The sequence below is a fragment of the Amblyomma americanum genome, chromosome 9, assembly GCF_052857255.1.
Source record: "Amblyomma americanum isolate KBUSLIRL-KWMA chromosome 9, ASM5285725v1, whole genome shotgun sequence".
Lineage (NCBI taxonomy): Eukaryota > Metazoa > Arthropoda > Arachnida > Ixodida > Ixodidae > Amblyomma > Amblyomma americanum.
Window position 1 is genome coordinate 89,830,989 of NC_135505.1, and position 72,089 is coordinate 89,903,077.

The window sequence follows — 72,089 nt, forward strand, 5'->3', positions numbered from 1 at the left end:
CGATGATATCACCTTGTGGTGCTGTCATCCAGATGCGTCTATTCATCAGTCGGCCCTTCAACACGCGCTGGATGTATTGACATCTCGCCTCCCACCTCTGGGTCTAACACTCTCTCCTACTAAATCATGTTTCATTCGAATTGGAAATAAAGCCGCCTTACGGAAAGCTCCCCCTTTAAATTTTACGGTACATAATTCTCTGATTCCTCAGGTAGAAACTGTTCGTATTCTTGGTCTTCTCCTCCATACATCTGGGACTGGCACCCCGTGGCTGACAGCCACCCGTAAATCGGCTCACGCTACTCTAGGTCTGATTCGTCGCATAGCTATGCGCTCTGGTGGCGCACGTGCTCATACGGCCCGCCAGCTTGTGCGCTCTATCCTTCAGCCACGGATAGTATATCAGGCACAATTTCAACGTCTCACCCGCAGACAGTGGACTCCCTTGAAGCTATCAATCGTGAGGCTATGCGCGTCATAACATATCTGCGCTTGCGCTTTCGTTTTTAAATCGACCTGTTAAAAACAGAAAAAAACAGTTGACTGTCGAATATATAATCACTCTTGCCGATGCGGACTCGAAGCCAAAAGCAATCTACCTACGCGCAATGAATCTTTTGGAAAAAAATGGTATCACCCAGTCTAGTCCACGTGTACATCCGCCTTGAACAGAATGAGTGTACGTCTTTTATTTTGTAGCAAAAACAGTCGGAAAATTTCTCATTGGTTGCCCAGTTCTTCCTCAAGCCGGGACTAGTGTAATCAAACATTTTCAGTTTGAAAAAATCGGACTTATTGACTGAACCCGGTTGGGCACGTCTATTGAAAACTGCGATTGGGACCTTTTCTTGTCTAATACTTATGAATGTTCTCTCTATGAATCTTCTGCCGAAGTCTCTACGCAGCTGTTGGCTTCCTCTAAGAAAGTAACTACCATAAAAAAGAAAGTTCGGTTGTCAATGGATCACTAACGCTATTTATTTATATAATTGTGTACGTACTGCAGACGATGGTTATGTCCAAGCAGGACGGCCACTGTCCAGAATAAGTAAATCAGAAAATCACATGGTAACTTGCAGTTTACAAAAAAAAAATATGCATTTAGTTACAAAGCATGGCTCATGTCAAACAGGTCAGTATTGGTCCGTGGGGGACAGAGTTCCAGTCCGCTATTCTCGGGAACAAAAAATTGAACAGATTTGTGCGTGCGGAGTATGGTGGTAATAGGCTGGTGCGATAGTGTCACGTGCTTCTGGCGGGCTGAGGGAATAGGCATGATGACGGTTCAAGTCCCAACCTAAGGTTGAGCAAGAGGGAAAGAAAAGCTAAACGGGTACTTTTTCGACGTCACTCAAAGAGGGGTATACCATGAGCCTGCATCATTTTGGAGGGTGAATCAGATTTGCAAAATTTGGAGACCACAAATCTAACAGCTCTATTTTGTATTTTTTCAATCTTCTTTATGTTAGATGTCGTATGCGGATCCCAGACTACACACGCGTATTCGGGTTTTGGCCTGATGAAAGATAGATAACTAAGACGCTTTACGTTGGGAGGGGAATTCCGAAGTTTGTTCTCAAGAAACATTGTGTTCTGAAAGCAGATTACTTCGTCTACTCCAGATAGAGAACTAGCGTAGGCTTGATGTAGGAATTTTCTAAAAAACGGTCATTTGAGGAAAAATTACATGTCGGCGAGCAATAGCCAATGCATTACTCAGATCAGAAAGACGTAAGCGCTTTCAGGAAAGTTTCTTGGAGTCAAAAAGGAAAGCAAGGACCCTAAGCACCGAGCAGGTATGGCAAACGCCTTCGGGAATATTATGTGCTGCAAGTCCTTAACCCTATAGCTAAAAAAAATCTCTTCGCTTAACACTCGTAATACAGTATAATCTTTCCTGTTTAAATTGCGCTCTTAATTGCTACTTAAGTCGCCAGTGCGATTTTGTCGTTTCACCTCTCTCTTCTATTCTCTCTTTTTAGTTGAGAATGATACCATGGTTCTGCTGTGTCTGCGGCAGATTATACCAGGTGTGCTAGCTGCTGCCAAACGCTGCCTCTCAAGATTCCGTGGCTTCGACAGGCCGCCATTTGTATAAACTTATAGAAATAGACATTATTATTATTATTATTATTAGTATTACTATTTTATTATTATTATTATTATTATTATTATTATTATTATTATTATTATTATTATTATTATTATTATTATCATCATCATCGCAGTCGGTGGCGATTGCAACGCCCCAACACTGATGCTCTGTATTCTATCAGGTTTGCAAATATCGATCAATCTGGGATTCACCGCCCCCTTAGTTGATCATCGCCCTGCTGATCCTGGCGCTTCAATCGCAGAAAATCGTCATATCTGGAAACATTGGCTTCTCGGCTTGCCTCTTTAAGAAGACAGCATTCTTCTGACGCTTTCTAGTCAGCGGCGATTTGAACGGTCCAACACTGATGCTCTGTATTTTATCAAGTACTGGACACTAATTACCTTTATTTATCGGTTCTGTTGCCGCTCACTGCACTGTGCTTGCTACGAATTATTTCATATTTAGTAGACTGTGCCGACTGCATTGCATGCCATGCAGTGCTACTGGACGATGGACGGTATCTGTGTTGTTTCGAGTGTAAACTCGTATATCACCTGGGAATGGCCAGTCCCGGTGTTAGTAGTAGTACCTACAAGGGCATGGGACAAGCGAAAAAAAAGACTCATGGATTTGTAAAACGCGTCGAACCGAAAAAAAAAAACTCGGCCTTACTCAGTCAGAAGTGGCTCCTGCAGGGAAAATCATTTAATCTGAACAGGTGCTGCTGCGCGAAATCCGGGAGATCAAAGCTAGCCTACATCACGCCCAGTTTTGCACCAGAAAATTGACTCGCTCTTGCTATGTAAGGCAGAACTCACGAATCTGTCCTTTTATGTCAAACCAATATGACTCAGCACTTGAGCAGGCGAAAGCTAGCACAGAACTTGCTGCAGCCCACGAGGCGGAAATTGGCGCATTGAAAGCGACGGTGCGAGCACAAGGAGAGGAACTACAAGCTCTACGTGAAGTTCAAAACGAAAACGAGCAATATAGCCGGAAATGTAATCTGGATATGAAGGACTGCAACAAGAAAGAAATCAGAAGTTGAAGGAAAAACTAGAGGACCTTGCGAATAAGCTTCAGCTGATTTTTTTTTTATCTCAGACATTGAAGCAGCCCATCGGCTGCCTGGCAAAAAAGAAAACCAAACTGTGCTTATCCGTTTCTCCACAGTATCAGTAAAAGAGGCGTGGTTTGATGAAGGTAAGAAACTGCGAAAGTTATCTGTGGCGGATTCAGACCTGCACCTTTTCTTTAACGACAATCTCACCAAGATGAATCGGGACTGTTGTGGTGCACGTGCGTGGCAGCGAAAGAAAAAGGATTCAAGTACTGCTGGGTGAAAGGCGGAAAAATCTACGCACAGAAAGAGCCAAATGCCTCTCTCATTCGTGTGAACCTCAAAGATGATATTTAATAATTGCTTAAGCAGAATGGCAGCTACTTTCAAAGAGTTATATGATTTCCCCTCTTTCAAGAAATCGCTTGGGTGCACGTCACCAGGCGATTTTACACTTGTTAAAATAAACATTAGGAGTCTACGTAAATACGGGAGGAATTAAAAGCACTAGCTGAATATTTGCTTGATTTTGTAGATTCTTTTGTGGTCACAGATATCAACGTGTCAGAATATTTCCTACATACATTCTCGTTAAATGGATACAGGTCTTGCAACATAACACGAAATAACCGTAGAGGCGGCAACATTTCTGTATTTTTAAATTCAATATATGACACATCACTGGTAGAATTTATGTTCAGGCATGCGGAATGCCTCGCCGTAAAGGTTCATTGTGGAATTTATGAACTGTTATTGTTAGCGGTGCACCGGCCCCCAAGTAATAGCGCTCCTCGTTTTGAGTTGGAACTAGAATAAGAATTGAAGAGCTGGCCATCAGTGGATGAAGTTTGCCTGGCAGAGGATTTCAATATTAACATTCTATGTCCAACAAATACCTTAGTATCAGATTATTCATCCGCTTTGGCATCTTATGGTTTCACGTCAACGGTGATTGCCTGAGAAGAGAGGAAATTTTGAATGGCCATTTTCTGACTTTTTGCTTAGACCATATTGCGGTTAGAGCGCCTAATCATTCGCTCATTTCTTGTGTTATCACGCATAGATTATCTGACCACTATGCGGTGGCTTGCCGTGCTTCCCTAAGTGTATCGTTCATTGGCACACAGTATTCATAATATAAGGCTAGAACCGCGTCAGAATTTCAGATTACGTTTTCGGATTAAAAAAAAAACTAAACAGCCTCGTTGTGAATTTTACCTGGTCTTCGTTGATTAACGGTAGGCCCCAGACCAAGTTTGCTTTGGTTTTGTTTATGGGGTTTTAACGTCCCAAAGCGACTCAGGCTATGAAATATGCCGTAGTGAAGGGCTCCGGGAATTTCGACCAGCTGGGGTTCTTTAACGTGCACTGACATCGCACAGTACATGGACCTCTAGAATTTCGCTTTCATAGAAATTCGACCGCCGCGGCCGGAATCGAACCCGCGTCTTTCAGGCCAGAACCCGAGTGCCGTAACCACTCAGCCACCGCGGCGGCTGCCAGACCAAGTGTACGATTGCTTTTGTGAGCGTCTAGCACGTTTCGAATAGTCCTGCACATTTTTCAGGTATAAAAAGTGTAGGAAAAGCTATCCATGGATTAATTCCGATATTATTCAAGCCATATCTCCAGAGATTTGCTTTGGAAGAACGTAAAGGCACTCCTAACAATAGGGACCTCCAATTCGAATATATGATTGCAAGAAATAAAGTAGTTGCTCTTTTCCGCGCTGCTAAACGTCACTTTTCTTGCACAAATTTAATCAATCGTCCAAATGTGCTAGCAACACCTGGTCGCTGAAAAACGATCTCAGAGGGAAATCTGAGACTGCGAAATCCGTGATAGAAAATTTTCGGAAACCCTGTCGAAACAGCTGACTTGTTGAATCCTTTCTTCAGCCAGGCTTCAAAAGAGGCTTTATTTAAGCCTCAGCAAGATGTGACGCTTGGTGATTCTTTGACAGCATCTGCATATTTACCGCGGATTCCAAGATCTGACCTTGCCGGGATCATTTTCAGTTTTCTAAAGAATAGATCACCTGGAGTAGATGGAATATTTGTGAGCTTGCTGAGAAGAAACTTTGAGGCCCTTTCAGATATCGTGGTTTTCATGTTAAATGGCTTCCTGAATACTGGAACTATGGCACAAAATCTAAAAACTGCTTTAGTTAGACCACTCCATAAGGCAGGAAAGAAATCTATTGTTGAAAACTACCGGCCTATATCCATTTTGCCTGGATTATTTAAGGTTTTAGAAAAATTCTTGCTTGAGGTTATGACTTTTTTCATTCAAACGTTTTCGATTTTGTCTGACCGACAATTTTATTTCGTGCAAAGCCGGGGTACAATTTCGCTCCTGGAAGAATTTGCAGATGATTTGTATTCTGCTATTGAACACAATATCTTTAGCTGTGCTTTGTTTCTCGGCGTATCCAATGCCTTTTATTCAGTTTGACATGACATATTTCTTCGCAAATAATATCTTACTAGTTTATGGGCCTCTTCTATACTCAACTTCAAAACTATCTCACCGACAGGTCACAAATGGTCGTTATAGGTACCAAATACTGTAGGAGTAGATTATCCCTTGGTGGCGGTGTCCCTCATGGGTCTATTTTATCCCCTCCTATTTAACATATTTGTGAACGATTTCACTTCAATGATCACCAATGGTTAAGTGTATCAGTATGCGGACGATATCGTCCTTCTAACAAAGTTTGTTAATTACGAAAAGGCAGTGAATATCAGCAGCAATCGGTGCATGACGCTATGGTCTGGCTTTTTAAAAACAAAATCAATCAAACAAAGATAAAAACTATATGCTTCAAAAATCCTGTGAAGATTCGAACGAGGCTCATTCCAGTGTATATTCATAACCAAGACTGCTTATCCTGTAAGTGTACTCTTGTTGAAAATACAGACTGGATTATGTATATCGGCACTCATTTCAATAGTGTCTTGTCGTGGCATAATCATGTGGCGCATGTATACTCCAAACTAAGATATGTTGCGTGTTTACTCTTCAACATTAAAAGTGTGGTGCCGTTTCAGACTAAAAAAGTATAGCACATTCCCTTGCTCACAGCAACTTAAAGTATGGTATAGCGGCTTTCTTTTTCTGCTCCCAACTTTGACAGGACAAATTTGACAACCTCTTAAAAAATACATTAAAAAGTGTGGCCTGACATCATCAAACCACGACATTTTTCGTCATCTCGGTTTCCCGTCCTTTTTGTTCTTTATTCATTTCTGCGGTTGTGCTGCGCCTTTTCTGGACGGATGAATTTAAGGATCCACGCGACTCCCCACGAACACTGCGCAATGAAATGCGCTTCGTTGTGCCGCGCGTGTCTACTACATACGGAGCAGCAAACCGCTTCGTGTAACTCCCTAAGATATTTAATAAATTGTCACACGACTATTTTTCAGTGGACTCTCGGTCTAAATTGAAGTCTATTACACATTTTGTAATACATATGTATGTACTTACTTTTCTTTTGCTTGTCACAGTTTAGTTGTAATTACTCTATGCTTTTCTTTTGAAGCCTTGGAAACCTGATCTACGTGTATCAATCCTATTTGTTTTTTTCTTTGTTGGTTTTAAATATGTGGATGTATACTGCAACCACATCGCTTAGCTGACGATGCCGGGACACGTCACACAAGCCACCATTGGCTTAGATGGGCCCGTTTTGTTGTACTGATTTTCTTGGGTGCCTAGTAAAGATTATTATAATTAAATATTACCGGCACTAATATTTGGTGCGAGATGCGGGACGCCTTCTTCATCCCCGTTCCGCAGCTTTTGAGACCATTTTGCGCCGAGGTCATCTGTGAAGCGATCGTGGTGTCGCACCTCTCGCCTTGCCCCAGCCAGCCAAATACGACCCGAAGGATCTGCTATCCTCCGCCTCGCTCTCAGCCCCGACCAGAAGACACGACGACATGTATAAGACCACAGTGATCCGAGACAGCCGCCACTGACCTGAGACCCTGCTGACCGCCGTTTTACACATGACAGCACTGCACCTCTGCTGTTATGTGCGCTATAGGCATCAGCATTGGCTTCTGGCGACCGGCGGCTCTTCAGTCTTCTTGGACATGGCTTGACACGATCATCATCTGCTGATCTCTTTCATGGTTATGGCTATACCTTCGTCTTGTTCATTTCTCCGTCCATCTCTTCTCTCACGCCCGTTGTCGCGTCCTCCATTTCCTCGTCACTACACTCCTGGTTCATGGAACCGCGGCGATCGCTCGGTGGCCCCGGGTCGTGTTACGGGCAAGAAGACGACGAAGTGGGCAGTGGAGAGAGAGAGAGAAAAATATTTATTGAAATCTCAATAGGATTAGCGGTGTGCCGTCGTCTTCATCGTTGAGTCTGGCCTCTTCGCAAGGTCGTGCTCCTATTCCAGGGCTCCGCTGAGTCTTGCTGCTTCGCATGCGTGGTGCACAAGTGCCCTTTGGGCTGTGAGCTCGCTGCTGGTGAGCAGACTGTCCCATTGCTTCGCACTCCGGGTTTTGAGTTTGTGAAAAGCATAATTGCGTTTGCACTCCCATGTATTGTAGTATAGCGTGGGGGTTGCCCCGCACCATGGGCATGTGTCCCTGAATTGTGTACGGTACATTTTGTGTAGAATGTATAGGTTGAGGAATGTTCCGGTTTGCAGTCTCCGCCAGTTCACTGCTTCTTGTTGTGTTAATGAGTTGTGTGGCAGTGGAGCGGCACGGTGCGCTCCCACTATAGGCACGCCGCGATTGAATCACGCCGTCACCATCTGTCATGTCGTTCTTCTTCATCTGCTTGCCGCTATGTAACTGTAACATAGTTGAAATCATGTTAAAATTGCTAAATTATATCACACCGTCCCTTAATGTATTTCCAGTGGGCTGTAGAAGAAGAAAAGCATATGTGGAAAGAGCAAGAAGGTGGGTTGAAATTGTTATTTTTACGGGGCAAGATTTCTTTAGCATGTGAAGTAAATATGTAATTCTGAATTAAATGAATAGATCTTTGTAGCCACTGTTGACGTAGGTAATTCTGAACCACTTACACAGTTTAATCACTTAACAAAGCATTTTTAATTGACGTGGATTGCAAAACGGAAATCAGCCCTAGAATTTTTTTTGCAGTAAGATTTGTTAAACTCCAATCTTAACGCTCGCTCTTCAAGTGAGCCAATGCGCTGAGATAGGTACACTGACAGTTATGTGACATTCATAGTGGATTCGATGTCTTTACCCTTTCACCAGTCATTGTTGTGTGTTGAGTTGATGAAAATTGCTTACAAAAATTTTATTACTGTCCAGTTCTGTTTGACAGGAACGGCGCGCATATCTGACGAACGAATTTCCTCTCTTGATTCCATCGATCCGCATCTTCACGCTCTCAGCGTTTGATGAAATCTTGAAAACTTTGTTATATCTACGCTTTGGGCATTCGCTTCTCAGACGTACACATATGGAGCACAAATTACTGCCAAATATTCTGGTTTACATCTTAATCATGCAAGATTTCTTGCCCTTGGTATCTACAAGCAGACAAGAGCATTGCATATCACGGCAAAACGAGCACTGGAGTACGAAAAAGAAACAGAATAACTTACATAGAAAAACCTCTATAACCCACTTCACGTTTTGGTCGCAGCCTAATAGCCATCTTCTTTCTGCAGAGACGAGAGGGAGGCGCGAAATTATAGAAATATATTCTATTTCACTTGTTCGCCTCGTAAGGAGTGACGATTGACTCTATCCATGGAATATATAGGGATACTTTGGTGAAGCCACTGTTGTAGTGGTAATCTTGGCAACGACCTATCCAAGACTGCACGCCGACCTGTACTGATCTTCCGTTTCTTTTCAATACCATGGCTGGACCACCAGAATCACCCTGGAAATAAAAAAATAAGAGACAAAACATACCTCTCTGCCAGTGATTATAATGAAAAATTTTTGCACTTGCAACTAACGTAACGTGGGCGTCTCAAACTTTAATGACCCGTTAGCTTTCCACAAATGCCGTGGAGGCTATAATCAAAGCAAACACTAGTAATATTTCAATAAATTCTCATTTTCAAATAGCCAACACATTTAGTAATTCTCCAGACAGTTCACTCTAAAACAAGTTACACTTTCATCATCAGTCAGGTGACAGAGAAACAACGTCGGAACAACGTGCCCAACATTAAGCTTTTATGCATTGCGAGAAAGCGCCGGACTCACTTAAGAGTTTTACAGTAATGACACCAATGCATAACCGGCGTTTATAAGTAGCCTATGTAATTGTAGGAGTGAATAAATAGACCATGCTTCGTCATATAAAATTTATATGTTGCAATTAGATAGAGACCTTCGCGAAGCAGCCGCAGTCCGTGTTTGACTATTCCCACCGTCTGTAGAAACGTTCTTATCGTGACAATTAACACCATTAAGCCCATTCCAAGACAAAGGCCTCCCCCAAAATGTCCTAATATCTTCTCACATTGCACCGGCACGGGCGGCTACCCTATGTCCGCGAACTTCTTTATCTAGTATGCGCATGTAACTTTCTCCCGCTATCTGCTGCGCTTGCCTTCTCTTGAAGTCTATGCCCTTGCCTTTAACGGCTACCGGTTACATGCGCAGTCGAAGACAATTTCTTCTTGCTTTGGCAGAGAATGTCATTGTTCGCTTTTGTTTCCTCACCACTCCGCCCTCCTCCCGTCTCCTAACCTTATATCTATCATTTTCTCCTCATAGTTCGATGAGCTCTACTCAATTTAAGTTCAATCTTTCTCGTGTCCTCCACATTTCTGTTTCATAGGTAGCACCTGCAAAGATCCGACTGATATGAGGGATTCGGGTAAGCTGTTGTTAATGGTTTGGTTTATCGGAGTTTAACGTCCCAATTACTGCAGCTATGATAGACGTTGAACAGGAGGGCTCCGGAAATTTCGACCACCTTGGATTCTTTAACGTGCCCTGACATCGTACACTACAGGGGCTCTAGAATTTTGCCTCCACTAACTGCGACCGCCGGGGCCGGAACCAAACCCGCGCCTTTCTGGTCAACAGCCGAGCGCTCTAACCACTGAGCCACCAAGATGGCTCTGCTGCCATTAATTATCTGGGAGAGCATGGCGCATGTGCTGCACCTAATTAATATTCTTCTAGTTATTTCGCTCTCGTGATCTGGATGTGTGGTTACTACGTGCTCTAAGTAGACATATTTCCGTTGAAATTTTTGCGCCTTCCTACTAATTCTTCTTCGATGCTTCTATCAGACACTGCTGAACAGTGCAATGCTTTTCCACATATATGTTATAAATCTTAGGCCCACCGTCTGGACCTACCTGTCTAAGTAATTGATCATGCTTTGAAACTCATGCCCTACATGTTTTTTCGCGTCCTGCGCGCCGACCGCAGCGGTGGCCATATGGTTGACCATCCGCCTGACACGCGGGAGGTATCAGGGGAGGTCAAACGGGCAAGTTAGTGGTTCATGTCTGGAAAAACAGCATACCTTAAGACAAGGACAAGGAAGATATAACGGCACAGCGTTGTGTGGGGTTCGATTCGCGGTGCGGCCGGGTATCTACCGGTGATACAGTGAGTACAAGCTTCCCCTGGCCGGGTGCTGCAGCGTATCCAGGGTGAAATTCTTGAAAAATAGGTCTTTGACCCACCTTGTGTAAACGCAAAATACCTTGTGCAATGGCGCTCTTTGGCCGCTGATGCCTTTGCTCCATAAAAATTCACTATCTACATCATGATCATCATCATGATTAAGGTATTCTCACCTAACTTTTTTATCCAACAGTTCCAAATCCAGGCATCTGAATGCCTGCTCTAAACCGGCCATGAATAGCAATGACAAGATACGCCATTCCGTTTTTACAATTTTGTTGCTGATTTTACAGAACACTGGGGTGGATGTGCAGCCTTTACACATAGTGATCATTTTATCCTGTAAAAGTTTTTATTTTAAAAAGCCTGAGTGATACGCCGGTGCGGTAAGTAAAGCTGAACTGTACAGCAGAAAGGACATCATGTACTTCCTATTAATCAATACTTATACAAATATTAACTTAAATAGTGAACTGTGATCGGTGTCAGCATCAATGAGAAGCTCTGCACATTTTCCTTCTCGGAAATGTGTTTCGTACCTCTAACTTCAAACAAAAACTTATAAAACGTTTTAGCTGGCTATTACTCATTACCTGAATGCGAAATGGTACCACTGCGCAGTGTCATCGCCGAAATCGAGCTAACTTCTAATATATCATCAATCCACCATGTCCTGTTTGATTTGCTGCATAAGAAGTACGAGACACGCTTCTTTATGTGTGCATTGCAGAAACGCCAACTCAACAAGATTTAAAATCACTAATCTTGACGTCCAATATATGACGCACAATGCCTTTGATGAAAATTTAAAAACACGTTGCACTTTCGATATTTACAGCTATCATTTTTTGATTATATCCTCGGCCCCTAAAAAAGGTACATTTTTGTTCGTTATTTTTATTTCATTTAACCATTAATTAATGATCCATGGTAGCTACATAACGTTCGCATTGCTGTACAATTTAGCTTCTAAAAGATTCTCAAACTAAAATATCTAAAGTTGAAAAAAGTTCTGTGCAGGTATATTCAAGTAATTTTATTTAAGGCTTAACTGCACCTGATTCCACAGTGCCTGCATGACTGAAGAGGATTCTGCTGAGTTAGACTCTAATCTAACATATGAAGGCTATATGCACAGATTGATTGCATTGTGAGCATATATATATCTGATTACATTTAGTGTGAATATGGTCAATTGTCAAAAAGCCTTCAGAAGAGCCCTCATAGTCATATAGTTGCTTAAGGAAAGAGCTTATCACGACTCCATAAGCGATTACCTCAGGAAATACATTCTTACCAACAAGATTAACCAACTTCCCTGTTTAGCAATTGCATTTTGTCAATGCCTGATAGGCAACGGACAGTTAGCTCATCGGTCAGTCATGATTCAAGTCACTGACATCTTTCTTATGGCTTAAGATGATGGCGTTTGTAAACTTCGGTACGTTTCAGGACACCAGGCACTGCAATAGGGTGTGGCTATTTTTTTCGAAACAATCTTCCAGCCTTCCTTCAACATATTTGCAGTTACCTGATGCTCATCAGCTGGTTTCTCTCTCTACAACGCTCCTAAGGCATTCCTTACTCCCTGTTTTGTTACTGGTGAGGTCCGAGGCCTGTGCGCTACTCCTTTGTCCTTGTTGTCCTGGATTTACTTGCTACTGTATATAATTCTTCAGAATTCTTCAGCTGCTTCAACAATCCTATTTATATTGCTGGTTAAGGCAGCTGAAGAGTCCAGCCATCCTATTTATATTGCTGCCGCTACTGTGGCTCAGCCGTTATGGTGCTCGGCTGCTGACCCGAAAAACGCGGGTTTGACACCGGCCATGGTGGTGGAATTTCTATAGAGGAGAAATTCTAGAGGTCGGTGTACTGTGCGATGTCAGTGCACATTAAATAACCCCATGTGGGGAAATTTCCGGAGCCCATCACTACGGCGTTTATTATAGCCTGAGTCGCTTCGGGATGTAAAACTTCAGAGAACATAGACCTAATTTATATTGCTAATGACATTGCCCTCCTGGTATCACAGAGCACTCACCTGATTTTCCCTTATGCGTTACCTCCGGCTACTTCTGTTGTTTAAAACATTATTCTATCTGAACACTTCAATTAGCCCTCTTCCTTATATCTCCAGCGGCTGCGGAGTGACTCACCAAGGCAGTAATCAGACATGAAACGCAACAAACTGCGTTCAGAATCCCTGGCTCCTAACTGGTCGCCATTGGCAACTGGGAAAGGAAATGTTTAACGCTAGAACCTTTCAAAGTGACACTACTCTGCGAGTGCTGTTCGAGGCGCTAGCGGGTTTTAATGGGATGTCAAGGGCTTAGTGTGGTTAGGACAGTGTTGCGTATACAGGGCTATAAACCGGGCATGCTCTATGCTGTCACAGATTTGGGGATAGAGGAGAACTGTTTGGGATTTCCGTGTTTCAAGATATAGCTGACAACATAGAGGAATTCGGAAGAAATAACGAGAGGGTGTTCATGTTATGGTAATTATGTTAATCTTAATAAGTGGTACAAACTGATCGCGGTGGAGACGAGCGCGCCTCCATCCAGCTGTGATGGTCATTGAAAGCTTCTCTAATGATGGGGAAAAACAAAGAGCAAATTAAAAATGCACTACGCACCCGATGGGCGACTTGCATGCCGATGTAGGCATGAAGAAGGCTGAAAACTTGAGACTTGATAACTATGGCATAGGCAACATTAATAGCGGAAGGAGACATTAGTAGAGCCCGAGAAATAGTTTGTGGAGAACCATATGACTAAGAATTATCATATATATATATATATATATATATATATATATATATATATATATATACCGTATTTTCCGGTGTATAAGACGCACCCTTGTATAAGACGCACTCGCCATATATGAAGGCTCTCATTGAAAAAAGTTGGTATATAAGACGCACCCGTGTATAAGACGCACCCCAATTTACCCACTTAGGCTAGTCAGGGTTAATTAAACACGCTTGATCGACCATCGCGAAATGAACCATGGGTGGACTCATCTGATCGCATAAAAGCTCCGTAGAGCTAAATAAAGTTATCCTACCCACCTACCTACCTATCTGTGAGAAGTTCTTGGTTTATGGTTTATGGGGTTTAACGTCCCAAAGCGACTCAGGCTATGAGAGACGCCGTAGTGAAAAGCCCCGGAAATTTCGACCACCTGAGGTTCTTTAACGGGCACTGACATCGCACAGTACACGGGCCTCAAGAATTTCTCCTTCAAGGAAATTCTAGCCGCCGCGGCCGGGATTGAACCCGCGTCGTTTGGGTCAGCAGTCGAGCACCATAACCACTGAGCCACCGCGGCGGCCTGTGAGAAGTTCTTAAGCAACGCTAAGTGATCGCAAAAGGCAACACTCACGCCATACCCGCCCACGTTTTAGCAAAAAAGAAAGAAAAATACGACGAAAGAACTCTCCCATATGTCCATAACAACATTTTATTTTTACTTAAAACCATCGAAGTCTTCATCTTCGGATGCGCTCTCAAAAAGCTCGCCCATTTCTGGAGGCAACGCGGCTGAAGCATTCTCTTCATACTCAGAACCGCTGGTCTGATTGTCGTCGTGCTCGGTTGGCGATGAAGCTAGCAGGCCAGCCTTCCGGAACCCTGCAGTTATGGTTGCCACTCTAACAGCACTCCAGGCCTCATGGACCCACTTCGCAACTTCGCTGTAAGAAGCGCGCCTCATGCGTCCAGTTGCGGTGTAGCTGTGCTCGCCTTCCGTCATCCACGCCTCCCAAATACGTCGCAAAACAGCTTTAAAGCTGCGGTTGACGGAAATATCCAAAGGCTGTAGAACCTTCGTCAAACGACCGGGTATTATTGTAGGGGTACAGTTCTTCACCTTGATTTGCCTCAGTGTCAAGTCAGTAATGTGCGCCCGCATGCTATCCATAACCAGCAGGCCTTTCCGGGAGTGAAAAAATCCATCCGGGCGCTTCGAAAAGCACTTTTCGAGCCAAACTCCCATCATTTGCTCATCCATCCAGCCCTTCTGGTTAGTTGTGACAATAACACCAGGCGGAAAGCTTTCTTTTGGCATCGTTTTCCTTTTAAAAATTATCATCGGCGGCAGCTTTGTTCCGTCAGCACAGCACGCAAGTACGACAGTGAAGTGAGACTTTTCGTGCCCAGTTGTTCGTACTGTGACAGTCTTATCACCTTTCTGAGCGACACGTTTTGACATAGGGATGTCAAATGTTAGAGGCACTTCGTCCATGTTTACGATGTGGCTGTCGATGATGTTATTCTTTTCGACTTCCTTCTTCACAAATTCATGGAACTTCTCCACTTTCTCTCCGAAATCGTCTGGTAGTTGTTGAGACATTGTCGTTCGCGCTCTTATTGACAAGGCTTTGCGCTGCATAAATCTATAGCACCATGACGGCCCACCAACAAAATCAGCGGCGCCGATTTCACTCGCCAAAGCGCGTGCTTTCAAGCGCAACTGCACGGTTGACAGAGCCCTACCTTGAGCCCGTTGTTCAAGAGCCCACTTGAGGAGCCGGTCTTCAAGTTCAGGCCACCGCGCCTTCTTCCCGCGGTCAGCCTTCTTTCCGCTCTTCATCGCCTGCAGTTTGGCGGACGACTGTCGCCACGTGCGAATCATCTTCTCGGTGACGTCGAAATGGCGGCCCGCAGCCCGATTTCCGTTTTCGGTAGCATACTCGACCGCAGATAATTTGAACTTTGCGGTGTAGCTCTTGCGCAACTTCGGTGGTATACTGTAGTAAGACCGAGCACGACAGGTGTAGGTAGTGGAAAACACACGCCGAAGTCACCAACACAGACGTAATACGTACACGGTTGCGAAGTTGCAAAGAATGACTAAAAAAGAACGCCGGCTTGGCTTGTCTTGACAATGTCGAGAAGCGCGACTGTCGCCATCTTTGGGAATTTCACATTACTTTTGCTTGCACCTCCGAAACGACCGCGTGTTTGCGATTCTGGAAGTCGTCATCCCCGCCGTTTCATGATAACGTTCGCCTAAAAAAAGCTGCGCACGGCGGTCCCCGTATTGAAATATTAACCGTGCTACTACCGCATCATTGGTAGTGATATTTTTTCGGTGAAAAAAGCTTGAGCATGAACCTGAGTAATTTCTGAACCCGCAAAAAAAAAACGAAAAATTCGTATATAAGACGCACCAGCAAGATTTTTGGAAAAAAACCGTGTCTTATACACCGGAAATAACGGTGTATATATATATATATATATATATATATATATATATATATATATATATATATATATATATATATATATATATATACACACACACACACACATGGCTTGACGCAATAAGTTGTTCTCGCCAAGCCCGTGTCATCCTGCGTGTTTCGGATGCGGATGGGTGCATCTGAGCGCAGCACACCCGCACATGTCCGTAAAGTTCTTAGCCGCGAGCATGGTTGCAATCCACCCCGTTTCAAAGGAGACTCTCTTATGGTCAATCCGTCCATTCGTAATAAGCTGTCTCCCTCAGGAGGTTGTCTCAGATGCGCTCGTTTCGCCGATACCTTTACTACCACAGTGTGTTTGAAGAGAGACATATATGTACCTCCCTTTTATCTGATTCATAGTATTTCTAGTAAACCAAACAGTTAACGCTCGTTACTTCAACGTTTTCCGGACGGTCGCGGCCTTTTTTTTATCTGAGCGTAGCTTCGAGGCGCTTGGACGTTACTGTGCTGTTTGTAACAGATACACGAACGCTGAACTTTGCTTCGTCCGCGGTACGGCGCATTTGTTTTTGTGAAATTAAGGTTTTTTTCAGCTGTTAGCCCCTAATAAGCGGTGTTGTCTGCTGCTTGTGGGATGTTGTTAGTCGCGAGATACCCTGGCCCGCGAACCGCATAAATGTGGAGTGTTTTTAGAGCCTTGGTCTACTCCGCGAGTACTGATACTTGCAAAAGTAATCGAGAATACCCTGATTCGCTGTAAAGGCTAGAGCCGTGTTGTATTGTGCATCGTTTACTCGTATCGTCGTATCATGGGTAGATCTGACAACCTCCTTCAATACATAGTCTCAATGAATCAGGCCCTCATGCAAACATAAGAACATAGAAGAGCTGCGGCAAACCTCAGTACAGGAGCCGCCTAAGGCTGAGGAAAGCCGCAAAATGTGCTCATTTTGTGAAATAAACCCAGCAGATAAGGTCGGAACGTCTGGCGTCCCAGCAGGCAGAAAAGGACATACTTTATACTTTATATTTTATAGTTTATGGTGGTTTAGCGTCAAAAAAGCGACACAGGCTCTGTGGGACGCCGTAGTAAAAGGCTCCAGAATTTTCGAACGAGCATGGACATCACACAGTACACGGGCCTCTATAATTTAGCCTCCATCAAATTTCGACTGCAGCGCCCCGGATAAAACCCGCGTCTTTCGGGTCAGCAGCGGAGCGCCATAACCACTTTGCAACTGCAGCGGTCAAAAAGGACATATAACTCTATCTGCCAAAGATAACATGCTAGCGACACGCCCGCATGAATCCTGCGGCGCATGTTTTGCAGAATTTGGCAAAATATACAAGCGCTCCAAGATCTCTGATGGTAACCTGCTAAAAAGACTGCTAGTCGCTCCGAAAGGGTCCGCAACGCGTTGGCCGTGGCGTCAGTCTTTTACCGATTGAGTAGATGTCAAACACCACCTGCGAGAGGAGTTCTTGCCGCCTGATAGCGCAGTTAGAATAACAGATTGACGAAATGGGAACAGAAATCGAGGCACATAATAAGAGTTTGCTGGAATACACTCGATGATTTAACGAACTGCACTAGCGTGCCAGCCAGACTGCACCAGATGCTAAAGAGGTGGCTCGAGCCATGCCGCAGTGTCATCCCAGTTTTCAGCCCTACCTGCGGAGCCGCATTTTCGGATATCTGGATAGCCTCGCCAGAAAAGTAAGTGCCATCCGGGTGGCCATCATGGCGGAGCTACGCTACTAGCCACCGCTTGCGACCACTTCATGCCTGGAGGTTCCTTGCTAATGAGGCGGTCATGTGCAAACCCGAGTAACCCATTTTTCGGCACTTCGAACCATCGACCCCACCGCATGTGATCTCCGTAGCGTAGAGCCGGTCACGCAAAGGTATGCACCCTACCCACCGACATCAGCTCAGGCGGTGCACAAGCGAAACAGCTCAGGTCCTGTTGGCCTGCACCACGGCGCACCAAAGATGTTGACACAGCAGATAAACATGCCCGCTCTTATTCAAGCCGGGCCGCAGCCAGTGCGCGGCTCTCAACACGAGATACCCCTCTACAAAGTTCAGAGTTTACTACAAAAGCCTTTGCATGAGTTCTTCGGTACACCAACTCCCGAGAGAAATGATTCAGGCCGTGTGAGATACCTGAGGGCATGTTGAAGCACCTAGAAGATTCCCCTCCGAGGAGCAGCCTGAAGCCTGCTGCCGAGTGGTTATACAGCTGCCTGCGTTGCACAGCCCCTGCACCTACTTCCACCGGGCTTGACAACGTCCTGCGAGGTGCGGCCCCTGTTCCCGCCGTCTCAGAGTTATTCAGAGGCCCGCCAAGCACACCACTTCTGTACGCCTCCGCGTAGGCTGTCGTCCTTCGTCGACTCGTCGCAGTGTGGATCTCTTCATCTTCGTCGTAGGCCCGGTACATGACCCGCGCGGCAGAAGGAGCGTCCCGGCGCTAGAGTGCCGAAGTGTGAGGGATGCGGTAGGATTTAAGGCGGCGTACGTTGACGATGTCGGTAAGAGGGCGAGCGGACAATAGTCAGGGCGCATGAGCATCGATTTCGTAGTTGATGTCACTATTCGCACCGGCTTGTGACGGCCGCTGACGAGCGCTCCAAGACCGTAGTTGAATTGGCGGTGTCGGCGGGCGTAGGCGAACTTCTGTGGAACTTGGGAGCTCGGAGCCGACGATATATATATATATATATATATATATATATATATATATATATATATATATATATATATATATATATATATATATATATATATATATATATATATATATTTGTTTGCTAGGCAAACCGTATTTGTTTGCTAGAGGCAAAATGCAAAGTTGAAAACGGTTTATTTAGCCATAGATTTATTTTGAGTCGACGTTTCGGACAGAGCCTGTCCTTTCTCAAGACTGTGGTTACAGGGATCTTCTTCCTCTTCTTGAGGAGTTGGCACTGGCACACATGTACGACACATGAACAAAAGAAACAAACGGAGGCAAATAATACTAGAAAAGAAAGAGAGAGAAAGGGAAAAAGGGGGAACAAATAAAAAAGAAAAACGCGCTGTCCCCCGTCGCCCACCCCGCAGCCGCGGGGAGCCGACCCTGGACGGGGGAAAAAAAAGAAAGAAAAACGAGGAGTGGGAGGGGTTAATGGCCACCCTTCAAAGGCAACAGAGCGGCGGCAAGTAAGGTGCACAGAGCACCGGCGCCCGTCGTCGGCGTCGCCGACGCACGATACCATGCCGCTGTGGCTGCTGAGGACGGCCGTGACGAACTTTCCCTCACAGTGGACGGCCATCTCAACGCCGCTCTCTTGATGCACATAAGAATGTGAAGCGTAAGAGCACCGCGAACCCGTGGGAGCAGCCAGGAGGAATGTTTCCAGATGAGCGGATGTCCATCTGAAAACCACTGTCTCGAAGCTCAGAATATTTCGAAACCGCTAGTAACGTGGCCCAATGCTGCTGCGGTCCACGACACAGTACTTCTGATTGTGAGCTGTGCGAAGGCCTGCGATCTTCTGTCATCCTCTCTGCCTGCGTCAAGTGAGCCTCATCTGGATCCCTGTATTTTCTTTTAAACCTTCGCTTCCACTGCTCGCCGTCTACTCCACGTCGTTCCTGTTCTCCGATGATCCGCCACCAACCCTTCGCCTGTGCCCAACACTAACGGGAGTAGTTCAGGATGCAAGCATTGCGCCACCAGTGATTCTATCAATACCTTCCCTCTCGTCTCTCAATCCTAATACCTCGCTCTTTCAGGCCGTTGCCGTCGAACCGCATTTTGAGACCGGCGGGGCAGATTTGACTTTAATTCAAAACCCCCACCGCCGAATTAGAACGGTAACGACGTCTCTTTCTGTCATTTCACTTTGTATCGCCAGGGCTGATGTCTTTAGACCATTAGTATCCGGCACCGCTGACCTTCTCCTCCAAGACAATCTTTACAGAATAGAGGTCATTGCCCTCACTCTCTGATCTGAAGTCGTTATCCTTGTTTAGGACTTATCGACTTGTCAGGCTGTCATCGACTGCGCCCTTGCTCGGCTAAAAAATCACTATTGATTGCTGCTTCCAAGAATGTCTCTCTTAGATGTTCCTCTTCCAGCTGTAGTAACCGTAGACGACATAAAGCTCCACCTTCCTCTTCAGTCCTTGTGCCTCTTTCTTTTGCTCCACTCCGACAAAACTGTCCATCAGCGTTCAGTTACAAGGACTGTTAATAACATAGCCTACTCAAATTATAGAGTTTTTACCATTAAACATTTTATCCACGTCATTTGCTATACATGACAAAACCGTCTTGAACCCTGCACTGCTACGCTGCATATATTAATAGTTGGCTGCTTCTTTGAAGTGTTTCGACAGAAGGCCACTCTCGGAAGACTGACTGCTAGGTGTTTGGCGGCAGAGTTGGCGAGCAGCCCAGGCAGTGCGGGTGTTTTCACGTTTATTGAGTGGTACGGGCCTCAACTTGCTGTTGTGATGCCATCAATTGTGTGTGTACGTCATATCATCTCTCTTTTCACCACATCATCACCCATTGTGGCCCTCTTTCTTCTCCTCCTTCCCTTCCCCTGTGGAGACTTGCATATCTGAGATGAAAATTTATGGCCGACGTCTTTCCCTTCGTTTCAATAAATTTCTTTTTTATCTATATAAATATTTGCTTTAATTATGTGTGTATAATGGCATCATTCCATTTTTCAGGCTTCCGGCTCGTCGCGATTTGATTTCATATATCAAGGTTACCACACAGGAAATGTTCAACCTAATTTAGTGCCTCGTCACCAAAAAATGCGCGCTGGACAGGATACATTGCTAACAAAGCTCCTGCAAGTTATTTGCTAGGATCACCTCATTACCTCTCAAAACATTTCCAGAAATCACTTTTTACCGACAATGTGCCTTCGACTTATGGAGTCGCCACGGTCGTTCTTTTTATAAATACGGCTACAAGCAAATTTGTTTAATTATTGGCCGATAGCTTTAACGGAGCGTCATTGTAATATACTTGGGCACGTAATATGTAAAGTAATCTGCAATTCCTTGAGCCAAGTCAACTTCTGTTGAGGGCTGAACAATAGTTTCTTAAGGGGTTTGGTGCAGTAACTCAGTTAACTTAATTTCCCGTCATATATTTCTTGACATATATACCGGTAACAAAATTGATACTATATTAAAGCATTGTTTTATCAAAAGCTTTTACGATACCTCTTCGCTCATTATTGCGCAAACAAAATATCGTTCTCAACAACTCTCAATTTCTTATCTGATGGCTGATATCCGCTCGCACGGCTTCTGGCTCGTTGCTTTAGTTCTTTTGGTTTTTCCGTCACTACTGTGACTTGAGTCCCCCAAGGCATTGTGTATGGGCTTTTACTATATTTAATATACAATAATGGTTCGTACTGTACTTGTATGAATGCATTATTACATATAATAGTTTAGTGTACATTGATACTATACATTACGGATTTTTCTTACTTTGGAACCTAAAAATTCGATCCCTATCAGATGATTGTGCCTTGTACCACACTATTAGCCCTTTCGGTCTACGGCTGCTTTTGAATGAATATGTTATGTTCTGCGATTGGCCCAATTCCCTCCAGATGAATATCCATTTGAGCTAAAAATTATTGTCTTTCGCTGACCACGTGTTAATATATTACGAGCAGACATATCTGATGCATAGACGAACAGAATTTGGTCATTGTCATTTTTATTTGCGAAATATATCACGGTGTGACCACATCGAATACCTCACAGCTAAGCGCTTAAACACCTCGGTTACTTCAGGTCCGCAGAACGAGGGGGAGCCTAAAGAGGACAAAGTGTTTATGTAAAAATACAAGTCCCTTCTAATCTTGAATATGCAACAAATTTCTTTTGCTATAAGCAGTGGAAATGGAAGAGAACTGAATCTACAAAGGTCAGTTATATTTATATTAATTATATTTATTATGTAATCAAGACGTTAATGTGCGAGGCAGTAGCACACCCTGCGTCATCCAGCCAGTAAAGAAAGAGGAAATAAAGAAAGCCTTAGGAAGAAATGCGAAGGGGAAAAGCAGCTGGTGAGGATCAGATAACAGCAGATCTGTTGATTGGGCAGAGGGAACATTGTGCTAGAAAAACTAGCAACCATACATACGCTATGCCTTGTGACCTCTACTGTACTAGAAGGTTGGAAGACTGCAAACTTTATCTCAATTCATAAGAAAGGAGACGCCAAGGACTTTAAAAATTACAGACCGATCAGCTTACTGTCCGTAGCTTACAAAGTATTGACTAAGGTAATCGCTAATAGAATCAAGGCAACTTTAGACCAAATGATCAGGCAGGCATTCTTAATGGGTATTACACAAAAGAAAATATTCACACTATAAATCAGTTGATAGAGAAATGCGCAGAATACAGCCAAGCCCCATATATAGCCTTCATTGATTACGAGAAGGCATTTGACTTAGTCGAAACTCAGAAGTCATACAGGCATTGCGGAATCAAGGTACTTGTCGTATGTGTTACTTTGTTGTGTCCTGCTTTCTTTGCGCAAGTATATTGTTTGTTAGAATCAAGGTGTAGAAGGTCCTCACGTCAAAATACTGGAAGTTATATATAGCAACTGCACAGCTACCATATTCCTCCATAGAGTCAGCAATAAAATTCCATTAAGGAAAGGCGTCAGGTAGGGAGATACGATCTCACCAATGCTATTCACCGCCTGTTTACAGGAAGCATTTCGAGGTCTGGGCTGGAAACAGTTGGGGATGAGACTTAATGGGGAATATCTAAAAATTGTGGGGTTCGCTCATGACTTTTGCCTTGCTGTGTCACTCAGGAGATGAGCTTCAAAACATGATAAACGAGTTAGAGAGGCAGAGCTGTACGGTTGGTCTTAAAATTAGCATGTAGAAAAGCAAAGTAATGTTCAACAGTCTGGCAAGGAAACAGCAGCTCACAATTGGCAGCAAGGTGCTGGAAGAGGTAAAGGAATAGGTATACTTAAGGCAGGTAGCGACATCTGATCCGGATTAAAAGATGGAAATAACTATAAGGATAAGAAAGGGGTTCAGAGCACATGGCAGGTTCTCTCAGATCATGAATAGCAGGTTACCAATAACCCTCAAGAGAAAAGTCTACAACAGCTGTATCTTACCATTACTCACTTATGGGGCAGAAACGTGGAGGCTAACTAAAAGGGTTCAGCTTAAGTAAAGAACAACGCAATGAGCCATGCTAAGAAGAATGATAGGTGTAACGTTACGAGACCGGAAGCGGGGAGAATAGGTGATGGAATAAACGTGGGTGAACGACATCCTGCTCGAAATCAAGAGGAAGAAATGGGCTTGGGCAGGGCACGTAATGCGAAGGCAAACTAACCGCTGGTTATTAAGGGTAACGGAGTGGATTCCAAGACAAGGCAAGCGTAGCAGAGGGCGGCAGAAGGTTAGGTGGGCGGACGAGATAAAGAAATTTGCAGGCATAGGGTGACCGCAGCTGGCAAATGACAGGGTTAATTGGAGAGACATGGCAGGGGAATTTGCCCTGCATTGGGTGTAGTCAGGCTGATAATGATGATGATGATATTTATTTAGTGCATAATTTTTCACTCTCAACTACCCTGTCCTCTGTAAACTTCATTCAGCTTTTATGTCGCTGAAAAACTAAGTAGTTCGGACTCGCAGAAACTGTACTGCATTCTGCTTACTGCTTTTCAGAAAATAACCATATCTCTCTTTATGCATGATGCAAAACGTAGTGCCATCACACACTAAATATTTTTCCACTTTTTTCATATTACTGCTTTACAATACAGCTCCTTTTCGCAAGCAGTCGAAAGTTTGCACTGATTACTTGATAGGGTTCAGTATTTATTGTATCCAGATTTCATGTCTGCAATTGACTGGCTCAGAGATGTAGTGGTATCATCTGGTTTTAATGTGTTTCGGTGCTTTTATTGACGCTGTCATGTCCTCCTTGTTAGTGAAATTTTCTGTTGCATAGTGTATAACGTAACCCGCTCGTGCTACAGCCCTCAATAGTGTTTCACCATTTTCAAGGAAATAATGCATTCACCGCAAAATTATATTTCTTTGTAACAAATACATTCGTCTTCCAATTTTTTTGTTGCAACAGAAAGGAGGCTTTGAAAATCACTGATAGGAAAAATAAAAGAGGTCTACGTGACTCCCCTGCGCAATTGCAGAAAAGATCGGTTGTAAGCAGGGTCTATGCTGTTTAATTTTTACGTACTGCTGACGGAGCTGCAGTAACACATAAAAAACCACCTCGTGAGATGCGCCGCGGTGGCTGAGGGGTTAAGGCGTTCGGCTGCTGTCCCGGCCGTGGCGGTCACATTTCGATGGAGGCGAAATGCTAGAGGCCCACGTTCTCTGAGATATTAGTGCTCGTTAAAGAGCTGCAGGTGGTCGAAATAATTTGGAGCCCTCCGTTACAGCATCCCTCGTAGCCTCAATTGCATTGGGACGGACAGCCCCAGAAACCAACCATAACCACCTATTCTAGTGGATGTTTTTAAATATTTTATTGAATTTCAGCAAAAGTTCATAGAGGTTGACTTTATTGAACGCTTTATCGAAATCAAGATACAAACGAACTATCTGTCTACGGGCGTTCATCGTTTCTGAGATGACAAAATAAAGTGCAGTTAAGCGCAGTTCTAGTAAGACAAGCAATTAAAACTAGTACAAATATCCCTGACGATGCCAGCAAATGACGTATGCAAGTCAGCTACACCTACTGTGCATTGGAAATGACAGGATAGAGATAGCGAGAAGCCAAGCGCTTTAGCTCATTTTGGTGACAGAAGCCGATACCAAGAAGGCATGGCAGAGAGAAGACAGCCAAAGCCTTGATTTCAGTAGGTTAAACTCCGTCTTTTTAGATTCTGCTGTTCAACCAATCGAGCGAGTTCCGCAGCCAATGGCGTCGATTGGTTCTCATGGGGGTGTTGTTAATGGCTTTGCATTTGCTAGTGTAAATTCGAATTTGGCTGGCACGTACAAGGAGCTTAATGTGACGTCAATTCAATCGGTCCACGCCATTGGCTGTTGTAGTAGCTTTGAGAGCTATTCTCCGCTGCAATCTGGACTTGAATCCAACCATAAAAACACAACCGACTGTGTACTTACTGGCTGTGGTTGTGTACTATTTGAGTAGCTGCATATCACCGTAGATTTTTTTACATAGTCCTCTTCCATGCATGGCTCACACACTTTGCGGGGCGCAGCTCTTAAAATGGTGTATAAAAGTACATCTGAAACAGGACCTTTCCCTTCTGCAATAGAAAACACAAAGGATTAGCGTCGTTTCTGCACATAGTTACAAGAGCGGTTTTCATAAATGTGTAGGTATGTTACATTTTCATTTCCAGGTGCCCAAATCCTTTCCTTCACCTTAGCTATCATTTATTTACAAAATGTTGAGCACTGAAAAAAATTTCAGGGGATAAACGAAAAATTATCGATTAAATAATCTATAGAGCTAAACTTAGCAGCTTAGCAAAAATATCAGCAAGAGCTTCCCGATTATGTACACATTGTCTTTGGTACGCCGAATTTGCACCCTCCTTAGAATAAATACAGAGCCCACTGCGAAGAGACACAGACACTTCCGAATCGACCACTAACAATAAGCACCTCGTCTACAATCACACGTGCCGCTTTTCGGCGACCGAGTCAACGGGGGTTGTAAAGTGCGGTTGTGCTCTTAGGAATACATGCAACGAAAACTTTTCATGGACCTTTCTGATTTCATAGCTCACCACTGATGTCGTCACTTAGTAAAAAATAACCAAGAATATTTTATAACAGACTGTAATGTAGAAAACTTAATTTTAAGCAGTATTACTGTTGAGGTGCTAAGGTAGAAAACTTAATTTTTAAACAGTATTATTGTTGAACTACTCAGATACGCGCGTGGGGCAGTCAATTCCCTCGGGGTGTTGGAGGCGAGAGCGCAGCACATAGAATAATATGCGACCAAATCTTTCCAAAATATTTTCTCGTTTCAGAGTCTTTATGTCGGGAATTGCTCTTTAGCAGTTGGCGAAAACAAAAATAACAGTTTGGGATAAGACCAGCTACGTTAGTTCGAAGCTATCTGTCTGAAAAGAAGCGCGGCGTCAAAAGAGCATTGTGAAAGCAGACATACCCCCAAAAGGCGCTGTACACGCTAGGCGCTTTCCTGAATCTTGCAAGCTTTTCGTTGAGTCCTACAAGTTACATTTGCTCACTGGCGTATATCATACATAGCGACAGACCATATTTCGCTTAAAAAGGTGCGCAGCTCTCGATCTAACAAGTGGTATAGTGGCGGGGCTCTTAGAATATAGGAGGTGACACTTCAGCTCCCCTCTTGAGGGTATAGTGTGACAGGGTTACTGGCTTAATAATGCTCATATATACAGAATTATTTATTCTCGACAGTTGATTTACAGACCCCTGGGAGCCATCACACCACTACTTGAGTAGTGGTGCAGCAGTTAAACAATGCGCCACTGCTCTACGCCGGAAGCTTTTTTCATCGGTGTGGCTTGTGGGATCCGGGTTGCTCGTCCCTAGCGACCAATAATTAATATAACTGCCACTTTGGCCAGTTTTGCTCACAATGCGCTGTCAGTCTGAAATGACGCCACCAAGTCACGGGACCTTGGTTGCCCGCCTGGTAGCTTATACAAGCGTTTTCGCTCGAAACCCCTACGACGACAAAAACACGTCACAGGATTTTAGCACTGTTGTGTTAAAACGTGGTTTTAAGCTGTAAATATAATGCACTTAAATTGTTTGAAAGAATTATTGTCGACTATTCTCTGTTATCTAGTAACGCACATCTTGCAAGAGCCTACGCACAATGCACAAAGAGTAAGTTCGAAGTAACCTGAATAAAAGTACTAACGTTCACTATACGGTGCTTAAATTGTGATAAAGGAAAGCTGTGTTGACTGTGCGCATATGATAGAGCCCCTAAGCGGTTTTCCTCCAGTTTGGCCCCTGAGCTTTTCACAGCAAGCGCTACGCTCGCGAGCGGCGTGATGAAGATCTTCTTTCATGCCATGCGAAGAAATATCTAAATTAGCCACAGCGCGACGACCACGGCCTTTCTCCACATGCCCTACGCAGAACAGGCTCTGTAATATGAAGCCAGAACCGGCATCATGATAACGGCAGCGCTATGCTCTAGCGCACCTTCAACGATGATTTCTCTTGCCGGCTAATATCTTTAGGGCAAAGATCTCTTGTACTAATCGGTCCAAAGAATATGGAGATGGCGCTCTCACAGTTAAAGCTGCATTTTGTTTTAAACTACTTTTATGGCTCGTTGTGGCTTGAATACCACCAATAAGTGCACTAGAGGCCAGCGCACAATTGCGGCAACGTTTTGGGCTTTCGACTCGGCATTAGGCTGCAGAGGGAGGGAGTGGGTGATAAACGAGCGCAACGTTGTTGAAAGAGGCGCGGTTCAGGTGTCCATCGATATATGAGACAGATACTGCGCCATTTCCTTCCCCCCAAAACCAATTATTATTATTAACGTTGTTGAAAGCCATTTCAGGCTGCTGAACGTGATAAAATGATTTATTTATTTTCGCTATTCTTTTGGATCCCGTATTAGCGCCGGCGGTTGATTGGGCTTTCAGGGGCCCATCCGTACATCACAAGAGAAAAGCAGCTGGGAGTGCACTTTCACGCAACATTGTGAACAAGTCGTTACGCCCTCGAAAATTGTCTCCTAATGAAGTGTGAGTCCTATAGGATTACTGGCTGGATTTTTCTTCATCGTGCCTACTAAAGGAGGCAATATAGAAAAACCTAGAAAGTAATGATGCTGAACGATACGACATTTAGTACTAAGAACTGCGCCTGATCTTTGTGAAGTCAATTCAGGCCGCAATAAGAGTTAAAGGTCACAATTATTAGCCGGTCAGTTAAAACGTTTGCCCCAATTTGCTGAAACGGCCTGCAGTCAAGAGAAAATAGCAGTAAATAAGTGTATTCAAAGTCTCATTCTCTACTCACGGCGCGTTGAGGTTACAGGGCTCATGAAGCCTAGGCAGTCAAGTAAGTGAAGGAAGGAAAACAACCAGTTGGGTGCAAAGGTACTGCTTGCTGAATCACTTAGCAGATTACAGCGTGTTTTGAAACCGCGAAAGACCTGCCGTTCATCGGTGTTTTCCTTCGAGAAGGCTCTGAAGCAGCTCCTATATTGTGCTAAAGAACAAGTCTTGAGTATCCTGGCGAGAAGGCTCTGAAGCAGCTCCTATATTGTGCTAAAGAACAAGTCTTGAGTATCCTGGGAACACTAGGGTGTATAAACCCGGCTTAAGGTACTGATTGTTGATTATGGACTTTTTTAGGTTTTCTTCTATATATGGGTTAGAAACCGTGAGGTATTCTAATTCTCCCTCTATTTCTATACAGGCCATCTGAACCGCTGCCAAAGGTCCACCGAAATTCGGTGGTCTTTGTTTCCGATCAAACCACCGGCACGCCCTTGTGTTTTCTTTTACTCTCCGTCAACTTCCGTTCTAAAGCAATCACACTATTAACTTCTCACTCAATCAACACTACAAATAAAAATGACATTTACCTATAAATGTCCGGCGTTAGTTACTGCCGGCTTGATTTGAAATTTGATCGCAACTTGCCTCTGGATACTCTACCACTGTTTTGTCAGTAACTTAACCAGTGTTCCTGTTGTAGCAGTATGTATGAAACGAATACTATAAGGAAGCTCTCGCATACCTGCCCGCCCTCACAACTGTATAATAATCTCAGAGTAACTCTCAGTGTTATCGAGTGGTCGACGGCTGTCGTTGTTGTCCCGAGTGGGCTCTGGTGCATATGCACTGAAACGGGCCATCGTAGCCGCCGCCAGCGCAGCACACATAGAGGAGTGCTGTGCCCTACGTGAAAATGTTGTGGGGTCGGGTCCAGACATTGTGGCTGTCCCTTACAGCCTAAAGTGTTTACACACCTCCTACACTTCGCACCCGCTGCCTTTGTCATTTTTGATTGAGATGTGCGATCACCTGATATCACGTGATAACCGACGTGCAACCAAAGGCTCCGCTTCGTAAGAGCTTTGTCGTTATCCCATTCGTGCTGACGTTATACGCTGGAAAACACCTCGAAACAACTCTCGCAATATGATCGGGCTGAAAAGCTGGGAGCCCAGAAATATGCGGCAGTTTGCAGTGTTGCAACACCGGCTAGGGACGTGCTCCGTCAAAGCGATGGCAGAGAGCGCCCACAAGTCACTAGCCCAGAACATAAACACAAGCAGACGTCGCTCAAACTGTGCTTCGTAATGAAGAATACTCATGCGACTGAAATATTGCCTGCGAGCGCTGGAGATTATTCTTCTCTGTTTAAAAGCAAAACTGGAGATTCTAGGGCCTTTCAGAAGAGTTAACTGAAGGGCTAGTTGTTTTTGTCATTAAATTTATCTCATTTAGCGTAAAACACACACCACACAAAATAAAGAAACACAGGATGCGAAACAGGGGCCTACTGACAATTGACTAATTGAAGGGAAGGTCAGAGGATATATGTTGTTACAGGGATGGGTTTATTTACAAACATTTGTAAGCATTTCTTCGTGCAATATTGCTTTCCTGTACCGCAGATAATGTGACAACTCAGCTGAGCAAGCTGAGTAATGCTGCTCGAAGAAGCATGAAAAGCGTTTGGTCGACTGTGCCGCAAACATCGCGTATGAGATCCTGCTCTCCTGCGGTAAATCTTATATCGGCCGGACGAGAAGATGTGTTAATGACCGACCCAAGCAGCACGCAATCTTGCCAATAATTAACGCACGAACCTTCTGGACAACTAAATTGCTTGCACCGATTCTATATCGGCTTTCCTTTGCGTTGGAATTCTAGGGACAAGTAAGCAAAAAAGCGCTCGCGAAACAATGAAGGCTTTTGTTTTATCAGAAAGGGGGACACGATTGTGTCAGTGACACTTCCCTTGCTCTCTACGCTAGAAGGATTTGATTTCTTTCACACCGCGCTTGTTAACTTTCTGCGTGCTTATTTCCAAGATCCCGCGTAAGCTGGGGCCTGCACAAGTAGGCGAACGTTTATATGCTTTGATCTTCCCTTTAATAAATCAATTGTGAGTAGTTGCCGTGTTTCTTCTTGTGTGATCCTTTCTTTTCTCTGCTTTTTGTTTGGCGCAAAATGAGAAAAATATTAAAACGAGGATCTTTTCACTGCTAAGGCCAAACAGGGCGTTCGTCTTTGTTGGAATTACAAGAAGATATAAGTAAATGTGCGGCAGTGCACTTACAGAAGCGGAAATTTGCACCATTACACAAGGAGGTTCAAAGTTGGTATGAAAGGCGATGAATATTATAGCGTGCACTGTACATTTGTTTAAATTTCGCAATTTTGGTGAGTAATTAGGAATAAAAATTTATCTTCTTCGTTCTATACTGTATGCCCGAGTGCAACATTGAATTTTCATTGTCGAACAACCTAAATCACAAAAAATGTTATTTTCAACTTCAACAGACATCAGTTATGTTATACGGAGCAGATAATTTTCATGCCCTTGCTTGGCCAAATTATATATATTAAAACACACACCTTTGTCCTGCGCATTTTTGACGTACCTTCGTCGGTCGCGCCCCAGCCAGCCACGAACAGTCGTTGGCCTGCTGCTTTCCACTGACTCTTAGGAAGGCAAACTGGTGCCACAAATTGGTCGAAATCTAGAGACGTTGACAGCTGGAAGTACAGCAGACTCAAACGTTTCTCAGCAGTTGTATCTCTACGAAACTTTGCGAACGAATGGTTTAAATATTGACACAGTAATTTGTTCTTTCTGTGTTTGAGAAGTAGGTGCCTTTACGTCTGGATTTCGCCTCAATCTCTCCCGGCAGCAGACGCTTGCGTATTCAGGAACATAGAGGAATAGACCCTTTTAGCGTTTCTTTCAAAAAATCTTTTTTTTTCCGAAAGCCAAGCAGAAGAACGCTCTCACTTGTGCAGCAGTTTTCACGCTTGTTGCTTTCGACACCACCGAGTCATTTAGTCTATTCTGGGCGCAGGTCGGCCCCTTTAAAATCTTTTAGAACCTTTGGCTGTCTTCCTTACTGCTTCGCCTGTCGTCACCACTGCGTGAAAATATATTAACCTTTTTCTTTTTATTATACGGTGGGTTTGTTTTTCTCTCACTCTGAATGGATCCCCACATAAAAATGCGCGATCCAAATTGAGGCCGCCACAATAGTAATAAAAGCCCAGTCGAGAGATAGAGAAAATTTAACAAAAACGAGCCAGCGTTTTTATTGAAAGATTAGTAGAAGAGTAGCGTCTGAAGAGAGCTAATTCAATAATATCATTATATGATATGGCTGAGCAACCTGTAGGATAACGAGAAGATCATGAGGAGCAAGATCCAAAGCGTGAGCCATAAGTGTAATGCCTGTTTCTCTGTATCTTCATAGGCGTCATCAATTTTGCAGCATTATGTTAGTTCGGATTGATACTGGGCCACTGGCAAGGCCAGTACTTCCTCCTGTGGCAGTAATGAGTGGTGGCACTATGTCCGGAAAGGCAACATAGAATTTGCTGCCGTAAAAAACAATTTTTTTCATTACTTTTGGCCTTAGCTTGTAGTAACAATATGTCTTCTGGTAGTAACAGCATTTTTTCCTTTATTATTGCGCTGACTTTTGTCCTCAACAAAATTTCAATTTCAGAAAAAACCGCAGTATAATACGAACTACTACGATATTACAAAATATTCTCTTGTGCCTTCACAACTGATAAACATTCTTTCTTATTTCCCGAATGTTTGTCATTTTTGCAAGTGAGCCCACATCAAAAATGAGATAACGAGACGGAACAGCAGCCTCAGGTGGCCTTCGAATCTTTTCTCTGTGTTTCAAGAATATTGCTACTTGTAAACGTAACCTGTAATGTAACGCAACGTAACGTAACACAATCAATTCCTTCTTCTCTTCGACCAAGCTGAGCTTGCGGGATGAGCAGGGAATAGCAAACCATTTGACTAATCTCACCCTCCTCTGTTATCACTTACACATCGCACGAGTGACTGCTTCAGTTGATATAGAGTTATTATGTTCATTAGATACACAATCTTGGTGATGTTCTTGACATCGCAAAAAACCGCTCTTCGAGCTCCTGCAACCCGAATAGAACACGTAAACATGATAAAAGTGTACTCCCGACATTAGACACAATAAGGAGAGTGCGAATACCCAGCACTGCGCACATCCAGGCCAGATCCAGAACAGTGTGCTTATATTTCTGCAATAGAGGCACTCAGACCGCTACGAAAAGTAGGTAGCAAAACAATTCTTACTTCCATGAGGGCGATGTCGTTTTCTAACGTAGTTCCCACATAATTGGGATGAATAATGATTTTCTTAGCCGTAGTCCATGGTCCTCGTGTTCTAGTTGTGCTATTGTAGAATACCAGTACGACCAACTTTTTGACCGGGATACTGCAATAAAACAAATAACATTTTCAAATAAAAAGTGTAATAACATGTACAGAATATAGCCATGTGATTTCCTGGTCTGCGAAGCTGGCCTCCTTTCCGGTAATTGATTTCTTCAATGTGAAGGACAGACAGCGAAGTGTCAAGCACCAAAATATCCAACGTTATATGTACTTCACCTCACTGTAGAGCGAGTATGACTTACACATTTTAGTACTTGAATAGAATCCTAATGCAAAGGCGCTACTGCAAGATGTAGAACTGCGTAATCGGGTGGAGACCCTGCTTCTACGTTTTGTTAACATGGCCCGAAACAATAATCGACCTGCATGAATAAAATCAAGTATATTATGCAGGGCGTTCAAATTTAGACATTCTGGATTCTTTAAAAATCGAGAGTCTCGCACAAAAGTAATTTTTTTAAATGGGATACGCGGCCAGGTGGACGCAAAATGTTAGTTTAATTCTATTCCTAATATCAGTTATTACTAAATGAAATAATTTATTTTCTAGTGAAAACTACATTGGCCACGAACTTGCAGTTTCACCGTGCTCGCATTCCCACCGTGTTCGCATTCCCACCGTGGTCGCACCGCACCAAGTGACCAACCGCGTGACGAACCACTCGACGACAACTAGCCAGACAGCCAGAGTAACCTGGACTTGAAATCAAGATTAACCAAGGCTAACCAAGCTATCCTATAGCTTTGGCTACGTATATCCTGCCATATTCGAGCTAAGCCACTCCCAAGTTTTTCGCTCATTGCAGTTGGCATGCATGCTTAAATTTAAAACTTCGAGATAGTGTCATGTGATGACTATTCTATTTTGTATATTTTTACTAACGCGGCTGCATTATGAGATATGCATGTTTAAAATTTCAGCCCAATACGCCTAAGTACGCACGCGAGACCACGGCAGTAAGAGTGAAGCTCCACCTTGGTGTGACGCAGCTGATGTGCGTGACGATCCATCTCACAAGAAAGTGGAGTGGCATGCGACTGGGATGGCTTTCCGTTCTTGGCCAGCGAAACTAATGACTTGTTGCGCGGGACGGCTTGACCTAGCTCTTTTTTTTGTTTTAAGAGTTGACTTCGACAGTTGCCGACGAGGCGTAGATGCTATGAAATGCCCAGATGCGACACTGCTTGTCTTTTCTTCTCTGATTTCGCAGGCGTTAGAGAACCGCTGAACAGCATGTTAGAGCTAAGTATAAAATTAAGTTGACGGCTACCTGGTAGCACCTAAGTAGGTTTAGTTTCAAACGCGCTATGAATGTCGATAGCGTGCAATCTGAGGCCCTGGCACTGCTTCCCTCTGAAAATGTTCTAAAAAACGAGGAACGAAGGCTGTGAACTTGATTTCCGAGGTCGCTGTATGGCAGCACTGACAACTATTTTTCTTCGCGGTTTAAGGGAACTAACGAACACATTGGGAATTGTATTGAAAGCGAATGGTATGAACCCAATGAAAAGGCAGGCTTTCGTAAAGGATATTCAACAAGAGATCATATTCACATTATCAACCAGGTGATAGAGAAACGCGCAGTATATAACCAACCCCTATGTATAGCCTTCACCTCATTGGGAACCTCAGCTGTCATACAGGCATTGCGGAATCAGTGTGTAGAAGAACGTTATATAAAAATACTGGAAGATAAATATAGCAACGGCACAGCTATCATAGTCCTCCATTAAGTCAGCAATAAAATTTCAATAAGAAAGGGCGTCAGGCAAGGATAAACGATCTCGCCAATGCTACTCACCGCCTGTTTACAGGATGTATTCTGAGGCCTGAAGTGTGAACAGTTGGGGATAAGGGTTAATGGAGAATACATAAAAAATTGTGATTCGCTGACGGCATTGCTTTGCTGAGTCCCTCACGAGATGAATTGCAAAGCATGATCAATGATTTAGACAGGCAGGGCAAAACGGTGGGTCTAAAAATTAACCTGCAGAAAACCAAAGTAATGTTCAACAGCCTAGCAAGAGAACAGCAGTTCACAATTGGAATCGAGGCGCTGGAATTGGTAAAGGAAGTGGTCTCCTTAGGGCAGGTAGTGACAGCTGATCCGGATCATGAGAGGTTAAATAACTAGAAGGATAAGAATGGGGTGAAGCACACATGGCAGGTGCTCTCAGATCGCGAAATGCAGTTTACCAATATGCCTCAAGAGAAAAGTGTACAACAGCTGTATCTTGCCGGTACTCACCTACGGGGCAGAAACGTGGAGGCTAACGAAAAGGTTCAGCTTAAATTAAAGACAATGCAGCGAGGCATAAGAAAAACAATAGGTGTAACGTTAAGAGACTGGAAGTGGGCAGAGTGGGAGAGGGAACAAACGCGGGTTAATGACATCCTATTCGCAATCGAAAAGAAGAAATGCGCTTGGACAGGGCATGTGATGCAAAGATAAAACAACCGCTGGTCCTTAAGGGTAACGGAGTGAATTCCATTAGAAAGTAAGCGTAGCAGGGGGCGCCAGAAGGTTAGGTTGGTGGATGAGATTAGGAAGTTTGCAGGCATAGGGTTGGCGCAGCTGCCAAAGGACTGGGTTAATTCGAGAGACACTGCAGAGGCCTTTGCCCTGCTGTGGGTGTAGTCAGGCTGATGATGATGATGATGATGATGATGATGATGTATGAACTTCGTAGCTTCCGCCGTATGAGCCTTCGTCACTCACTTCCTCTACTAAGCGGTGCCAGTGGAAGAAGCATGCGCCGCGCTGGGACCTGCTGCGTTAAAAAATCGCTCCTTCGCCTGTATCGAGGTACTAGTCTGCCCCAGAAAGGTCGATGCGGGGCTATCGATAGCGGAGATGAATGGAAACGCCTAATTACGCAGTAGTCTATAGGCATCTCGCCGTTCAGATGGGTGAGTTCCAAACAGAATAACTATTGTCGGCACTTTCAGACGTTTCCAAAAAACGGGCTCAGTTCATTAAATAAAACAGCCCAAAGTGAGCATCATAGATGAGTACATAGAAATGAACGTTCTAGCCTGCCTGCATTTAATGCCATTATAAGGCATCAGAGGGATTTAGAAAATATAAAGAAAGAGCGCTGGAACAGTGTTCAATGTGCTAGAAAAGAAAGAATTTCATCAGTACAATGCGAGCCTTCACCAGGACCTAAGCTAGGCAGACTTTGAAAAAGGAGCATACTTCAGTAATTGGATTCACTAAACTTTACTAACATAAGAATTTGATTGCATTGGACTGATGAGGCTCGATTTTGCAGGAACTGCAGCATCAATATTCACAATGCTTACTACTGGTCGCTAAGAAAAGCCCCCACTGGATGCGGCAGCACAACCGTCAGATTATAAGGGTTGTAAATGCCTGGTGTGTTATACTCGGAGACAGAATGATTTGGCCCTCACTTCTTTCAAGAGAGCCTGAATGGAAAGAATTATGTGCACTCTATTGTTTCTAGCGTTCTCGACAGATTTACCTCCAGCCTCCCTTAGTGGAGTGCGGTATGTTTGGTTCTAGCATAGTGGAGCCCCCGCACGATTCCTCTAAAATGAAAGAAAACTGTATCCGGCAGTGGATTGGATGCAAAGCAGAGATGTTTCGGCTTCATATAACCCCTGACGTCTCTCCCCAGGACTTTTTTGTGGAGATGTGTGAAAGGTCGCGTTTCCGCAGTTGAGTCCACTAACGTCAACGACATGAACAACAAAGTAGTGGTCGTCTGTAGAAGCGGCGGTCCGGAATTACTTTGCGAAGTTGTCGAATCGACACCAGAGCGGTTCATGTGCTGTGCTGCGGCCGAAGGCTAGCATTTTGAACGTTTATGAATCGCTTGTTTCATGAAAATCTCACAACTCAAAGCTGAGAAGAATTTCTCATCACTCGTAAAGAATATTGTATATTATGGCATCTCTGAAAGAAATTTGTGAAATCTTTTTATTTTTTTTCTTCTTAGGCTGTGGGCTTGTAGCGAACTAGTTGTTTTGATGTTTTTGTCATTTCCGCATCCCCTGCATTAATGACGGAAACTGAGGTGTTGGTAACAAAAAATGGAAATTTGTGCCTTTTGCACAATTTCGTTTTCCCTCACGAGAACATGTAAATACATTTTTATTAGCATCACCGGTTGCGACGGTGCCACAGCGCCTAAATCTCGCACTGCGCCTACGCAGGTTGGATCTAGATCTATAGATCAGCAGCATTGTACTTGTAGCGGACAGCCCATGACTGAGAATTAGCCGCCACCGGACTGCTCAGTAGTAGCTGCTGCCCATCAGATCCCTCCAAATGTCTCCGTTCCGTCTTCTACCTACGGACCCGTCAACAAAAGCAGCGCCCTATCCACCAGAAAGCCACTTAGCAACCGCGGCTGCGGCGTGCAACAGTGCCAATCGCACAAGGCCTACGCACGCTCGTGTGCTACCATTACACGTTTCTTTTTACTGCTGCTGCCGCACGACTGCTGCCACTCGTTGTTTCATGATGCCTAGTAATGCGGAGTTTTCGAAGTATATCGCGACCTTGCGAAAGGAAGGTGAGCTACGCAGCAGCCTTGAGTTTTTCAATGATATATATCAAATGATGGAGGAGGAGCAAGCCCACCTCGCGAAAGACAATAAAGACCTAATCCGCCAAAACAAGCCACTACGTCGAAGTACATATCAGAATCTGAATAGTACTCCCAAATCAACAATGTAAGAATCAAACAGGTTTCTACCACACAGGGCGAGAACTGCGTCACCACCCTTGAAGAAATTGGTAAAAAAAGTTTCGTGCCTTTTGACCACCGATGACATGGATTTTGCCCACCGTGCACCAGCTGAGGAAGGTGAGAACATTATCGGTCGAAAAAAACCCGACTTTGTTAAGAAGGCGAAAAAGCGCACATCACAACAATTTTCATTGGCTTCAAAATACCCATCCCTTACGAGTCTGTTTTCGGCAATAACCACCTGACTCCGGAAAACAGGCGCCTGTTTGCAAAATGAATAGCTCTAAAGACAGAAAAAGGCTGGAAATTTCCATGAGTTGATAATTGCACCAAACCCTGGCCAATCCGCCACATTGGGTATGTGCCATTGCTTTTGAGGCAACAACAACAACTGCCGTATCAAGGCTCGCGAGACCGATGATAGCCACGCGTACCGCGCCTCCAGAGTCGATGATCTCGTCATGTTCCCACAATATAGCCTTCAATGCACGCGGGTGTCCCTCCTAATTCGTTGGTCCAAGTAATTAAGTAATTACAGCATCATCCAGGGAGACATGTTCCATCTCCAACATACTGGATCACGGGCGTAGCCAGGGGGGCGGCTTAAAAAAGTTCAGCACCCCCCCCCCCCCAAACCCCAAAATTTTTTCGAACTGTTACGCACCGCTGACCAAAACAACCACCGGCGCCGGAAGTCATTCTGGATTTTGTCACCTACGGTGTCTTTTTCAGACTAGAAAAGACATTTTAGCGCGAACATTGCTAACTCGGGTTGCATTTCGTGGCAACGCCCATGTACCTAGAGTCATGTATTGCAAGGGGCCCCACCCTAGCACGAACTTTCAAGGCCCTACTAATGGCTCGCTGTTGCGACTAAAATTTCTGCGCAATTACTCGCAATACATGACCTGTGACAGCTGCGGCTGCGCAGTACACTGGAACGAAGGACAGCGTCATTGAGATTTTTCCCTGGCCGTTGCATATGTACAAAAATGAAAAGGTTCTTGAACGACCAACATTCGTTAAAATATTTGTCCTCTACTTGTTAATTTCATGGCCTTTAAAATTTTCATATCAGCGGCATTCACTGCTTTGATGGTTTCAGACCGATATACTTCTAGACTTCGTGTGATAATTTCTTTACTTATTAAATGCGCAAAAACGTGGAAGCATTGGTATCAGTTATGTCTGCCACGAGTGAACGATAAACGGATAGTTGGTATGAGATGATTACAAGATATAAAACTTAGCAGGGAACAAGACACAGAAGAGAAGCAAACAGAAAGAGCTTGTCACGTTTGCTTCTCTTTTGGCGAGCTACAATACGGGCGGAGTTGGCGCGGGCGATGTGGTCCCCACCATAAGTAGTCGAGGAGGTGGTGACGGGCAGTTCGACAGATAAGAAAACGACAAATTCCGTCGATACATGAGGCGTTACATAATTTTTTTTCATCTACCAGCTGTGACAACATGACAACCACGGCAGGAACTCTGAGCTAAAAGTAGACAAGCAAATACAGCAGCGTAAAAGCACTGCAGGCCAGCTGGCACTGGTTGTCTCTATTACCATGTATATAGCGGCGTTTGAATTTTTTCTGCAGACTTTTTTCCTCCTTAGAAACAAAGCCGCCGCGGTTCGAACCCGGCCACGGTGGCTGCATTTCGATGGAGGCGAAACGCTGTGGCGCCCGTGTGCTGTGCGATGTCATTGCACGTTAAAGATCCCCAGGTGCTCGAAATTATTCCGGAGCCCTCCACTACGGCGCCCCTTTCTTCCTTTCTACTTTCGCTCTCTCCTTTTTCTCTTCTCTTACGGCGGCGGTAATGGTGTAAAACATTATTTACTATTTACAAAAGAGGTATTGCTTGGACCGGGCCTGAAGGCCCATGCCCTCACAATCACTTGGAGGGATCCTTCGTCCGGAACCCCTGTTGCCTCCGCGGCGGTGCGGGCTCTTTTCACAAGGGCTCGTTGCTCTTTGAGAGTTGAGCAGCAGAGAAGGGAAGCCTGCCAGCCCTTTCGGGCGGGGTGAGGGTAGGGTGGAAAAGCAGGATTGGTAGGGCATGCCCACACCATGTGATACGTGTCCGCAAACACTTCCCCTCAGTGTGGGCACTCGCCCGAAAAGCCCGAATTGAAATGTTTAATCACTGCCGGGCACAGTACCGTGTTGGTGCAGAGGCGAAGCAGCCAACGCTTCTCCGCCTTCTTGAGGCCTTTACAGGGGGGTGGGTATCTGGCCTGAGTGGTTTACACAGAAGAGAGCTCTCCTGAAATGTAATAGCCGGATTGAAATCAGGAGCCGGATCAGGCAGCGGGAGAGGCGATGCCCGACGGGTAAGCGCGCGGGCGGTAACGTCCGCTAACTAATTTCCATCTATCCCCACATGTGCTGAGGCCCTGGGGCCAAGATCATGGTGCGCCGGGTTGGAAAACCCCGGTACTCACATTTATGTAAAATTTGGAAGGCGATGTAGGATTTGTACCTGTTCAAAATTGCAGCAAGCTCCCCTTGAGTCGGTGTAAGGACTCGGGACGCTGGATCTGCGGCTGCAAAGTGCTATAGCAACTTCCTTCGCGAATGTAATGTTGGGGGCACGGAAGGTAAGGCCCTTAACTGGGCTGTTTTGGTGGACGACGGCCGCCGTGTACCAACCACGGCGCGGTTCAGGTGTCAGCCGATATGTGAGACAGATACTGCGCCAGTTTCTTTCCTCAAAAAACAATTTTGATTTTTTTTGGTGTTGTATTTGTAGATTCATTTTAGCCAATCGCAGTCATAATAAGACGCATGCGTACACACGCGTACGCCTTATTGTTGTTTGTTCATAGAAAGTACAAAAAGTGGGCCTTTCACGCTAAAGTTCGAGAAATAGTTTAAGCGTTTATGTATTCTATTCCACAAGATGGGTACTATGCAATGTTTCAGTTTCGCGTCAGAGCCATCAGACCAGAGTACATCTTTAAGCAGCGCGAAACACAGGACGTAGTGGAAGAAACACGAATCCATTCCAACTCGCCCACTTTTCTGTACTCGTAAACCAGAATACGTGCCCGGCACTTAGCACTGCATATGCCTCACCTGTGCAGCTAATCACTCGAAGTCTTATGTCATCTCTTTTATGCCTCATAGTCACAGAAAGGTGCACTCACTAAAAGACAAACATGTTTTTTTTTAACTCGCAGTGATTACAAGGCCTTCTTATGATCTCGATCCTGTTATTCATTATTCAAGATGAGATGAGAGCGCCAATATCTGCGCACGCAAAAGGAAGAAGGTCTGGAATCAGCAGTTATTTCGAAGTTATGCATGAATTGCAAGCAAATGCAGCGTATCGTGTTTCTATTTCCTCTTTGTTTTTCTGCACGGACGAGCCGTTTTATCTAAACAGTGAGAAATCTTGGCTGGAGTTTTTCCGATAAGAATTGAAAAGCTGGTTCTGGATGTCAAATGAGTGAACGTACCAATCATGGAAGCAATGGGCGGCAGTCAAGACGAACGTCCGGGATATGATGCTTCCTCCACAAGGACTCATAAACATTTCCCCTGGGTCATATCTGAGGAATGAATACCAGTTCACCTGTAAGAGATTTTCCAAATTTTGGGCTTCGGTTAGTAACATTTACTTAGCAGTTTAGTGCTAATGATAATCAATTATTTTTTCTTTGTACCCTCGGAGAAGACCTCTAATTATATATTGGGCTGGAAGCCTTTGTGGCGGTAATTTAGCGCATGGGTTACGAGGCTGCCGTGATTAAAAGTAAGAAAATAATACGTTTTAGTATGGTATCCCAGGCTCCCTTTCATGTTTTATCCAACTTTTTTTCTAATTATCCTGCTCCAACATTAGAGAAATAGGTAAATGATGCACGCATTTACACAAGAAATGAGGGAATTTAGAGCTAGAAATAAGCATTATAGCTGCAAAAAGTTGGCAGTTCAAGCTCTATTTTTTCCAAGAAGTTCATCTTACCATTGCAGCACTCGCTCAGTAATTTCATTCATTAAAGGCACCATGGAAGCAATGTGCAACGTTATGAAAACCTCGATTATTTGGTTATCTTTAACAAGAGGCAAAGTCTCGTACTATCCAAGGTACTTGCATCCTTCTGGCAGGCTTCCCATTGAAGACCCTGGAGTGAGGTTTCGAAAGCCCACAACCTTAAAGAAAGGAGAAAAATAAGCCTTCTTGCAACTTCGTACGTAATGTTTTCCTTTCAAAATTATCATATTTTTTCATATAATCTTATCCGCCCTTCTAACCTACTGCCGCCCCTGATAAGCTTACTTTTTTGGTAACCAGTTCGTTACGCTTAACGAGCATCGGTTATCTTGTCTACACATTACGTGCCCGGCCCAAGCCCATTTCTTCTACTTGATTTCGATAACAATGTCATTAGGCGGCATTTTTTCCATTGCCCTCACTGTCCTCTTCCTGTCTGTTTGCGTCACACATATCATTTCCTGTTATGTTTAGCCTGTTTCGTTAGCTTCCATATTTTTGCTACATAGGTGAGTAGCGGCAATATAGAGCTGCTAAATACTATTCTTTGGAGAGAAAGTGGTGAACTGCGATTGATGATCTTAAACAAACTGAATGATTTGCCTTTACTACCTGCGCTAAGACAACATATTCCTTTACGTCTTCTAAAACCTCGCTAACAAATGTAAACTGCTGTTCTCCTCCGATACTACTGAACATTTCTTTACTTTGGTGCATATAACTTTTAGACCAACCGTACTACTCTGCCTGACCAAGTCAGTGATTGTGCTTTGCAATTCATTCCCTGAGTGACTTAGCAACGGAATGTCATCAGCGAATCACAGATTACTAATGCATTCTTCATTAACTCTTAACATTTAATGTTCGTAATCCAGGCCTCTGACTACCTCATCAACAAGAGGCTGTGAATAGAAATGCCGAGAATGTATTTCACTGCTTGATGCCTTTTCTTATTTGAATTTTATTGCTGAATTTATGAAGCACCAAGGCATCGGTTCAGCTGTTATGAAAACCTTCCGTAATTTTTAAATTAGGATCATCCACACGCCTTTCTTGTTCTACCTGCATGAATGCTGCGAAATAATTCATTGTAATCTGTGAAGGCCATATTATCATTCAGTAAAATCAGCGCATTTCTCTAGCACAGGGTATACATTCTGAATAAGGTCGAATGTCGAGAAGCCTTTACAAAATCCTCCCTGAACAATTGGTTGGTTGAAGTGTAAAGTGGTCCTGTCTCTATTGCGATTACCTTAAATATTGCCTTGTGGGCAACAGAAAATAAGCTGATCGGCCTGTCATTTTCATGTGCTCGACGTTCTTTTTCTAAGGATTATGATGATAGCGTTCTTCCAAGCTTTCGATACTTTCGAAGCCTATATATATATATATATATATATATATATATATATATATATATATATATATATATATATATATATATATATATATATATATATATATATGAAGGGAGCCAACAGTCACCGAAACCAAGGTATATATATATACATATACACACAAGGTGGGTAGATTTTCTAGCACAATCACCCCAATGTCCTTCAACAGATCTGGCGTTACCTTACCCTCACCTGTTGCTATCTGCCTTGCATTGCTCGTAAGGCTTTCTTCCCCTTTCTTTACTGGAGAATGTCCCATTATTGTGCTCTACTGCCTCTCTTATTAACGTCCAGATTACCTTCACTAGTGAGTAGATTTGAGTAGAACGCTTCTTTTCGGCCTTACATATCTTTTCCATATTGGTACTGACGTCGCCATCTCTGTCTCTTAATGCATATATTTTATTTTTGCCTGCGCCCACTTTCTTTCCACAAATTTTAATCTTACCTTCGGTCTTTAGAACATGCAGATGGATCGCACAATGATCACTCGATACCGTGAATTGGCCTCCTACTGCCAAGGCGATGTAATTTCTGCCTTTTTCACTGCCTGCTTTATTGCTCACGATCTTTCCGGTTTCTGCAGCTCTTAATATTAAATTTTCGCACTGGTTGCTGCTATCTAGTATGCCAGAAAGAAATTCTATCCGCTGTCATTGGTCAGTATTTTTCGGTTTAAGGTTTCGCTTGCTGCAGCGCATGAACAAAAGCGATTAGAGGACACAATGAGAAATAAACACCATCTGCCATGACCATTTATTAAGGTTTTGTTGTCTATTCGCATATAATTATCTTTATTCTTTACTGTCATTTAATATGTTTGCCCTTAATATGTTATTACTCTGGACACTAGTTGATTATACGCTAGTTGTATGTTCTGTGTTTGCCGTTTTATTCCCGTGCTCTAATTTTATATAAGTGCTCCCATAACTTCGCTATAATTTTCCATACGTTGTGCTGTTTTTATTTTCCTGTATTAGTGCTTGTTTCTTTGTGAAAGCAATATCATCTTTTTGTTTGTATAGTTTGCGTACCTATGCCTTGATTTTGGGAGCCAGAACGTCGTTAAGCTAACTGGCCGTTTTTCTCCGCTCTCTCTTTCTGTTATGAAAGGAATATAAAATTTAAACTTGAGAACAAAAAAGGGGACTTACTTGGCTCGTTTATCCAGTTATGCACCTGAAATAAATGATGTATTCAGTACATTGTACCATCTGGTGTGCATATGTGGAGCTCTATAAATAATTACATTTCATGTGTAGAAGCACATTTCATGAAAAAATTCCACAACAATCATCTCTTTTGTAGTTTGTACCTGCCAGCAGGCCTCAAAAAGATTGTTTTGGGAATAGGGGCACCGAGCAGTAATAAACCTTATGAGGAGTGCAATGCAGTTGCACGCAGTGCTCTCTGAATTTTAGGCACTTACTTAATCATCCTTTGATTTAGCAAAGCAAGGTTGATAACGTTTCAGAAACATCACCTATAGGGTTTATAACTTGCATGAAGTGCTATATTGTGAGCTTCTTCAATTTTACTTGCTTTTCACTGCAGTAGGTTAGCTCATAAATTTCTTATTGCGGTTCTATGGGGCTGTCGGGTCGTATGGTCACCAGTTGCGATAAGTTCTAAAATTATAATGGGATCAAGCACAAGCGCATAGCGAATTGGGCATCATCCCCACCGTAAACCCGTGAGATCAGAAAACCTCTCAGGTTTCAGTTGTTTGCAATTTGATCAGAGGGCTGCTCCATTCGCGGCAAACTGAATGTGGTTGTGTGTGCTTGTGTTCGCGCGCTCTTCTTCGCGCGTTTTTTTAAAGAGGGGAGGAATGCCAGGTGGTGCTGAGGCAAAAAGATGTTGACGCTGGTGGCGCGCGGATTGAAGGGCGTTGAAGTTCGCCGTCTCTCCCATCGAAGGACGTGCTACTGAGCCCTCTCTTCTTGGGTCCCTGTCTTGTCACCAACACCGTGACAATATACAGCTGTCAGTCTCGCCTCCACCGAGCTCATTCTCGTCACATGTATAATTTCGTAACTTGAAGAGTTCGCCTTCGCCTGGACCTTTTGCACGTCTAAATTTTAAGTAGACCGAGGCAGCACCAGAAGAAGACACGCAGTGCGTGTTTTTCCTTGTCATTTTGATAGAATAATTTTTTCTTTCGAAAGGATGTTTATTATTGGTGGATTTAATTCGAAACCACGTGTGCCTGTTGCTTATATGAGAAGCCAGGGCTTTAGGTTTTAGCTTAAGAACAGCAGCCTTCAGTGCAAGGGCTGCGGTCCGGCGGAGTGCATGGGGCAGCATGCAGCCTTTTTTAGAAAGTAACCAGGCAGCATGATTTTCTTCACATTCGAACAGTACAACCCTTACGGCTTCCCTCAAAATCAAATGTTCTCGAAAAGCGAGGAGAAGGGTTCTCATTACCATAGAGAGGTTTAGTGCTTGAGGGCTCATATAATAGCTTCAACGTATGACCGAGAAACAAAGCATCTAGCCTGGTTACTTTTCGCAAAGACTTTATATGATGCGTTTCTGTCTCCACAGTAGCCGACCGGATCAACGCCCTCTTCACCAGAAATATGTCATTCGAGGCGTATCTATTGCGCTACTGTTTTTTTTTTAACCGCTGGAACCTTGTTAACACCTCTGGGCAAAAACCTGCAAGATGCCAGAAGCTGCGATAGCTCCATCCGAAACGCGAAGTGGCGTCACCGGGGTCACCGGGGTCACATAAAGTGGCGTCACCTAATAGCGTACTGCGTGGCCCAGCGTACACGATGCATTTCTGTCTGAAAAGATAAAATTTTGTTTTTATCTGAGGCATATATCACAGACAACACCTTGTTGCTCCGCCGGACTGCACCGTTGAGTTGTTCCAAATGTCTAACCAAAATTATCCCTGAGTGCATAAAGGAAGTAGAGACTGAGAGTGGCTACATAAAGTGTTATGACGGTGAAGATGTTTACCACGTTGGTTAAAAAAAGGACTCCGCCATCTAGAAGACATTAAAGTAACGAGCGTTAGCCGTTTGGTTCACTAGATGAAGAAAGCGAAGAACGCGCCGCTCAAGATACGTCCCAAAAGGAATATGCTTTGTTTGGGGGGTCAGGGTGGGCCTAGAGTTCGGCTTGCGGTGCGACATGGTAAGAATTCAATCAGTAATTACATGTATACAATGCTTAGCTACTATTTAATTGTGGGTTCATTTCTATACCACAATTCATAGGTTTTTGTTTGCCTACCAAAATCGATATACAGCAGTACCCAGATGGGTGCCCTTGTCAGAAAATATATGGCGGAACGAATGATGCAAATATAGTGGTCACGTAACGTTAGAGTTTTTCTACCCGCTTAGAGTATATTCTAGTCGCCGCGGTGGCTGAGTGGTTATGGCGCTCGGCCCGAAAGACGCGGGTTCGATCCCGGCCGCGGCGCTCGAATTTCAATGAAGACGAAATTCTAGAGGCCCGTGTGCTGTGCGATGTCAGTGCACGTAAAAGAACCCCAGGTGGTCGAAATTTCCGGAGCCCTTCACTACGGCGTCCCTCATAGCCTGAGTCGCTTTGGGACGTTAAACCCCATAAACGAGACCAAACCAAACCAGAATATTTTCTTTTTTGGGGAGGGGGAGAAAGACTGAGAGAGCACAACTAATTTTAATGGCCGCCATCCTGGATTAAAGAAATCGAACCTATGCCGCCATTTCGTCCCCTGATGTAAAGGCTCTATATTAGGGTCGTTTCTTTTTCTGAATTACATAAATGACGTTGTTGCCATTCCTAATTCCCCAGTTCTTATTATGTATGCGGAGTACAATACTTGCCTTCTTCACGTATGATGAGTTAACTACACTGGACACAAATGCTAACAACTACATCAATTCACTCTTCAGATGGTTAAGAGAAAATTCCTTGGAATATGGTTGCAAGAGGCCCTAAGTTGGACTGAGCATATCAGTCATATAAGTGCTGAGTTGGCGTGTACTGTAGGTGTCTTAAATAGGATGAAATTCTCAGTTTTACTTTGGCTAAAGAAGGAAATGTACCAATCACTTTTCTAGTCTAGGTTTCCTACGGCATACTGGTGTGTGGTACAACTACACTTGGAAATTATAATCAACTTTTTCTATTACAAAAATGTTATCATGGCAATTTACAACATCTGGTAACCGCGCCTTCGTTTTTAAAATATCACTTGTTAAAATCAGGCCAACTGTAGTACTCTATATTAGATCATATGGCATACGGTAAGAAACTTAACATCTATTAATCAGGCGATGACTTTAATTGTCAGAGTAGACAGAAAATCTGTGAATGCCGAAAATAAGAAGAAAATATGGCAAACAATTCAGCGTGTAATAAGTCAACCTTATATTAAAGGAAACAGAAGAAAATATCAATTTCTGACATCCTGAAGTGCAATTAAAACGACATTAGAAGTGTTATACCTGAAAAAGGTATTCTTTATTAAAATTGAGCACTGGTCCTTATGCTTCTTTGGTTTTATGCTTCTATATGTTGCTTCGATGTTTTCATTGGCTGTGTACATGCATAAGCGGATTTTAGAATGTATTCACATACATTTTCCTTCCCTGTTTTTCCCACATGTAAGGCACCCTTTTTGTTAGGTATTATGATAAATGGATCACTGTCGTTATGTATACTTGTTACTAATTCTTTAATAGCTTTCACGTTTTGTACTAAAGCATCTGTGTCTTAAAAAACTATATATGTTTCGAGTGTGTTTAAGTTTTCGGTTGCATTTTAAACAACCTTGTAGTTCGTCTTTTAATTTTTGTACGCGCACTGCGCTCGACTGCAGAAGAACAGAGACCTCGTCAGGCATTGTAGCCTTTAGCCTCTGCCCCTGCAGCAGAGCTTGTATGTCGGTTGAAACCAAATACGAAAAAATAAAAAATAAAAATAAATATGCCCTATTCGCCACCTCTGCAACAGATTACTTCGCGATTATGTCGATGTATGACTGAATTAAGCTGCACTCATATCATCAGATGGCTGACAAAAACGAGGGCACGTCTACTACAGTCTCCTGAAGACAGGTAGGATAGGGCATTGACTTCACTACTCAGCTGATACATGGGATTAATTTAGGGGTGACTCTCGATGCAACCGCCAGCATCACCCGAACTGGAAATGTCGGAGTGGAAATAGAGGCATCCATTTTCAAAAAATGGATGCCTCTATTTCATAGAATTATTTTCAAATATCCTCAAGAACATGAATATTTCATTCAATGCCTGAAACAGCACTTCTCTATTATCCCGCAACACTGGACGCATTCTCGCCGAATAAACCATCATTTAAAAGCACTAAATCATCGATCACACAAGCATGAACTCCAAAATAAAATTTTCTAAAATCCATAGCATGCTGAGGATACCAGCAGCAATATGCGGGGCATCATCCCTGACATTGGGTGTCTGACAAAGCCGCCGCCTGGTTTCTTTGGTAGTTCGTGTCGTGTCTTTCCACTAGTAAAACTGTTGCGCTGGAGCGACGCCGCAGTGTTTTATTGTGCTATTTGTAGCAATAAACCTGCCCTCGGGGACAGGTTTCTGTGGCTACGTCTTCGTAGTAGTGTTCATGCGCGGGCTCCGGTACATACGCGACTATTATGCGTAGCATTGCCACTGTCCTAGTTGACCACCCGCGGCACCTATGTGGAGCGGGGAGTCCTCTTCTATACGACTCACCTACTATCTGTCCTAATTGAGCTTTCGCACGTTGACACTGACTAACATAGAATCTTTCGTTTGGCGATGCTTCCTCACAAGCTAAAGCAGCTGTAAACCGCAATTTCTTGTCAGTGAAATTCTCTTGGAAGTCAATACAAGGAAATTGTACACAGGTGAGAATTCTTAGCACGTTCCGCTGCGTCACAGGTCTGAGAGGCGGAGGCGACGGCGAGGATTCTCGCAGACCTGCGCCTTCGAATCTGCTGAGATCATTAACGGCGGCGGCGCTTTTTGGGTAGGAGAGAAAACAGAGGCGCATTTGGAAGCAGAGCGCTCGTATCTGCAACCATGCAAGAAAAAGAAAAATGAAAAAAGACCATCACGTCAGTGTTTCGCAGCCTAATCTGGAAACTTCAAAAGCCGCCCTCAGTTGGTACGGACCTGCAGCGTTTCCTGGCTCAAGGCAAGGCTTCACGAGTGCTCACTTTTGAGAAACGCAGAGACGGGAACAGGAAACGGAATGACTTCAAGGGGCCTAGTTTTGTAAACGCTAGTCTAAGATAATACTCTTCGCTCAGCTTTTTTTTTTCTTCATAACTGCAACGTAGCGTAATGTCAGAGGATGATGTGCCTTGGCACCCGAAAACAGAGAACGCAACTGATGGCAGTATATGGAAAGGAAAGTTACGCAGCTCATCATAAAAATGGAAGGTAGTTATATAGCAAGTGGCAAAATTTATTGCTGGAATCAATCATTGTGGGGCATATCGTAAATATATATGGTCTTTAATTCTTGGTAAACAATAAAAACGGCAAACATAATAATTTGCTCTTTCCACTTACGATTGCATGGTTTTCAGGCGTTCATCGTTTGAAGCGGCACGAGGCACACAGTGCGAGTGGGATGAGTAGTAATGGTTCCCACGGGTTGCGTTGCATGGACGAGAAGCCAAACCATCTTCGTTCGCACACACAACTTCTAAGCCATCGGTCCCATTCTTGGGCAATGTAAGGGACAGGTGCATTTTAGCTCAGCGGAGGACAAGAACGCTAGTGGGCAGATGGCGGCGTTAGTACAAGTTCGCGGAATGGCCTTTCTGCCTCCTAAACAGTTAAACCTTGAAGTCAGTGCTACAGTATCTTATGTTCTGAGGTGTGTCCTACTGTCTTTCCTCCAGAGGGTAGGAGAGCGGCACGGTTCACTTCAAAGCTGGCAGACGTGGGAGCTGGTCATTTGGAAGAGTCTGCATGTCATCTAAAATTCATTCAATTTGATGAGCTGTGCTTGTCTTTCTTCTGTAGTCCATGCGGTTTTTGCGCTGCATATTTTCCTTTTCTGTGATGAACCAACAGGCCCAAATTACCACCCTTCATCAGTTCGCTACAAATCATGAAAGTAGCAGATGATGACTCTGATTGTTGTGGTTGATTGTGCGCGTGACGGAATAGAATTTCGGAGGACTGCTCTGTGCCTCTAATTATTGAATTTTGTTATATAAGTGCAGCTGCGGTAGACAAATTGCCGACAATGTAATTGCAACGCTCACCCGTAGAAAGTTTTACAGCGTTCTCAGCCTAAATCATCAGCAAGAAAGAGCGAGGAACAGAGCGAACACAATTTTTTGTCGGTATGAAAGTGACACATCTTGATTCCGATCACTGCCCAGACGAAGAGTTCGCAGTGTCCACATTCTTATTCGTAGCGATGATAAGCTGAACTGCGCTCGCAAGAAAAGAGAGGACGAAGAAAAGCGAGCGCTGACATTTCAGCGACATTACTGTATTAAAAGCAGTAGATCTGACTCTGAAGTAGAAACCGGGTATATGCAGACAAATAAAAGAAATCGTTTTGTAGCGAGAGCTGCATTGGGCTACCAGTCGAGCATTTCGCGGTACATAGCCGAGGCCAGTTGTGTGCATGCGCTGTTACCATGGCATCCGAAGAGGATCAAAGTGCGGCGTGCGCTTCTCAGTCGCCGCGGAAGCGCGCCCGCTCCACCGTCAAAGCCGAGCGTGACGTCACGTGGATGAGCAGTTGTGCGCATGCGCCGATACCATGGTAACCAGAAGAGACCACACAGCTGCGCCGCGTGCTTCGTCGCCGCCTCACCGCACGCCGCTCTATCACTCGAACCCCGCGTTGTATGCGCATGTTTGCGTATAAAAGGCGGAGATATAGTGGACGTCTCTATCACAACGTTGGACATGCATGCAGAGAAGGAGAGTCCAGCCGCTGCTAAACGGTGGTATGGACAAGAGAAGATTATTTCTTCCGATCCTGAGTTGGCTTGAACCAAATAACGCTGGAGGCTGCGTATGCGTGAAACAAGGTATCACCGCTGTCAGACATCTCCCCTCGATCGCGCTGAATAATAGTGAAGCAGGCTGTGTTCGGCTTCTGGGAAGTGGTATTATCATCCAAGGAGTCTACGTGGCACCGGGAACATCTGTCAAGCAGACGATTGATGTGGTTGCCACGTGTATACCAGCCTACGGCACGGTTTCACAGTTGTGTGTGACTTTGGGTGATTTCACCAGGAAACAGGACTCTGTTAGTCACCGTATGGAAGAAAAGTTTGACTTTAATTTAGCTTGGGATCCTCACGTACAGACTACACAATGGGGAACTACTATAGAGCTTGCATATTAAAGATGCTCTACCAAATCGAAATACTGTGTCGACAAAAATGAGACCGCTTCATGCTACTTCACAGATCATCGGGCAGTCTTCGTCTTTGCCAAGCAAAAGGAATAAAATATGTGTATACCCAATGTCTCTCATTGCTAAACAAACAGTGACCACAACAAGCTAAGCTAGGGAAACGTACCTCTCGCTACGTATATCGTGACATAGCCGAGCTAAGTCATTGCCAATTCTTTTCATCAGGGATTCAGCTGTGCGGACTGGGGCGAGAGCGAACTATAGAGGAGAAATGACGGTATACGAATAGTACGGAAATACTAGGTGCTGCTTTACTACAGTTTTTGCAAACTATGAAATTTCGTCCTGCTTGAGAAATATTATGGTTAATTTTGGAATGCTAAGCCTGCTTTTCATCTGCTGCACAACGCTCTTCAATATTTCGATTGCAGACGAAGGTGGGCAAAGGAAGATGATAAAAGTATCAGAAGCCGAGATTTTTATTATCGCACCCTACGCCTAGAAGATTAAATGAAGAAATCTTAGAAAAATTGGCACTATGAAACTACAGAATCTCTTTAAGCCCACACAACGAAGACATCCGAATATTGTTCTCAAATTCCACCACTTTGTTCCTACTTCACCCAAAAGTATAAATGTGAACACCTTATCGTCTTCACAAGAAACATTTATTGATTAGAAAAATAACTTGTCAAACTCCTTTTAACCTCAATTTCAAAAGAAGACAGAACTACGCGTACGTAATGATGTATATACCTATAGTGACAGTGGAAAAACGACAACCTTCTCTGTACTGCGATGTATAGCTTTTCTTAAATCCTAGCAAATTGTGCTTCCTTTTTGTGTTCATAGATTAGTTAGAGGCTATTTATGCATTTGAACATTGGACGGCATTCTGTCAACATTAAGGAATCCACGAGCCTTTTTATCACATATGTCGCATCCAATGCGCCAAGCACCAGAATGACGAAGGTTGTAGAGCAGTCGCAGCAGTTTTGCATAGCATTTTGTGCATCACACAGCTACTTGACTGTGTCGCTGTTCGTTCAGAAAGAAAAGATGTGCCCCAGTAATATACCACTATTTTAACTATATAACTCCTGCGGATGCGGTGTTCATTTACCCACCTCAGCTTAAACGGTGCGTGCTGACTTGCTTATGAATTGAATCTAGAAATTTTGAAAAGGTAGCCACAAAAGCAACGCCAACCATGCATCAAGGCAAAATAAAGGAAGCAGCAATCCTTACCGCAGAGATACTGCAGGAGCAAGCAATAAACAATCCTAAAAACAATTTCTCGCCAGACATATTGTCAATTTCGTTGTCGTACGCAGCGTTAAGTCGCACTTTGGTTTAGGGCTGATGCAGCGGCCGACTATAAGAGCACGCAGCGACATTAATGTCATCTGGAATGGTCAGCGCCACCGGTGTGACGCTGCCACAAAAAAAGTATAATTCATCTGTTTTTATGTGGGGGCGCAGTCCACTGATGGTACGGAGCTTGCAATCTCTTCACAAAGGCGTTGTTTTTTTTTTTGTTTTCTTTTTTTTGGGGGGGGGGGGGGGGGTTGAGGGACGACTGTCTAGAAAGCCGCAATTTGTAACCTTTTGTATTGCCACGACACCCAATAATCTTGCCATCTCTTTTATTCTAACGGATGCCCATTTTCCTGCTGACGCCTGTCATTGTTATGAAAGTGTCCATATGACTCAAAAACGAGACGCGACAGACATATACGAGCCGCTATTGCCGTAACGGAGATTTATTTTTCACGAAAAGGAAAAGGATGTAGAGCTGGCGCTCTTTCAGCAAATTGAAATGACAGCCAGTCGCACAAAAGGGAGCATGCACGTTTTTGGAGTGCCCAGTTTTAAAAAACGGAGCGCGAAACTGCAAGAGAACAAAGGGACGACTTGCATGCAACAAAAAAACTAGGCTAGGCTCCACAGCCGCGAAAAAAATTTAGGAATAATCTGCAAACTTTTGGAAAAGGCTTCTCTGTGCATAATGATACACGTGTAAGGCTGTACAACCAACAACAGCACTGAAGTCGGAATGAAGAGAGTAGAGCGCACACGCTCAGCGCCGAATGCCAGTAGTAAGTTGAGTGGGAGCAGCCGATGTGCTCTCGCTTAGACGCGGCTGCTTACCACTATTCAAGCGTTCGTCCATACATGTGGGAGGTACTTCCCTAGATTTTAACAAGAACGTTAGGCGCCTCCATATCTGGTCGATATTCTTCAGATTCGCCTTTCTGATAAAGCTTACTCATCCTTGGAGCACTGTGATTAGCCGCGTGTCCCAATTCTGCGCGACAAACAAATACAAAGCCAATAGGAATGCGGATCAACTTTTTGTCCAGTGAGCAAGGAAATCTGCGGGTTCCAGTGACGGAACCGTGACAATACTGACTAACCAGATTCAATGCATAAACCTTGCTGCACTCAGCAAAGTAGATGAGAAATGGGACTAAGAGATTTGCCCTGAACTTTTCATGATATCTATACGCCTTCGTATAACATACTGAGGGTTAATTGGTGTATTCATATTATAAGTTGTGGCGAAGAACTACCGCAGTGTGACAAAATCCTGTTCTATTGGCCTAATGCGTTGTCGGCCGTGGGCACTACGATGAGGCCGCACCTCAGGACTGGTTTAATTCCATCTAAACACGATTTGTTTTAATTTCTGCGCCCACTTCAAGCGTAGCAGGGACCGGGGCCAGTGTAGCAGGGACTGGGGCTAGCTTAGCAGGAGGCGTTTGGAGGGTGACATTAGGATGTGTGTGAGGATAAGGTGGACGCGACTACCATAGCACATGGTTAATTGGACAGTTATGAAAGAGGCTGTTACCAAAGCGGGAACAGTTAGGATGATGATGATGGCGTTAATGTTCGAACCACCGTAGAGAGAGTATGTAGTTCTGCAGTCAGTGCACCTTCCCGCACGACTCGCAATGTTTTGTCGATGGAAGTCCACATCTGCATAGATACAAATTTACGTGTTAAGATTACATCGGAAGCGAGTCGTCGAAATCTGACGCCAAGTTTACATGTACGCAACTGCAAGAGAGCATTCAGCTTCCGTAGCGCGTATTGATAAGCAGGGCATCCCGGCACCGACCAGATATACGAAGGCAACGCTTAAAACCTGGTGGTACCGTTTAAATGAGATTACAGACTTACTATGCAGCCGATGTGCTGCAAGCCAATTTTCCTAAGTTGGCTACCTCGTTGGCAAAAACTGGGCAGTGCCATATACTCCGATGTAAACGCCACTCATTCAAATGGGGTGGGACAAAAACTACATAAAGGGTTAGGGCGTTCCCCGAGGCAACGATAGGGTAGGTTGCAGTTAAGTTGCTCATCGTATTTTTCGTCAGCACGAAACACGCCGGGACTGCAGGCGGTAAAATAGTGATTGCGTTTGTGCTGTAAAAGAGTCGCCTAGTTGATAGCGTCCCCGACGAACTGTCAGAAATATTGCTGTCGTCGATGCGAGCATTCCCTATGTGTGCAACTGATGCGACAAATGAAGTACTCCAGTGAAAACCAACTAAGATGTGAAGATACGTTAAAGAATGCGTTTTTCATGCCGCAGACCTCAGTGTAAACGAAATATTACGTTTGTTGTAATCTATACCTTCTGTGTTGTCTGCCTTAACTATGCCAATTGGTGTTGCTGAATATAATCTGTGTTAACCATAAAAAACTAACAAGCCAAGACTTGATAAAATATGACTGTTACACCGCAGGATACTAGATTCGTGTTATTTTCGACTGTTTAGAGAGCGCAAGATGATGCTAAAAGCCTGTTTAGAGAGCGCAAGATGCTGCTGAAAGTCAAATAAACCATACGGTGACTCTTTTGTCAATCGGACGGTGCACAGCTATTGGGGACATAGTGAATAGTTTGATTTGGTTTATGGCGGTTTAACGTTCCAAAGCGACTCAGGCCATGAGGGACGCAGTAGTGAAGGGCCCCGAAAATTTCGACCACCTGGGGTTCTTTAACGTGCGCTGACATCGCACGGTACACAGGCCTCTAGAATTTTGCCTCCGTCGAAATTCGACCGCCGCGGCCGGAATCGAACCCGCGTCTTTCGGGCCAGCAGCCGAGCGCCATAACCACTCAGCCACCGCGGCGGCTGCCATCCTGACTAGAGGAAAGGAACTGACATGCGTGGCGCCTGCTGATGACGTGCTTACAGGAGATGCTAATGGAGGCAAATTTGAGCAATTTATTATTGATCTAGCTTTAAGAGAAGAAATTAAAAGTAAGGAACATTATACGGACAGCCACATTAACTATCACACAGAGCCTATACCTAGTACGCCATAACAAAAGCACCCTTGATGAGGCATGAAAGGGCCCCACTATTCGCATTTTAATGTTAGAGTTATTGAGTTTTAACAAGGTCTCATTAGGGTTCTACGAATCACATGAGTCTCTCATTGAAATGTGAAGGAGTGAAAACCATACTGTCAATGAGAACAACGAGCGTCTCGTAGCTCTAGATAAAAGCTATGAGTTCCTCATTTTTCGCGTTGACAGTTTGATGGTAAATGATTAGTAATTAGTAGGAGGATAATGATTTTCTAATACTGGTCGTTATGTCATATGAGGACTCAGACTTGAAGGCACAAGCTCTCGTCCATGACAACTCTTCTGTAGAGTTTCTTCCGCTCTCCGGTTCAGTACCCTTCGTGCTTCCCTCGCAAGTGCTCTACGAAAGAGCGAGAGATCATAGCCAGAATCCATAAAATATATGCTCACAGTTCCATTTACATTTTTCATCACAAGGTGGCGATTTCAATAAAAGGCGTTCGCATTCATCCGGTTAGATCCCGCTGATGTTACCCATTGGGCTCCTTAGAAAGTGGCACCCGTCACAACTACTGAACGAATACAGGCGTCCAAATGTGCACCATTGCAAAGCACGCGCTCTGTGCCATTCAAAATGCAGAGGCGACGGCATGACGATTCATTTGAATTTCCGGGAAAACTCTTGGGTGCAAATCGTCTGCATTTGAGCCAGCTCTTCTACTCTTTTTACTAAGTGTGTTTCGGTTTTTTTATAGCCATACAATGTCCCCAATTGCAACAGTGTTGAAGTGCCTCGTGTATGGAAGAAACACAACGCATCACTAGCACTGCGAGTAGCTCTGCGTGCATACTCTCGGCATCTTTGAAAGAGCAGCGCAATGTGGCTGTAGCAAAGCGTAGCATCGTGCAGTAACTCCTGAGATTTTCATTGATTAGAAGGCGTCTCTGACACGGTGCTATAGTGTCAAAGAATACGGCCGAGAATGCGTACAAGCCAATAGAAGTGGTTCCACTTCACCTTTGTGGCCCTGAAGGAGCATCAAAAGGCAAACAATAGCTGGTGACGACAGAAAAATACACTGTTTGCAAAAGAAAATAAATACGCCGGAATGTGCAATTCTTTTAAAAATAACTGCCGGGAAAAAGGGTTGACAGTGCCAGAAATATATCTAATCAATGCAGAATATTTCGCAATATTTAATATGTTAGATTTCGTGCGAAGTGTAAAAATAACGACTTTCTGGTAGGCTATATCAGTGCATATTTTTCGCGAGAATAACCTTATGAGTTGCTACGTTGTGTGTATTGCAGTCGAGAAAATAGAGTGTTGGAAGAATGCTTGCCTAGTAGGGGCAATGCTATGTAACTTCGTTTAATTTTATTCGTGCGCGTCTGTCATTACTGCTGGCATTATTAAACCTGCATCGTTTTGAATAATTGCCTTTGGTGGCATTTTCTTTTCATATTATGCTTTTTTGTGCCGTCTTAAGCTGGACTGTACATGGCGCCGAACTGTGCATTAAAAGGCAAGAATCCCGAATGCAGTGTAACAATACATTGGTTCGAGCATCATGAAACAGGACAATAAGGGCAAGGAATATGAGGCCAATTTCATACACCCTCTAAGAATGTAAAGAAGCCAGCGGGAAGCATTTCTTGGCACCTTTCTCTGCGAAGCTAACTCAAACACCGAGTACACTCCTGGGATAGATATTTACGTTCGGAAAAACATCACTGCAAATAAAACGATCATAAACAGAACTCAGAAGACCTGAATGGGGACTCGCTCTCTCTAAGGTGATCAAGGCCTCAGCTCACCAAAAAAAAAAGCGTCTGCTTGGCGACACATTCAGTCTTTTAAACGCTATTAGAGGTAGTTTAGAGCTAAATATAAATTTCTTGGAGGTTTTATATCTGACTGCATTTGGCCCGTTTCAACTGCTGATGCAGAGTGCATGATCATATGCATCTTCTCGTTATATTTATTCATCCTGCAGTTCTGCCGAGCAGGACTCCAATACGTATCCAGAACAGCTGTTTAGAAAACATGGCTCACTGTGCTCTTTTGCATTTCAGCAAAAGTAAGTAATGCAGTTTTCACTGGCTCGGGAGACCAGGTGATTTCGTTCACATTTTAGAGCTGTACTGAAACCTGTGTGCTATAAGTCAGTGTTCTATAAGTGTTCTATAAGAACAGTGTTCTATAAGTCGAGCTTACAAACACGGTTTTCCTCTATTTGAATGAGCATTCCTCGAAAGCATTCGAACGAAAATTAAGTTCGGCGTAAATTAAGTTTAAAGAGGTCTCCGCTTGTACTATTGCGGCTACCTGTCGTTGTCGCACTGCCAACGACGAAAAAAAGTCCACCCTCAGTTTTCAGTCTCACTCAAAACAACGAAAGTTCACGTGCCTTGTGGCTGTCGATATGAAGAGCATCGCGCTAGTGCAGTTTATTACGCAACTGCGGAAACGAAGAACAGCGCACAATAGAGATCAGGCAGTGCGAGCGCTGCAGTCAGAATCTACGTTGACGTGCGGTTGGAAATAGTATAGTGCTTACGTGTATCAAGATTTCGCCACTTCACTTTACAGTACTAATCTGTACTGCTATACCGAAGCAAGTTGTATCGATCTGCAGTAATTTTCTTTATATTTTTGGTATTTTATATTTTCATTATATAATTATTTTCGCTCAGATATAAGTTATGTGAAGCCATGAATGAGTTTCAGTATTAGAAAAACGAAAATTATTTTTTTTCGTGCTGACGCATGGGAGGAGTGGAAGTTCAACCATAAATGTAAGTCCCTCCCGCACCCACCACTGAGGCAATGCGGGGTAATTCTACTGCGCAAAAGGCGGCAAACAAATGTCGTCATGCTTTTTATTCAGACGTCTTGTAGGTGAAAGTAGTGCTGATGGAAGAAAAGATTATAAAAACGGATGCCACGAGCACTCTTGGGATCGTTATAGAAAGTTCTCAGCCAAAGTAAAAACATTAATCGAAATACTACCAATGTCTTCCGCACACTTAACATGCTGCGAGTAACGGTTACTACCCTGTGTGACGTTCCAACACAATACCTCGGATTGTTTCTGTGAGATGCAGCTAAAAGACTCGCGAGATGCTCGTAAAATACTGGTGAGATACTGGCGAAAAAAGACCAGGAACTCGCAGAGTATAGAAAACGCGTTACAGCTCGTGGTGCTATAAAATACCTACCCCAGAATTATCGAGAGCGCACCAAATCATAATTTTCATAAAGCAAGAAACAAGGGGGAAAAAGTGTCGAGGCGGAAGCAGCTGATATTGGAGTTGAGCCCTTAAGAAAGGCTCAGCAGCACGCTTAAAAACGGCACACACCCTCGCGTGTGTTTCCGTGACGAACTGGTTAACTCACTACGAGAGCCACCTTGCTGCCAAGGTTTCGGTCCAATGACACGCCTTGGCCGCTTAAGTATAACCGAGAACCCTGCAACCCCATATATTGTTAATGCTGTTTTTGCTGTGAGGCTGGACACTTTCAGAACATACACAAAGAAATATTTCATTACTCTATTGGGCGATTTCCACCTATTAGAAAAGAGAGATATGATGCCCATAAGAAAATAAATGAGGTAATTCTTTCGGTACTACGAACAATGAACATTTAATAATATTAAAAATTAACATAAATATAACGAGTGCAAAAATAATAATTTTTTCCCTCGAACAGCTATAATAGATTTTATCACTTAAAAAACCACCTAAAGCCTGCTTAATTGTACTGTTGTTAAACTACGTCGCCATCTACTTAAAAATTAATGTCATGCATTCACCAAACTTAATGTTAATTTTATTTCCAATGAAAACAGGTTTCAATGCATCTACCAACGTACATTTCTCTCAGAAAAATGTTTGCTTCATTGCTAGGCTGTTAACTAATTCAATGACTCATTTGTTTGTTCTATAGTAGCATGCAGCCTTAACTGTTTAATGAAATTACATCTCCCATGCCCTTTCTCTTCACAGGCTGTTAATTGGTCCACAAGATGTTCTTGTTGCGCCACGTTCCTTTATCATTCCACCTGGTCTACGGCCAGTTTTCCGGGATCTTGCTTTCAAAAAAGGATTTATTACTCCCTGTTATGTGCTTTTTCTCACCCCTCACTTCCTGGCTTGTTTCATGTTGGGATATATTTCTAGGCTACATTCTGTAGATTACTTCTTATTTATCTCTGCATTAAATAAAGCGTATTTATTTGGGCGTCTGATTTTCGGATCACTTTTCTTTTTCTGCCCCGCTTCATTGTATGCTTGAGGAATTTGTTGGGTGCCAAAACTGATTTTTTTTGTAAACAATTAATATTAGCAAGAGTTGACGGCTTCAAACAATTCAACCCATTTCAAGGAATTTCAAGCCGCTGATCTGCATACAAATTTACTCTGGTTCATTTTGAGGATAAGCATTCGCCTCAATATATTTCTTTTTGGTGCGATTAAGAAAAGTTTTTGTTTATATTTACAGTCTGCGGGCACAGGAGTCCAGAACCCTAACCCGGAATTTTGAATGAAATGGTAACAAAGAACATCAATGCCATGGATTGTAAGTTTTCGTTTTTGTGGGCCCAATGTTAATTTGCCAATCAGCTGGTTGTAGAAAATGCCGCTACTAAAGTACTCCCGGTGTCCTAAAAAAACTTTACAGAAAAAACCATTCTGAGCACACTGCCCACTTTAAACCGTTATTCCACGTAGGTTATAAACAATATGCATGACAAGGTAATTTGAGCATCAAGTAACAGCCTGTGCTCTGCCTTCTGTATTCTAAGGGAGCGTCTCAATTATTGCAAGCGTCTCGTAATCGTTGTGTACTCAAGTAGAAATGAGCACATAATTAAGGCAACTCGCAATATGATGGTAATTATTTTACCATTGTGCCCTTTTTTGTGCAAATTTATTTTGAACCGTATTCTTTAAAACATTGACTCGTACTGATGCGCTATATAACTATTTCTTCTATCGACACAGCTAGAACTCACCGCGTTTTGCATACGTTTTGAAATAAAGTAGTTCGGTTAACTGAATCCAAACCTCCCGAGGGATTATAGTAATTGTTGTTTTATCCTAACATCCTAAACGCAGTTCGTTCGACACCAGCTCATGATCAACGTTTTTGTCAACCCCTTGAAGCCCAGTCTCTCAGAAGGATAGGCTGCATTTAAGCCTAAAATGTATCGCTACACAGTCTGCAGCTGCGAACACTTCAGGCTTCTTGATCCCTGCTGCCGCGAAACCATTGCCAGGGATGCTCGATGATTGCGATGAATTTTGGTTAGCGGTGTTAATTTTTTTCAGTGTAGTTACCTGACGTCCGTGACACACTGCGAAACAGTACCGATACTAATCGCTGTTTCTTACTTTGATGCCGGTACAGACCACTATTAAAACACAACTTGGACGTGTTTTGTTTGCCAGCGGAAATATTATCACCAGCCGGGTGATCTTAACAGCCGCTCACTGCTTGTGAGTGTGCTAGGTAACCTTTCTTATCTAGCGAGATAATTTATTCACTTTTTGGCCTCACCTCTTTCAATACTTTACGCTGTACTGCGAACTGTTTGTCAAGGTACTTTGGGCACGACATGCTTAGTCTCCATCCACAGCATTCTTAAGCAACCAAACTCCCTAATTCTCGCTGAAGTTAATGCAGAAGAAAAAAAAATTTCCCGTCACAAAGTTAAACACATGCGACAAAAAGCATACTTATTGACCCTGAGCGGAATTTGAACCCAAGGCGCAGTTATGTACTTGTTAAGAGTGATGCCTTAAAAAAGTCGACTTTGCTCCCTATGACCATAGTTTATTTACCAAGTATTTGTACACAGGAACAGTAATTGGTGGGATTTGATAAATGCTCCTTGTGCCGTCTCTTTTACTCCTGTTACTAAGCCCCCTTTTCCTTCAGATTTGCAATTTCCGAACTAGTCGATCTGCAAGCTCTAACCAGAAATCGGATCACTGTTAAAAGAAAGGTTGTGGGCGGTTTGTCAGATGACATGTGGCGGAGCTTTATGGGCACTAATAGCGACCTCGTGTAAAGATAAGATGGGGCGCGTATGCTACTTTAGCAACTAAGTTTGAATTCAAGGCTAAATAGGATATTTTGAGAATTACAAATTAGCAGATGTAACACAAACAAAATCCATGCTAGCTTTCACGAGTCCTGGCCTGACTTGCAATGCATTCAGCGCAACAATGCTATTCAGACATCACAGTTCACAGAGGAGATAAGCAGGAAATTCTTGCTTCTGAATAACAATTAAACATACCATCGTTTTATTTCTATGAACGAAGGTAACAAGAAAAGTGAAGGCAGTTGGTTTGAGGGCATCAGGCAGCCAAAGGTAGTGCGCACTCTTTGAACGGCGAGTGCGCTGCTTGTCGAAATGAATTTGCATGTTGTCTCAACCTCAGGCTGAAAATACGCTGAAGGAAAGCACCATTCGCTTCAACGCAAACTGGATAATATGTTAGCAGTTGTAAAGAAGACGACGAGCATATGCGCAAGCCGCATGGTCATCGCCTGGTGCATGCTCCTGCCTCCACTGTAAAGACGACGAGCATATGCGCGAGCTGCATGGTCATCGCCTGGCACACGCTCTCGGCTGGACTAGCTGACCCGCTGTTGGCCCTGCTCCCGTTAGGAAGCTTCTCAGAATAAACCCCACCTTACATTTGGTGCAGGTGCCGGGTAACGTCCTCTCGCCCTGGAACTCCGCAACCGAACGCTACCTCCTACCGCGATGCCTAACCACCAAGCCGTCCAAGTGAGCCAGGCCGCCGTCATCTGTGCTGGTTCTCTCCGCCAGCGAGACCTCGCTATCTTCAGTGGCACGGACGACCATGATATTTAAGATTGGCTCACATCGTATGAGCGGGTGAGCGCATACAACAAGTGGGAGGAGGAAACCAAACTGAACAATGTGGTTTTCTATCTTACGGGCGTTGCGAATCTGTGGTATCGGAACCACGAAACGGACATTACATCATGGTCTGTTTTCAAATCTAAGTTCTCAGAGGTATTCGGCAGCCCGGCAGTCAGAAAACTCCGTGCCGAACAGCGCTTGCGTGCGCGGTCACAGCAGGTTGGCGAGAACTTCACGAGTTACATCGAGGATGTCGTCGATCTGCGCAAGAGGGTGAACGCTCAGATGTCCGAAGCCGACAAGATCAGGCATATTCTCAAGGGCATTGATGACGACGCCTTTCAGATGTTGTTGGCGCGAGACCTGCGCACCGTCGCGGAAGTCGTCACCCTGTGTCAGAGCTTCGACGAACTACGCAAGCAGAGGGCTCTGACACGCGAACACACCACGAACGTCGACTCGCTTGCTGGCCTGAACGATGCAAGAAAAGACCAATCATCGCTCCTACCGCACATCAAGAGCTTCATCCGAGAAGAAGTTGCTCGCCAGCTCTCGCTTATTTCCCGCCATCAAGAGCCATCACCACACATAAATCCGAATTTGCGGCACATCATTCAAGAACGGGTCGCTGAGGCTCTCCCGCAGGCCCCTCAGCCCACACCTCTTGCGGCCCCGCTGACATATGCGGACGTTGTTGCGCGACCTCGTCCACCTACCTATGCTCCGCCTCCTGGTCCAGTTCGAGAGCCCGCTGCTTTTATTTCGCCGCCTGCTCATCTGCGAACCTCCTGGGGCACGCCTGATAATAATCGACCGCCTTTTCAACTGGGAAACTCCTGGCGTACGCCTGACAACCGCCCGATCTGCTACTTCTGCGGCTTGCCAGGTTATGTGGCGCGGCTTTGCCGTCGACGCATGAACATCTCACGAACACCTGCTGAGGTTTCCGGTTACTGGCCCAAGCGTCAGTACTCACCTCCTGCTGAGCCGCCCCTAAGCCGTTCTCTGTCTCCTGAGCGCACCTCCATCTCTGGACGCCGTTCCCCTTCTCCACGTCGGCGCTCCATCTCTCCAATGCGACGGCGTCCCTCGACCACTCAAGAGGAAAACTAGGTGCCGCAGTTCCTGAGGCGAGAACTGCGCAGTCGTCGAAATTTGAAAGGCCTCGTCTGTCTGCCGTAAATTTAATTGAAATTTTTGTAGAGGGCGTATCTGTGATGGCGCTTGTGGACACCGGTGCTGCGGTTTCTGTCATCGATGCAGCGCTTTGCCGATCTTTGGAGAAAGTGAAGACGCCCCTTTCTGGCTTGTCGTTACGAACTGCAAGTGCGCACCTCATCCAGCCGTTAGCAGCGTGCACTGCTCGAGTAGTCATAGAAGATATTCCATATTTGGCTGAGTTCATCGTTCTGCCATCATGTTCGCATTCGATCATCTTGGGCTGGGACTTCCTATCGCTTCATGACGCGGTCATCGACTGTGCTCGGGCTCAAGTAGCGCTCTCCACGTTGCCGAATCTTGTGCCAGAGACTGAAATTTGTGGTGCCCCTGTTCCTGCTAAAGCTTTTGTCGCCGACAGTACCGATATTCATGCGTGCTCTTCCGTGATTGTGCCTATCTCCTGTGCTTGTGTTCGCGATGCCAGTGTCCTCTTCACGCCGTCTCCTACTTTTCTGCGTCGCCATTGCTTGCCGCTGCCTTATGCCCTGCTCACTTTCTCCGCCGGACTCACCGCACTGTGGGTCTTCAACCCGTTTTCAAGCCCCTTCACTTTGCGCCGTGGAGAATGCGTCGGCACCGTGCAGCTCTTTGATTCTGTTTTCAACCATCCGGACGCTGGCGCAGAATCACCGCCGGTCGCCATGGACGCCCTGAGCCCACCTACTCCTGCGACCGCCCCATTGTTGACCGACCTATTATTTCGCTCTATCGACGCCACTCTACCTCCAACTCAGCGAACCCAGCTTCTTGCGCTACTTGAAGCGTTTCGCTCGTCCTTCGATTGCCACCGAAGCGGTTTGGGGCGCACGTCGACTGTCGAGCATCACATTGAAACCGGCGCCCATGCCCCTCTGCGACAGCGCCCATATCTTGTTTCCGCCGCTGAACGAAGAGTTATTGAAGAACAGGTAGACACCATGCTTCAGAGCGGCCTTATTCAGCCTTCCACCAGCCCCTGGGCCTCCCCGGTTTGCCTCGTCAAAAAGGATGGCTCCTTTCCCTTTTGCGTCGATTACCGCCGCATTAATAATATCACACGCAAAGACGTCTACCCTCTGCCCCGTATTGATGACGCCCTGGACTGTCTACAAGGCGCGGAGCTCTTTCCTTCCCTTGATTTGCGCTCTGGTTATTGGCAGGTCCCAATGGCAGCTGCAGATCTTGCCAAAACCGCATTCATGAGCCCTGACGGCCTCTACGCGTTTACCGTCATGCCTTTCGGCCTGTGTAACGCTCCTGCTACTTTCGAGGGAATGATGGATACCGTTTTGCGTGGCCTCAAGAGGAAGACTTGCCTGTGCTACATGGACTATATCGTTATCTTTTCACCTAACTTCCAAATGCATCTACCTCGCCTGCGGGACGTCTTGACATGCCTCAAAAACGCAGGCCTGCAGCTAAACTTAAAAAAAAAATTCACCTTTTCAGCCCGTGAACTGACAATTTTAGTTCCCGTTGTGTTTAAAGACGGTTTATGCCCTGACCCAGCAAAACTTCGTGCCGTGACTGAATTTCCTAAACTTTCCACCACTAAGGAAGGAACTTCGCAGCTTCCTAGGGCTCTGCTCTTATTTTAGGCTTTTCATTCGGAGCTTTGCCTCAATTGCTGCCCCTTTGACTCAGCCCCTCGGCACCAATGTCGATTTTTCGGCTTGGTCACCCGCCTGCGACAACGCCTACAACACCTTACGTCGTCTCCTCACGGCACCTCCCATCTTGCGTCATTTCGACCCGGCGGCCCCGAGTGAAGTTCACACGGATGCCAGTGGTATTGGTCTGGGTGCAGTGCTCGCTCAGCGCAAATATGGATACGACGAATATGTCGTTGCCTATGCCAGCCGCACACTTACAAAGGCTGAGTGCCACTACTCTGTGACTGAAAAAGAGTGCCTAGCCATTCTGTGGGCCTTAGGCAAGTTTTGCCCTTACGTATACGGCCGTCCTTTCGACGTCGTTACGGATCATCACGCCCTTTGTTGGCTTTCCTCTTTGAAAGATCCTTCCGGCCGCCTGGCGCGATGGGCGCTGCGTCTTCAAGAATACAGCATCCGAGTCGTATACCGGTCGGGCCGCAAACATCAGGACGCCGACGCCTTGTCTCGCTCCCCGCTGAACTTGACAGCCTCTGCGAAATCGGAGCCCCTGAGCAATCTCCCACCGTCAGTGGCATGCCTTCTGAACAGCGCAAGGATCCATGGATTCGTGCTCTTCTGGAATTTCTCTCCGACCCATCGGCGCTTAAACCATCCCGCGCACTGCGCCGCCAAGCTTCCCATTTTGAGATACGAGATAACCTGCTTTATCGCCGTAATTATCATTCTGATGGACGAAAATGGCTCCTCGTCATTCCTCGCCACGTACGGTCCTATATCTGCTCATGTTTTCACACTGACCTGCAATGCGGTCACGCAGGCCTTTTGAAGACTTACACGCGCCTCCGCCTCCGCTACTACTGGCGTGTCATGTACAATTTCGTTTTGAAATACGTACGCTTGTGCCTCGACTGCCAACGCCGCAAGACACCCACTACCCGTACTGCTGGCGAGTTGCAGCCGTTATCTTGTCCGCCTCGCCCTTTCGTCTGCGTTGGCATTGATTTATATGGGCCCCTCCCCTATACTGCTTCTGGCAAACGATGGATCATTGTTGCCGTCGATCACCTCACGCGGTATGCTGAAACCGCCGCGCTCTCTGCTGCCACGGCACAGGATGTGGCATCCTTTCTTCTGCGTCGGTTCATCCTTAGACACGGTGCCACTCGAGAACTCCTCAGCGACAGAGGCCGTGTCTTCCTATCTGATGTCATCATATTTCTGCTCCATGAGTGCAACGTCATCCATCGGACTTCCACCGCTTACCACCATCAGACCAACGGCCTCACTGAACGCTTTAACCGCATTCTGGGGGACGTGCTGGCTATGTACGTCCGTTCGAATCACACGACCTGGGACATTATTCTCCCGTATATTACGTTCGCGTACAATACTGCTACGCAATCTACGACAGGATTTTCTCCTTTCTTCCACCTTTATGGCCGCCATCCCTCCGTTCCCATTGATACTGTTCTCCCCCACCACCCTGACACATTTGAGTGCACCACCGTTTCCGAAGCCGCCAGGCACGCCGAAGACTGCCGCCAGATCGCCCGGTCGCTCACGACAGCTACCCAGTCCCTTCAAAAGACGCGCCACGATGAAGATCAACGTCCCCAACATTTCTTGCCCGGCTCTGTTGTCTGGCTATGGATACCGTCCAGTACTCCGGGCCTCTCCCGGAAATTGCTGGCTAAATATCAAGGGCCCTATCGTGTCCTGGAACAAACATCTCCAGTCAACTATATTGTTGAGCCCCTCACGCGGTCACCCGATCTCAGACGCCGCGGCCGTGAGACTGTACATGTCCAGCGCCTCAAGAGATACTACGACCCTGCTGTCTTGTCCGCTCCTGAGGTCGCCAGGATGGCTCCTCTTCTGTCCGGGGGCCATTGTTGTAAGGAAGACGACGAGCATATGTGCAAGCCGCATGGTCATCGCCTGGTGCATGCTCCTGGCTCCATTGTAAAGACGACGACGAGCATATGCACGAGCTGCATGGTCAACGCCTGGCACACGCTCACGGCTGGACTAGCTGAGCCGCTGTTGGCCCTTCTCCCGTTAGGAAGCTTCTCAGAATAAGCCCCACCTTTCAGCAGCATTCAAGTGAAGAAAAAGGTCACAAGTGCATAGCTTGAAAGACCTTGGTGGACACAAGTTCACGTTAAGAGTTTGATGCAATAGCGTTAATGTGCCCCTAGGGTCGCTTGGTCTCTTGGCGCACCATTTTGCAAACATTGACACACTTGCTATCATCAGATTAATTTTTACGCTTCATTTCCACAGCAATTCGTGCCACCATTTTGTCAATTTAACTGAGTTAGTGTTGCTGAAATCATGAAACATTGCATCGATCCCTACATCTCTCAAACACAAACAAAATCACATTTAGTCAGCATGACAAGGTACCTCTTTTTAAAGCTCATACCGCTTAGATAAGTAGCGTTCTTTTCATTCATTCATTGTGAATTGTTTACCCAGTGTCATTGGGAGTATAATGATTTTCTTTACTTTTCACTGCGTCAGATTTTCATTGCAGATTTATTCCCTTTTATTTCGTTCCTCTGCTAATTTGCATTGTATTCTAATCTCCAATAGCGATCATATTTCCTACTTTTGTTTTTAAAAGTGAATGTTAGTGATATATTTCTTAATATTCTGTCTATTGGGTTCTATAATGTGTTATGTAAAACCCCGTCGAAAGTATCAATGACAGAGCGTTCATTTTAGTGGGATGAACGTCCCTTGAATGCAGCATGTAGCGGAAAAATCAACATACAAGTCAAACAGCAAGCTTTTCTCCCGCGAGAAAAAGCTGCTTCTAGCATTTAAATGCCATTTGATCTGAAATGGTCCATTATTTGGTTCAAGCGAAAGGTCGTTTAACCTGAAGAACTTCGGGCAGGACTGAACGCATTGCTAGCATATGTACTCATAGGCTCCTAGCACTTTTCAGTTTTACGATTAAGATCTCTAGGAGCATTTCATATATCTTGCTGCCGCATTTTTGTATTACTGACGGAACAGGAGGTCCTCCTCAAGATTGTTACGTTGGGAACTCCTCCCTTAAAAGGCAGAAATCGACCGAAGCGGTGGCCTTGTTGTAGAGCATCCGCCTCGCGTTCGGGAGGGGCTGGGTTCGATCCCCTGTGCCGCCGGGTACCCACCGGCTTTTAATGGGTGCAAGATTTCCCCCGGCCTGGTGCTCAGCTCTTCTGGGTGAGATGCTTGGGAAAAAGGTCTTGACCACAGTTGCTCTGATGGATCAGCGATAAGTTCCGCCGTCCACAACGTTTAATCCGCCTGGTGCGGTAGAAGCCCATTTGTGGCAATCTTTTTTACGCATGATACCTTCTAACCACGTCGGCCGAAGGTGTACGTTCGCAGCTGGGCGAGAACTCGACCCGCGAGGGCCGCAGCGGTGTTTACGGAGCTGCTCCCAAGCGAACACCCCTAAAGGAAGCCGGGCGCCAGGCCGGGGGCCGCTTGTACCCATTTTTACCGGCGGGTGTCCGGCGGTGGGTTTCGAACCAACCACCTCCCGCAGCCGAGACGGGCGCCCAACCAACAAGGCCACGGCTGCGGTAAAATGAAACCGTAAGCCTCATCTGAGTCTGAACTAGAAAATAAAGATAAAATCAAGTTGAATCGATCAAATACACCTATTGTGCAATGCGAGGTGCTCTTATAAGGCCTGCATTTATCACCCTGAGCGAACGGTCCTCGGTTTTCTAGAGGTATCGTGCCTTGCTTCCGTCCCAAAAGAAAGCGGTTCGATACAGCTGGCCTATTTTTTACTTTTAAGGGGAACTGCTTTTTTACGTGGGTGATGTCTCTACCAATCCTGATGTTCATTTAAGAACAATATCGACGAGAGCATTTCCACCAAACGGGACATTAAGATCTGTGCCAATAAAATCCTAATCTTTCCGGAAAGTTTCACATGCTTCGCGAAGATTGGCGCAACGGGGGATACGAGCAAAAAATAGTTAAAATCCAAGCACAAGCTATAAACGTGATTAGAAGGGCACTAAATTGCTGAACTCATCCCAGCCACGACGCCCCTATAGCAAGAAAGGTGACAAAAAATGAGAACACGCGAACTTAGGCGCCGTAAACAAACTATAACATAGCGCATAAGCCTTAAATTGCAACCAAATATTCTAAGAAACAACGCAAGTGGAATACCGCACTAAACTGAATGTTAGTGCAATTAGGATGCATGGAATTGAGCGTGCAGTGGAAATCCACCTGAAAAAGTCGATTTGAAAAGCAACTGGTAAATATTTGGGGAGCACTTACGCTCCGCCTCGAAGGGTAAGACGCGATAGCGTCAAAGGGTACCGACAGTGGTTTATCTTGCCCACGCAGTCAGGGGTAATGTTTCTGTTTTTCACAATAACAATCATATGACATGCCCTGCTGCCTTCATATCTGGTAAGCAAGCCGTAAGAACGTGCCTACGTGGTGTAGTGTCCTAGCGGTAGAATGTCTGAACCGCAACATAAGGAAAATGTGTTCACTATCTGACAAGCTAACACAATAGCTTTTTGAACAATTATTCTATCTTATACACCCACGTGTAAAATGCGTTAGTGTCATGTTGCGACCTTCGAATCAGAAGCCTTCTAATGTTTTGATTGCGTTACCAATCTGCTGCTCCACGGGTCAAGAAGCCAGCTTGCCGACCAATACGGAATTGTCGCTTACAACTACAAAGCCAGAAATTTCTGCAGGAAGCGAAGCCTTACGCTATCTGCTAAAGCCGAGACAATCAAAACAAAAGCTATACAAAACGATCAGGATCGTGCGTCGCTGTGCCACTTGAAGGTGTTTTTTACAAGTCTCTCATAGCATGTGATTGCTGAATACTTGTATACGCCAGCCCAGCAGGTGAATCAGTGCACCTCTAAAATTGCTAACATAGTAAAAGATTTGTACCGAGGTATTGCTCGAGTTGCGCCGAGTAAGGTGCAACTCGAGCAATCACCTTTTATATACAAGCATTCAGATCAGCACACACGGAAAATATTTGAAAGGGAAGAAATAGTACCGAAAGGAAAGAAAACCAGTATAGCGACGTTAATATTCTTAACGAAAATTAGAATTCGATTTCTAGGCCAAATTACAGCTGTCTGCATGTAGCATTTGCAACAATAGGGGTGTTAGAAAAGAGCCCCGGTATGCGGGCTGTTTCGTTTTGTGGTTCTTTTAGTATTGTTGGTCTACCTACTTTGATCTCCCTTTTTATTGATTTCTTTTACGATGGTACTGGCATCTGAAGTTTATGCGTTCATCACTCCCGTTTTACGATTGAGGTTCCAGATATTGTGGCTTTTCCTTTTGCCGTGTTGGTTTTGATTTTCGTTTTCTTTAATCTTTTCGTTTATTGTAATTTTATCTTTTTTGAGTGTTTGCTGTTCTGGCAGGCTGATGTCGCAATGTTTCTTTTTATATGGTTTTTTCGTTCATCTTCTTTTCTTCAGGAGCACGATCCTAACAGTTTTGCATAAGTGTTGTCGTCGTTGCTTCAGATTTTCATTTTTCCTTTTCACATAGCTCTTGTCAGTCGCCGCGACGGCTGAGCGGTTATGGCGCTGGGCTGCTGACCTGAATGACGCGGGTTCGATCCGGCCGTGGCGGTCGAATTTCGATGGAGGCGAAATTCTAGAGGGCCCTGTACTATGCGATGTCAGTGCACGTTAAAGAACCCTAGGTGGTCGAAATTTCCGGAGCCCTCCACTACGGCGTCCCTAATAGCCTGAGTCGCTTTGGGACGTTTAAACACCGTAAAAACAAACATAGTCCTTGTCAAGTTTCTCTTCACTTCGTGCGACATCGCATATGTGTTGTTTACATATCTATTCTGGTTTAGAGTGGTCCGCAACGTGCCTTCTTTTTGGCTTCGAATGTTCGATTTCCTGTATGTGCTCATGCGTGGTGTCATTTCCCGTCTATCACCCCTCGCTCGCACATGACTCTAAAGTACCTGTCGCTCACGCTATATTGAGCAGCAGGAATGTGGGTTCTTATGGCGAAAAAATTCCCTGGCTGTTTTTGCCGATGCGAAATGTAACTACATTTCGAGGCTTTATAATCGCAGGAAGATAAGTTACGTACTAGTGGTTAAAGGAATATAGTGATACAGATGGCATGAGAGGAAACGTGTCCTGCTGACATCTTTTTTATTTTTATTTATGTAACCCACTGTGACAATAGAAGCGCCTCTTAATGCTCTAAATCTGCCTTTTTCACAGAGTGCGGTGCCTTAGGATAGTAGGAAATTAGGATAGTAGAAAAAAAACTCACCTAAGAGACGTACTCGCGATTTGGTTCTACGAAGAGTCAGCTGCGCCTGCGAAGTGACAAGAGTGTGTGTGACAGCTGCCGCCATCTGTCGAATGCGCCTGTCATAGACCAGAGCTGCCCATGCGCAGTAGCAGCTGGCGGTTTGATATTCAACCACTGGAGCTAGGGGAGAAGGGGCGCGAATGCGAAGCACGGCCTTGTGGAAAAGGCGGATTCAGCTATGCTATTATGGTCTTTCCTCAGCATTTCATAGCTGTCCCCTTTCTTTTTACCATCCAGTAACTACGACATTCAGGCAGTCTACCTGCACTTCAACTCATCGACTCACAAGTGGGGCCCAGTACAGTGCGGAAGCCGTTACACTCAACATCCAAAATACAAGAAATTTGTTTTACATATTGACGTTGCCATGCTGCAGGTAATACTCTAAGTAAAACATCGCTAACGATGTGTTTCACCTCAAAAGTGGCGTCGTCCGACAACTTGTATCCCTCTGCAGTAAACCAGACTTCGCGTATTGGTTTGAGCGGAGGAGGAAAAGATATAAATCTAGCCACAACGCTGATGACGCTAACTTCAAAGTTAACTGCATTCTTCCATGCCAATATTTGAACTAGCTAAGTTACTTTGTATTTTGCAATGCCACCAATTATGACATTTTAATACGCGGCATTGTGGTGCGAAAGGCAATAAAGCAAAAGAAAAGACAAAGGCAGCTTTATGCGCCTATTCTTTTTATCTGCTCTGTATTCATCAATATAGTAACCTATCGGCCACTATTTTTCAAT

At 44.6% G+C, this 72,089-nt stretch overlaps 1 protein-coding gene across 1 annotated transcript; it reads right to left on the reverse strand.

Annotated features, from left to right (window-relative positions):
• Positions 1–8,277: 8,277 nt before the first annotated feature.
• LOC144105010 (venom protease-like) lies at positions 8,278–52,279 on the reverse strand. The gene is made up of 8 exons (XM_077638232.1): positions 52,193–52,279; positions 43,738–43,762; positions 41,271–41,344; positions 40,648–40,763; positions 32,358–32,499; positions 30,640–30,754; positions 25,152–25,297; positions 8,278–9,047 (listed from the first exon to the last, which is right to left on the reverse strand). The coding sequence occupies exons 1-8, from the start codon at positions 52,250–52,252 to the stop codon at positions 8,871–8,873; spliced, it is 855 nt and encodes a 284-aa protein (XP_077494358.1). The 5' UTR covers positions 52,253–52,279; the 3' UTR covers positions 8,278–8,870.
• Positions 52,280–72,089: the final 19,810 nt, after the last annotated feature.

Bases quoted from the DNA above. Each gene is read 5' to 3' on its own strand.
- LOC144105010 (XM_077638232.1), bottom strand. From the start codon at position 52,252: ATGTCTGGCGAGAAATTGTTTTTAGGATTGTTTATTGCTTGCTCCTGC. The intron at 25,298-30,639 runs GTACGTCAAAAA...TTTCTATTGCAG, and splicing joins CTGGGGCGCGACCGACGAAG to AAGGGAAAGGTCCTGTTTCA. The intron at 9,048-25,151 runs GTAAGTACACAG...TTTTATTTCCAG, and splicing joins ATAGTACACAACCACAGCCA to GGTGATTCTGGTGGTCCAGC.